This window comes from Semicossyphus pulcher, unplaced genomic scaffold (assembly GCF_022749685.1).
Source record: "Semicossyphus pulcher isolate SPU_LCO1_2020_fin unplaced genomic scaffold, fSemPul1.0.p SCAF_1, whole genome shotgun sequence".
NCBI classification, from domain to species: Eukaryota; Metazoa; Chordata; class Actinopteri; order Labriformes; family Labridae; genus Semicossyphus; species Semicossyphus pulcher.
The window spans coordinates 15,511,807-15,583,895 of NW_027211603.1; the positions used below are offsets into that span (position 1 = coordinate 15,511,807).

The following is a 72,089-nucleotide window of genomic DNA, read 5'->3' on the forward strand; positions in this document are numbered from 1 at the left end:
ACTGTGAACTGGCTCAAAATGTATTCCCATATTTCCCCATAATTGCAGCATTGTTGAAATAAGACTTTCATGGTTCTCATGGAAACCCCTGAGTACACATCAAGCTGTGCAATTACTCAAAAAAATAAAACCCGCTAATGTCAGAGTGGTGAAAATATCACAGTGCACTCCCTTTCCTAAAATCCAGCTGGGAAGTATTAAATTCTGAATCTGACCACGTGAATATTCACAGGCACAAGCTCTTTAAGAAATGGCAGACAGGCTGTTGGCCCATTTTGGGTACTGCCTTTGATGCTTTGTCTTCTTTCAGTGATGGCATACTGGAGGTATGTCCATTCACTCTGTAGTGTACCGCATTGTTAAAACCAGCGTTTGTCTTTTATCTGTTTACTGCTCCTCTGTCTTATCAAGCCGTTAATTACTTAATTATTCTTCATTGGGCTCAATTAAAACACAATGGACTCTGCTGCTGCAAAAGTCAACTATTTGTGCTCCTGCACAGAAGTGTTCAAAGCAGAGGGAGATAGGCTGTTGCAGTTGGCCTTCTATTATGTACTTGGAATAAATGAGATTCTGTTATTCTTTGGATGAAAGTCTGGCCTTTCTGATTATTATGCTAACAGCAAAATATAACATTGACTTTTATAAAATGTTCATGCTCCTGGAGTCGAGTGAGGAATAGATTCACATACATGGCAATCAACGCACCTTCCCCAAACAAAATTACTTTTTAGAAATAGAAATCGTTTTCTTTCTCTATTCATGCAAGTGATTTGTTGCGCAATGTCACCTTACTCAGTAGCAGCGGGCCAGTTTACATCAGGTTTTTTTCCCCACTCCTCCTCGTGCCTCTATCTAAATCAGTCAATTTATTTCCAAATTGCATGTCGAGTGTAGGAGCAAGGGCTTATGGCAGTATATTAAATCAATGCACTCCTACAGTATACGTTTTCAGAAGGTTTAATTCTTTTCCTCTTTTTGCTGATATTGATGGGGATGCACCTGGCTTTGAGTGTCATGAAGGACACACAAATTTGAATCTTGTATATTCATAGAAGAAAGGCAGTTGTAAAAAAGGGAATGAGGTGGATTAATAGCTAGTCAAAACATGCTTTACAATACAGGCCAGACCTTGACTGTCTTTTAGTTGTATGGCTGCCAGTCTGCCTACTTTAATTTATTAGAAGGACAGACACAATCTCCAAGAGATGCAATTCAAATATGTGTTGCTTTTATGGACTATCATGAACAAAACACGCACTCTGTTTGCTGTGGAGAACTCCTCTTATGAATACACATACAAAGCATGAATGGGAAGACATGTTTGTTTGTGTACACTACAGGCAGAGCTGAGACATCCAGTCAACAAATACGTATCTCTGTTATCTTGAGTTGTTTTAGTTGAAATGGTTTCTTTTGTTATATTTTGTCCACATTTGTCTGCAGACAATTTTACACCATTTGTTTATAATCTACGTATGCGTGCATTTGTTTATGTGCGATGCTATCGTATGCATTTATGAAATGTCGTTTAACCAAATCATTAATGTCACTAATAATTCATCATCTGATTATTTTATCCATTTTTAGAAGAATAGTTTGGTCTATAAAATGTCATAAAATGGTAAAAATGCCGATCACAATTTCCTAAAGCCTAAGAAGCAATTTTCAGATGTCTTGTTTATTTCCAAGACTGAGTCAAACAACCCACATCCTCACAAGTTTTACATTTTAGCTAGTAAAAAATGACTTGCCTATTCATTTTCTCTCCAGTGATTAATCAGTTAAAGGTATTATATGTAGGATTTTCCTAGAAAAATAAAATATAGACTTTTACAAATATAATACAATATAAATCATCACTTCTGGGCCTCTATACATGTGTGTTGGTGAGTGTGTGTGCAGACCCTTGTGAGACCCTTCCCTCTGCATCTATTCTGTTGTTTTGCTTTGCACAGGACGTTTTCAGGAGGGGCGCTGTTGTGGTTCCCTGAGCCAATCACAGCGTATCGGTGAGTGTGGGAGTGGTTCAAATTAGCAACTGGGCCCCATTCAGACCGGCGAACATGGCGGGAGAGCGTTGCAGAGTTGGCCTTCTTTCTGTTAGACAGGTATGGTGCCTCAAACTGGGTAGGACAAGCTTACTAGGTGGTTAGCATGTTAGCGCAAAGCTATTTAATACTTAAAATAAAGCATGCACATGCAGCACACCCCAGTTAGCATGCTAGTGCAAAGCTAACCGGCGGTAAGCATGCTAGCGCAAAGGTAATTGTGATGCTGTCGGTGTTAGCTCGGCGGGGTGGGCATGTTCTCGCACGAGAGTGAGCTTCTGGTGATGAAGAGCCCAGGAGGAGGAGCCTAGTTTGAATGTGTTGTTGACAAAATGCGAGGAAAATCCTACTTATTATACCTTTAATCAAAGAATCATTTCAAATTTGTTTACATTACATCAATCCTTTCAAGAAGAAACTGTTCTTAAGAGTGACTTTCTATCCTAATATGAACGATTCCTTTACATTTCATTGTCCCCTTCTGCTTTGTCCTCCACATTCAACTTTGGCCATTCAGAACAGCCGTAAACCCTTTAGGTCTGTGACGCATCATATGAGCTAGTTCGTTTGAAGCACAGCATCTCCTCTTTGTCTTAAAGGTTGAACAATTCCAAGGGAGCTTCAGTGTTTGGATTTTTCTGCTGAGTTTTACTAACTTCATTGTGCTGCATGTGCATGCTTTATTTTAAGTATTAAATAGCTGCATGTCTCCCCCGTGTGTTTGAGGCACCTTGAATGCCCTTAACCAGCACTAATAGGAGATAATGATTGGTGCTCAACAAAAAAGGCAGATTCATTTTGAATTATTAACAAGTTAACTTTGTAGTGGAGGCACTTTATCCCCTAGGACAAACAGCCCAAATGTTTGCAAAATATAATTAAGCCGAGGCATCTTTAAATGTCATTGCTGCCTGTGCCATGTTTCAAATTGTTCTGCATCAACAGAATTTAACGAGATGGCTAAGGAATCCATTTCCTGCAAGCATGTGATAAGCCACACATACAGTGGAGCACTTTCATTGATTGCCAAAATAAAGCATTTTGTATGCAAATGGGGGAATGGAGTGGCTAAGCTGATTCAGCCTCATGGACACCAAATAATGGTCTTTACAATTAATACTTTTACATGCTATCCATTGAAAATTCCATCTTCCATTTAATAGCTCTAAAACATTTACACATGCCCAGAAAAGAGGGGGGAAAACGCACTGTGTTCCAATGGATTAATATGAAAGCCAACAAACAAATAAAGCCATGCATCCCTCCCTCTACCCCCTGAGTATTGGTCCCTTTCCTGCCGTCTCATGCTCCTGCACATTTTGGATTAACAGATAATCTTTGAACATGAAGGAAGGTCTGCTAACCCCGAGGGGCTGGGATGTAGTGAGTGAAAGGGAGCACAGGATTGGAGGCAGTGCCGTATTGTTTGAACGTAATGTGCTTGTCTTGTTCTTGTTAACATGCGGCTCTTTTTGTAGTGGTGATAGGGCCTTAAATACCCCTCGTTCACTCTTGCAGGTTGTGTTACAGGACACCCACAGGTCTGAATAGATAAGGGCCGTTGGGGCCAAACCTGGGCATCAGCTGCAAAAAAAAAAAGAAAGTCCAGTGGAAATCTTTCAGCTGTAGGTTCAGGAGTATTTGTAGACAGATAAACCACTTGTAGTCTAGTTAGTGCATACGTCGTTGGTGCCTGCTGTTGACCTGTCTGGTCTCATCAGGTGAATTGAGAAGAAACAGTGAGTCCAACTACAGGACAAAAGTACATTTGGATACTGTTTCACTGGCTTGGCCAGTAGGTAGTTAGATCAATTTGTGTCCCGGGTACTTAAATGTCTTATCCTGTATAATGGAGGTCTTGTTATTTTTTACTGGCTACTGTGTCCTGCCCTGCTATCTGTCCTCTGCTGTGTCTTGTTTAGGTTTTTGTAACCCTTAAAGCACCTTTCATTATTTAGTAGTAGAGCTGTGACATTAATATTTTTGTTTCACTTGAACACTGCAACAAAATCCAACTCAGATTTGTGACAATTGTTCAAGGTCATAAACAAAGCTATCTAAAGATAACACATAAGTAACATAAGGATACCTTTTGATATTTGATTTATTTCCTTTTTGATAACAGATGCAGCATTAACCCTCCCAAATCCTCCATGTCTGGTCCATTTTATTTTGTCCTTTGCTGCTGTTGTTGTCCTGTGTCACCTGTGTCCTGTTAGGGTGACACCTACAAGCTGTGAATTATTGTACAATACTGAACATGGGTTTTTCCTTTATCTCTGACCAATGATAAGAAAACTAACTGTAGTAAGATAAATAAAGTGTAATCTGTCAAAACAAACCAAGGAAGCACTTGAACATGACTCTGTCAAAACATATGTCAATACATATTCTTTTATTGTACATGTTTATGCATGCTTATACTTATTATACATGCAATGGCCAAACGGTGCTTGTTTAATGACCAGTTTTGGATCAACCATGTTCTTTGTGAATTGTTTTATTCTTTGGTTTTCCATCACACTTCCTTGTTTAACTTTAAGGCCTCACGTGCTATCCCCTTCATCCCTTTGCTCTTTTGGCCTTCATCCCCTGCAGTGTGTCATCCTCAAAAATATGAATCCGCTATCATTTTAGAGTCAAGGACAGCGGCAAAAACTGTTGACAGCAGTGTTTGAAGTAAATGAGAAAGCTGAGCCCCTTCCAGAGCTACTGAGAGGCGTTGAGAGTGCAAGATGGGCAAGAAGGACGATGGTGATGGGACTGACCTTCTGATCAGGTGAGCGTGAGGGGGCCTGAGGACAGAATCCCCTCTCTGCTGCCCAGGCTGAAATTTTGTGCTTGAGAAGTGTTTAAGTTTCTCAAATCCCAATTGCACTCAGTGGGGAGTGTCCTCTTTCCCTTTGCCCACAGGTTTAGCGACTGCCCTTATGCCTGGGCCTGAGGGTGGGGGGTGGGTGTCTGGAGGTTGGGCGGGGATCAATAGGATGGCAGCTTGCCTGTTTGACAGAGCGACAAAGGTGAAGCTAAGCTAGGAGAGAGAGAATGGGGTGAGATAGTGAGGGCTATAGATATCTGAGTAGGAATTATCCATGACACCTGGGCTCTCAAGCTGCAACCTTTAAGCACATGATTTAGGATCACCTCTATTTGTGGGATAGCCGTAGCACATTCAGCACATTCAACCCAAGCCATTGTGCGCCGTTAGCTCTCACAGCTGAAAGACATTTATTTGTTTAGAAACGCTTTCATTGTTAAATCCTCCTACCTACATTGTTTCAGCCAGGCGAATTCAATTTCACTTTGTAGCGTCTTTAGTTTCACCAAGTTGACAAGAAGATGTGGGAAAATCTCCCTTAAGTCGTTCAGTCAAACCCTGTATTTTTCTGCACCACTGAGTTGATACAAAAAATGTTCTTTTATCAAGCGATTATCTATCATTTCTAATAATCTCCCTTTGCTGTGAGAATGGTGTCAATAAAGTGACACGTTAAGAACAAGTGCGGCAGCCTTTATCTCTGTTCAAATCCAGCCTTTGCTTCAAACAACAACAAACTTTAATGTTTCGCTGTGTTTTTAAAAGGGGTATAACCCTGGATGAGGCTGAAAACGCTGGCTTTAAAAAAGGATGACATTTAACTATTGTAGATACAATGATGGATACAAGAGATGGAGCACGTTAATGGAAAATGACGATGTCATGGTTCATCTTCCGTACTGAGGCACATTAATCCACAGTGTTATGGAAAACACTGATAAAAAAAATAAACGCACTGAATATTTGTAACAAGTGGCATCAATTTCCCTTTTGACTGTCAGTGAATGAAGATTTCTTGGCAGATTGCATTATTTACTCTGCTCAGAAAATCACACAACTGTAAAATCCTTGCTAGCATATTACTTGGTGTTCTTGATTTGGGGGAGAGATCCCCAACAAAGGCAATGTAAATGTCATTGGTGTAAAATGCCCCGTAGTGACAACTTAGCTTTCATCATACCTACATTAATTAAACTTGGCTTTACGTTCGACTTTGACACAGTCATTTCCTGCCAAATTGTGTATGCATGAGCGGCTCTGTCTTGGTCTGCTTTCTGATGATAGGCTGATGCCGTATGTTGGGGGAAAATAGCTTGAAGTAATCTGAATCTTTGAGAAGCTTAGAAAGAGAGAGTGCAAAAGCAAGTTTACAGATCCTTTTTGCTCTTGGACGAGGTGTCTTAATAGAGTCAGAAATATCACATTGGCTGGCAATAAGATGCACTGGTTAAACGACTGATGAAGGCTTTAAAGATGTAAATGTCTGTATTAGTCAAATGAAACACAAGAGGCATCATTAAACCAGTATATTAGCACTTACATTTATCTATTCTGTCATATAGCTTATATAAGTAAAGTTTGAGAGGATAAAACATCTAATAATTTAGTAGCTGATGTTCCTTATTGTCTATAAACATTGTCAATTACGATCCCTTAAATATTTGTAACGAAAAAAGTGAGCTTGCTTTTGTACGGTTGGAAAATTAATGTTTATTTATTGATAAATTAGGAGACATTTGTTTGTATATGTCAAGCAGAAAAATGATTTACAATAGGAACCATACAGAGCAGAGATGCGAAAAAGGCTTTTGCGGTGACATCCCTCCATCCCGTGTACTTGTTGAATAAAACATCTGTCTCATGCACAAGGTAACGGCAATGAGAGGGCCTGTGTTTGCAGAGATGAAACTCCCTATCCTCCACTATGCCCGAGAGAGTTTAGCCTTGATGCATTTTACACCAGCCCCAAAAACCTGCGTTGACAAGTTATCTGTGACCTGCGGTGAGAGCGGGAATGGCTGCGGTGAAAATCAATCTTCGCCTCTCCTCTCGCCTTGAATACCAGCAGAGCAAACAAACAGGCCTAAACAATACGATATATACCACATATCAATTACACTAAATGCCTCAGTATCTATACTTCACTGTCCCAGGCACACACCGGTTACAAGGCACACACGCTGCTGTAAGACGATAATGGTGCTGCATTGTTCCTCGCCATCTGGAGCGCTGATAAGGCCCGCCTGTGCATAGTTGATAATGAGAACAGGCAGAGGAAAAGTGAGTGTTAAACATTTCCTTGGCCCATGAAAAAGGTTCCATTAAGTCCACTGACCCCAATTGAATATTAATGAGCTAATTAACGGATTTATTGTTATGCGCAATTTCTGGAGGGGCGATTTTTTTCAAGTGCTATTATTTTTTCTAATTATTTTCTGTACTTTTTATAATTGAATCTTTGTAGCTGCCAGCATCCTGTTTGTGCCTTGGCAACAAGAAAAAAGGAGTCCGCATCTGTTTTTCCCTCTATTAGCTTGCTGTTAGTACAACAAAAACAAGGGAAAATGTTGGTTTCCATACCAGTGTTTTTGTCATTAAGCCTACCTCCAATGCTTCCATCAACGCCACACAAGTCCCAAATATATTTCTCCTTAAATGCACCATCTCGCTTATCTGTTTTAGAAATATACAGGGCAAGTGATGTTCAGGTGTTGAATTACAAAAGTGCAATTATTTGGTTTACTGCAGGCTGCATTGCATGGAGGACTTGACAAAGGTTTAAATGGGCAGTGACAGCTGGGCTTGATAGATAGCATAATCAGCTGATGTAGAGGATGCACTGAAGCAGTCCTCAGTGGACAGCTGGAGAGTACAGCCAGCTACTGAGAGAGATGCTAACCTTGGGAGGAATGACTACTGATACTTTGGTAGATATTGACGTCAGCTTCAGGATCCATCTGAAGTAGATTGTGCTTTTTATTGTGTGTGTAATTAATACTGTGTACCCATGCTCTCTAAAAACATTCAATCCAAGGTCAGTTGTTTTTTTGTTTTCTAAACACCATTTCCACACCAATTCTTAAATGCTTTGAATATAAAATAAGCCCAAATTGTGGGAGGAATGGGATGCCTGTAAGCTCCTTCCTCTGCTTTTGTAAATCCATTTTTAAGAGCTAGCAGGTCAGACCTAGAATGTGCTGGAGGAACTACATCTCCCAGCAGTCGTGGAATTGCACGGAAATACCAGAAGTAGAGTAGGAGCAAGCTAAGGAATAGGACATGCAAGTTCCTGCTTCCTTGATCCACGTACTGTTGGGTATTTTGTTCAAGGGCCAGTTTGTTGACTTTCAACCTATCATGCTATTACGGGGAGCTAATGCCATTATGGTAGGAAAAAAAATGGTTCTATGCCTTTGGAGGACGCTATCCGCTTCTCCAATGGGCCCTGGAAAACCTCCGCCAGACGACGTAAAATGCGTCATCTGGCGCAGGCCAGGGAGCTTGCCAAACTACACTTCCTCAATCTATTACGCCCGCCTCCGATGTCATGTCTCGTTCAAAATCGCCAGGTTTGAAATGTAGACTGCAGACCCGCAGATTTTTTAGACGATCCACCGGTATATTCTAGTCGTATTTCGGATTCTGTTCCTCTCTGCAGCGATCAATGTCCTTTACTGGGAAACAGTAGAAGCCTATTTCACTCCAGCGTCTCTCGCTGGGCCGTTCCTTTCAGAGGGAGGGGCACATTGCATGCTGGGTGTTGTAGGAATGTAGAATGGACGAAACCACAAGCTGATTCTACAACTGTCTCCACAGCTATGGCCCCAATTTCAAATATTATTGCTTCTATCGATTACGGAGAACACCAGCTTTGACTGACATTGTCTTTTTCCAGGGGCAAACTGCTCCTTTAAGCATAAACAAAAGCAAAAGAATTCACCAGTTGCAAGTGTTAGACTTCGGCCATTTTTACAGCTGTGCACTGGGTTATGATCAATTCTGACAGGCAACTGTTCAATATCAGAAAATCAATATACTAAGCCAAGGAGCTATCCTAGAGGTGAGAACAGTATCTCTGTCTGAAGCGGTGAATAAGAAGCAGCAGAGGCCTTTCTGATAACCTTTTTGATAACACTAATGAGATTATTATTACATTCTGCTGTCTTCTTGTTTGTGTAATTCTGTTTATGGCTGAAATTCAATTCCAGCTTAATAAAACCATCAATTTCTTTTGCTTACTTCACCAATATAACTTAGAGTAATGAACTCATTTTGCTGTTGTATGGAAATTTGGTCTCATTACAATAATTTCGCCTGATCCACTCGGCAGCCAATATTAAGAGAAAGGCCCTACAGTCATGGACTGGGTTATTATGCTATACATCACAAAGTGCATTAGGCTCATAAAACCTGTCAACAATAAGGTTGGAAAGTTTGTGCCCATGGCCCAGCAGGTTAATATATTTCCTCCAAAGACTGACGAGAAGTTTCCAAGCTATATTACTCCTATACAGAGGCAGATTGTCTGCTAGGTGGGAATTCAACACCCATCCCCCCTTTTAGACACACAACTAATCCTTAATCCACACAGGTGTGTCCCCATCAAATCGGCTGTTTCGTCTGTCATCGTTTCTCTGCAGAATGTGTGTTTGTAAAGTTGAAATGTACAGTCACTTTCACTGGGCAATTAGGTTAAGCTCACGAGGGAACAGCGCCCCTCTGTAACTGGAGATTTTTTCATAAACATACACAGAGTGAGTGAAATTAAATCAATTCCAGACACAGCAATCTTTTGTCTTCATAAGGCTAAGACGTACTGGTTCTTTCAATTGCACAGACTGCTGTGACTTATTTTCTGCTGTTGGATGCTACATTGTCCATAGAGTGAGCTTTTTGAACTGTATGTTTTGGATCACTTTAAGGACTTAATGCAGTGTCATTCACCAACTTTGTGGGGACTCATTGTGAGATTTAAATTAACTACAAGAACATGTGCAGCCACAACTTTCCAATAGCAATTTATTATCATTGTAACTACCTCATTTTAGTAGTAACTGCCTTTTTCAGTTTTTAGACATGTGTAGGGAATATGCATTCCATTTGCCTATAACTGACATCCCTTGATAAAAGCCATGATTGTCTGTGTGTCTGGCAACTCGAGTCGTACTTGCACTTATAAAGAACCAAACGTGGAGACAAAGATCAAACAACGGCCGATGGTAATTGTTTTGCAAACTGCATGTCAGCGTGAATGCGCGGCGCTTCTTTGCGGGCCGCTCTAAGGCGTCAAATGCAGTTCTGAAATAGCTTGATGCTTCATGAAGAGGGCAATCTTTTGTAACAATCAATTACAATGCATTTCCCCCTCTGTCTAGGCACTAATAGCTCCTGTCTGTGCACATGGTGAAGCATGTCTAGTAAATATACACTGTTTTCCTTTTAAATGTCTTATAATATGCATGGGGAACACAGAAACACACTATGATAGAGGGGTTGAGCATCAAAGCTGGAGAAGCAATTCAGCCGAGTTTCTCAGTCAAAGAAATGAGAATGGAGGCAGTTTGTGGCTTTCCTCCCATTAGCCAGATTGAATTACTGTGTTTTACTTTTAAGGGCCATCTGTTCTGGTTTAAGTCATATTTCTAAATCTGTCATGTTGAGTGTATGTGTATGTGTGGAGAACGCCTCTTTGATGGGTAGGAACATTTTTTTTTGCTGAAATAAAATGATGTTTAAAGACTATTGTGACTGGAAATGTTATTGCAGTTTGCAGACATTTCAAGACAGAAGGTCCATCGTGCACTGCGTGGCTTAAGTTGCATGTTAATATGGCTGCATTGACGAGTACGTGTTCTCAGCAAATACGCCATCTGAAGTCAGTTAATCACAGGAAACCCATCAGATTAAGTGGACTTTGCACGACAAGTAATGTCCCCTTTTTCTTTCACATTCAGAAGGATACCAATGAATATACATGCTGTATAAGGACACGGAGAAAGTCACTGCTGTGTATTGAGAGAGATGAAAAGATGGATTGATGAGCGATGTGATTCACTCAAAGGCCGTAGTGTTAACAAGTCTCATTGAATAGCAATCTGAAAAGATGATTCAACTGCCAGACAGGATCAGAGATCTGACATTGCTTTAGTTAAATACCTTTTTTCTAAATTCATAAGGACGATTCTTAACTGTTATGTTTAAGGCCTTTTAATATATTCAGTAGACTGTAAGCTTTGCATGGTGGCACTCAATGGACTGTTTGTTAAACCCCCACCTTTAACACTGATTTTCAAATCTCATCTTAGCAACCCTCACTCGGCAGAGTAGGCCTTTTAAGCTTTGCATTTCTCAATATGAATGGATGAAAATAGGATTTGTATGAGAAAAATAATGGGAATGTCAGAAGTTTACCGAATACAACAGCAGAAGTGTTACTGCTCATACACCAGCTTCAAGCGTTAGCCTTGTGCAACAGACATACAGTAGCAACTTTCAGGTTTCAGGTAAGGTAATGGTAATGGTAAACGGACTGTACTTATATAGCGCTTTTCAAGTCATCTTACCACATTCATACACCGATGGCTATGCCTTTGGAAGCAATTTGGGGTTGGCGATTGAGAGACGACCGACTCTACCACTGAGCCACAGCTGTTGACAAAACTTTGCTTGGACACATTCCGAGTTTATGTTAGCGTTCGTCTCTCCGAGCTGCTTCTTGTTAGGTTGGTGAATGTGACCCAATCTTTGAAAAGGTAGTGGTGCTAGTGCTATTTCCTAATGAAAGTAATGAAACAGTAGCCCAATCTTATATTTTTCTCTAACATACTTATGACAGTCTTTATGTGTCCTGCATGGATCAAGTAAGAATGCAGAGTCTAGAGTCAGTTTTTAGCAGGATATTTAGCCATCAAAGGTTCAAACTTTTTAATCAACATAAAGCTGATGTAAGCTTAATTAGCTAGTTAGAACTGATAAACCCTTCTTGTGAGTATTAAAAGTTCAACTGTCAAATTCATTGGTTGCTAATTAGAAGTGAGGGCCCTGCTTTTGTTGCTGGCTGCAATAAAGGACCCATTGTTTCAATTATTACTCCAAATTTCATTATCACTATGGCTGGGGTTGTGGTATGTTCCCCTGATCTCGACTGTTTGGATAAAGTCTTGTGTTTAGTTGTAGATTAGCAAAACGCGAACATCAGGGTTCCACATTAAGCATGGTCTGATGGCCTATGGTCATCAGTTGTAACATATACTGTATATGGCTCCCTGTGGCCACCAAACCTAGTTATATTGTCATACTGCGACCATTTGCCATTGCACTGTTACAGTTCTACAAGCATCCTAATTCCACGACATCTGCTTTTAGCAGCATTAGCTAAGCTGATTTCAATGTATGTCACAATTTCCATTGCCATTTATTTCCATTTTAAGTCTTTAATGTCAATATTAAGAAAGGTTTGTTGCGTTGTTTTACATTGCCTGCATTTCTGTATTACATTTCTTGTTATTTGGGCCACCAAAAATTCACTTTGACCACCAAATTAAGGGTATTTGCTGCCATAGGGCCGTTACTTAAATGTATTAGACTACACAGATTCAAACATATTCATTTATGCTGCTTTACATCATATGCACTTTGTCATATGATATACGGCACGATGATATATGAAGGATACGTGGTAATGTAGGATCAAGAGAGCTATTACTTTAATTAGTGCTCTTAGCAATACATTGATATCATGTCATAATCTTTCCTCTATCTGACATGAAATGCTGACATGATCCTATACAATTTAGGCCTGGGAGAGCCTCCAAAATGTCAGTAATCCACTGTGCCGTTGCAGAGATGGAGGTGCTTGGCTTTAGGGGACAAACCATTTCCCTGCCAGCAGAAAGACTCTCCAGAACAACCTCTTCACAGCCCAGCAGGCCTTGCACTGTCACTGAGTCCCACGATTGAATTGAATGGTCCACAGATTACTCAATTATTTCTATATACCAGCCTTCCATGGCAGACTAAAGGCCTATTATTGGAGGGACTGAGACCATAGGAACTTATTACATGTGTGACCTTTTAAAGCCTTTCACCGTGATGGATCTCAGGTGAGAATTTACTGGAATCAATTTTTATCTGAAAGCTCGATGCTTGCTCACCGGCCCAGCCCTGTGTGAAACATTCACTTTATAAAAAAACAAAAAGAGGGAAAGAGCGAGACAGCCCCCTGACTACTGGAAACGGGCAGCATTTTAAAGCACCCCAAATGCCTTTGTGTCCTTTCCTCCCAAATTAAAGAGACTTTGAAATGGAGGGCTGGAGGAAGTGGTGGAGTATTGTGCTTAATCAAGGTAGAAATACAAAGACAGAACCAGTTCCCCAAAGGTTCACATCAAAAGGTGCATCCCACTTTGTGAGCTATTTAATCAGTTAAAACACAGATGGCAGGCTGCCGCAATTAATTAATCATATATGAGGCTTCCTGTACCTGCTAGCAGAAAGTATGTCAGTGCTACAGAGATCTCATTTGGATTTCATTGTTACTATGTGCCACCAAAATAATTGCTGAATATGAATATAATAGGAATAGAAGCTTTGGAAATTATGCTAGACATAATGTACTGAACATTAGCTACTGTTCTCTCTTTCTTTAGTGTACCCACTGCTTCATCATAGCGGCGTAGAGGTCAGGTAATTATTACAGCCAGAGTTTTTAGGAAGCCAACTCTCTGTGGTTATGCTGCCTTGAACTAAGTTAGTTTAGCATGTTTAAACAATATTGATGCCATTTACATGTTTGATTGAATTTATGGAAAAGAGCTTTGTGGTCGGGTTTTACATGGCTAATTAGCTAGTTAGCTTACGAGCTACATTCAAACAACTCCCAACGTAGCTACTTCAACATCCCCATTCTTCTGAAGAATTTATGTTAGCTGCTACTTATAACTGTTGCCGTAGCATCTGTGTCACCTGAAGATTACATCAATGTAATGGATATGTCATACGCTACATTGGTTTGGACAAACACAACACAGTTGTCCCCAACAAGAAACCAGCTAATATATATGCAATGTCAGGCCTAATGAATGTATTGACCCAAAATGATAATTCATTTTGATTATCAGTAAATCAGATGTCTTGCTTCAAATTGCAGTACATCCGAAAAATGGTCCCAAGCTTCAAATTACTACATCAAACTACCTACTAATTATCCTCAAGCAATCATAGCATCTATTGCTACAACAAGAATATCCAAGGTCTATTTAACTGTAGTAAGTTATGAAAAGTATTGAGAGTAGGTCAATCACATTTTGGCAGCACACTGAGCCCACAAGCACAAACACTTTAAAATACAATTCATTTAAACTTGTCTATACGATATAAGTTTAACATTTACTTTACAGTACGTAAGTGTCAAATTATTCTTCTGCATTATACTTAATATTAGCACTGTGAAATGAACCACTTAGTCTTTAACATGAGCACATGGTTTTTGTAGTTATGGATAGATATCTTTTATTAAAGCTGCATAGTGAGAAAGTAAACACTTGTGCAGTTCCTAACCAAACTGAAAATGGAGACATTCATTGGTTACTTGTAGCCCAAACTACTCCACACTCTCATTTCTTCCTCTCTCACTTTCTGTCTCTCAATCACAAGCCCGTACACACAGATATAGAACCTGCACAAGGTTGTATACTTTTTCATCCATCAGCTTATTTTTGGACATTTTATACATGAAATGTATCCATCCAATCCAGTAGTCTGCGTCCTTCTGAGTGTAAGGAGACTGCAGCAAAACAGAGAGATAATCAAAAATAATACACAGTATACATCCTCTCTGGATCATCCATACTCAACAAGGTGATGCGCTCTCTCTCACTCCATTCTTTACGAGAGGAGAAAATTGCACATGTAATAAAATCCAATTTTGTATTTCATTCTGAGAAGTACAATAAACACAAAACAAGCAGTAAATAAGCTTTTCAAAAAGCTGATTACCAAAGCAATTTATTGCCAAGTCCAGGACTGTGTTAAAGCGGAGAGTGGAGGGGTCCACATTCCAAATCTTCTCTCCCTCAAGCTCTTCGCTTTCCATGTTATTAGCTGGGCTGCTTGGTGAGCAGCCAATCTGATCAACTTATTTTACTATATAATGCCCCAGCTCCCGCTGAAGCAGTTAAAAAAGGATTGTGATTGAGGTCATCCTTGCATCCAGCATGGTGGTAAACACTGCTTTGTATTTTACCATGCCCTTTTGTGTTTGGGTTAGTTTTTCTTACAACAGCCAAAAGATCATTTAGGCCTTGGTTTGCTATGAATGTTTTGACATGAAGCGGATCACTAGTGTAAATGAAGGCCTGCGCTCTGTCTTCACCTACAGAGACATATACGTACGATGCAACGTGGCTGTCATTAGAAACTTTAACTTATCTTTTTTAGCAAAATTGTGTTTTACCCAATTTTTTCCGCACTGATAAAACACAGTAATAATGTGAAAAATGTATTGGGGTTTTGTCTGCTGCGTGGTATTTAAGATATCTGAAATTAGCTCTAACTTTAGGTGGGGATTGAGCAAAAAGTAAAAAGTCTGCATAATATTTTTGAATATAAATTGAGGCAGTGATGGCACAGGAGAAAATGCTATGTGGGGATTATTCACAGTTATATAATGTTAGGAAGAAAACCAGGCGCTTCTCATTTTGGTCACTTATCCCTCATTGTAAAGGTCTGTATATTTCATTGCTGGTGCAGCAGCTTAGGGGATACATTTCAAAGCAGCAAATAAAAATTGGCTAAACTTCCAAAATTAGCACTTCAAAGTCAAACATGATTTGCAGCGAGGGAAGGGGTGGAAGCAGTGTGACTGTGAAAGTGCGTTTGTAAAAGCTGCCTGTGTGTGCGTGTGTACGCGTGTGTGCGCGAGTGTGTGTGGTGGAGCTGATGTACAGAGTTCAGCATTAGGCCTTAGAACCAATTTCTAGGCAAATTGGTTTCATTTAAGAATGAGATCACAGAGTAAGCAAACCTCTTTCAGGGCAAGTTCATGCGTCTGTAGCCATTTATTTCAGTTTTATATGCATTGCTTGGCACAGGCTGTTTTGTAGGTAGAATATGCATAATCTTAGCCACAGGCACTATACTATAGTTAACACGTTCACATTTACCTGTTATTACCATGAAGTTTAATGGCTTCTTCCGTTCCATTGCATTCTGTCAGAAAGAGCTTCACCAGTAATTTAGTATTTTGTTTTCCATATTCCTTCCAGCGCTGTTGTGGAATCTGCCTAATCAAAGCCACATGCAACTAATTGCCCTCTCCAGTCTCTCGCGAATAGCACAAGTAGGCCCATTAGGCATCAATGGAACATATGTTGGAGATTTTGAGTGGGTGTGAAATTTAGTTTATTTGCAACAGGGATAATAGTCACTTGACCATGGTTTCCATTTCTGCTCATATTTCCATTTATTTAAGATAACTGTATTCACCACATTTTAAAACAAACGCTGAAGCTTTGTCTCTGCGGCTGTAAGGTCACAGCTGTCTGTTTGGAGGACAGCATAATGGCCCGTGAGAGGAGAACACATTATTCATTCAAATGGTTATATAATAAACATCACGCATACACACATGGAAATACATCAACCAACCTCATTGGCTTCACCGTCACTTGGATGGAACGCTTTTTGGACGGTCAGCTGCCTTTTGTTTTCCAACAGTAAGAGGCCAAATCCCACATAAATACACTTAAAACATGGAAAAATATCCAATATTGTCTTGAATTACTCCCAGAAAATTAAAACACATAATCCTACGGTCACTACAGTCAGAAACAAGGCATGTAGGACTCTATAACATGCACATAAACCAGCTCTTTGTTTTATTTTCCGTTTTGTGTTTTATTTAACATGTCTGCTATTAGCCATGCTAGCAGCAGGGCTAGGGACGACAATGCCAGTCTGTCCATCTTTCTCTCTCTTTTCGCCATTCGTCTGCTCATCCACCACTTTATTGAAATATCTCAACACAACACATTCAGGGTCCCCAGATGAGAAGTCCAGCAGATTTGGTTAACCCTGCCTTGTTCTAATGGTCGAGGATTCCGGTAGAATTTCCACTGATATTCCTTCTAGCGTCGCCAGCAGGTCAAAGTTTTCATTTATGTTATGATCTCAAGATCTTCACGATTGATTGGCACAAAATTTGGTACAGACATATTTGGTTCCTAGAATATTTATAATACCAAATTTTGGTGATCTTCTGACTTTTAACCATTGACACCACATATTATACATATTATAACATATTACTTCTTTTTTAAGATATCTCAACAACTATTGGTTTCTGTGACATGATGTCATTATGACAACACCATCTGGTTGAAATGTAATTTTGGCAAATATTTTGGTTAATGACATAACGACATTCCAAGTGGCCTCAGCTGTGAATCGTGTTTAGTGACAAGCAAATGTTTGAATGCTCACATGCAAAACCAAAATGGTAAACATGATAAAAATTACACTTGCTTAACATAAACATGATAGCATTGTCATTCTAAGAAAGTTAGCATAAAATTGTTAGCATTCAGTCTTGTTAACCAATGATTACTAAGTGAGCCAAAGACAAATGTCCATGGGTGTGTCCGAAACCGCATACTGTCATACTAATCATACTAATCATACTAACCGTGACGTAAAATTGAGTATGTCGTGCGTTCCCATCTCATAGTATGCAATTTTGTGTATGTGAGAAATGCCCGGATGTATACTAGATTGGACGGATGTTTAAGTATGAGACGGGAGTTCACTGGTTGTACTCAACCACCCCAAAATGCATTGCGGCTATTCAGCTTCTACTATGGCGGAGATGGACCGGAGATCAGACCGGACATACATAAACGATTAAGTCACGTGATACGGAGAAGACGGCTCTGAGTATGATGCCACCGGCATCCTAATAGTCAGCTTAGTAGGTAGTATGCAGTACAAACTGTTTGAGTATGTAGTAGGCAGTATGTTAGTATGCGGTTTCGGACACAGCCCATGTGATTGATACTCTTTCCTGAGTCATATTTTCTGAAAGTACAGATCTTTTTTTGCGGCCTAGTATACAAGGACTCATGTTCCTGTTGGACTGATTGGTGTTCTTTCCGCTGTCAAAGTTCAGGGCAAGTGCAAGGAAATAGTATCTACATTATGCGCTCCTACAAAGAAGAAAGTATAGGTTGGTGTAGTCGGATGCAGAAGAGTTCAGTTGCCTGACCTTAACCAAATGTTTACCATAGTGAACTGGGCATAACCATGATACTGTACTCATTAAAGATATTGTACTTGCCGTGGGAAAACAGTGTAGACGTTTTGGCATTGATTGATTGTTACAAAAAGTTGTTGTACATAATCTGTCAGTCTGTCAGTAAAGGTGTATGATGGAATACATTGTTGTTGTTTTTGAACTTCGACAGCATATGATCCTGTGATTTGTAAAGAAAGGACGTTGGTAACCTACAAACTCTCTGTCCCATCAATAAGTAGCATATTGTGAAATGGAAATAATTAACCAGAGCCGTTATGCAGATAATGATTAGAATTTCCCACATTGCAATAATGAGGTTGATTCCTCGCCAAGAGTTGGACACCGCACCAATTTAGAAAATACACTGGCAGGAGGTTACTTTTTATATTACCTGAAGTAATCAAAATGCATGGCTAACTATCGGTTTCTTCTTCCAAAAAACTCTCATCCATAAAATTAAATTCAGTATAATGAGAAGTGTTGCAGTGTTCACGGATCCAGCAGCAAACACAGAATCACTAGTTTCACTATCTGCCTTCCTTGTGGTTTTTATACTTTGTGCATCCTTTATGACCACGCTCTGCTGACAGCTGTCCCTATGTCAATACGAATGTCTGTCAGGAGAGATTATACATCACATGAATCCAGGCAGATAATGAGCAAGAGGGAAGGGCACTTTTTAACACCCCCCCGTGTGCAACATATGACACAAGCCAAGCTAATTAAGCAGATGCCATAATGCAGTAATCAGGAACACAGAGGAGGTTGGAGAATTCACAAACTTGAGTCATAACAGCACAACATTTGGTGCTTAAGAACTTCTCCACCAACACAAGCAGATGGGAATGCCAAGCTGCAGTGCATGTGTATTTATGTGTGTGAGCATGCCTGCGTGTGTGTCATGAGTTGTAATTCTGGGTGAGCGTTCCTGTATCCGTGTGTGCGTGTCTGCTTATGTCTACTCTATTCTTCGTGTGCATGTGTTTTTATTACACGGTTAGTATCCCAAATGTGTTTGTGAGCGCTCGTTTTATATAAGCCTGCATGCGTCTGTGCATGTATGTGCATGACGGAACACACACAACTCTGAATCGATGCGTGTGTGTGAATTTACAGCTGGGAACAATGGTACCTGGTGAGGTGTTTTCCTCATTATTTTTCCGGAAAATGAGCAATCAGCCGTCTTGCATGGAGCCTGATTGTTTCCCTCTGTAAATCAATCCAGGAACTGCAATTAAAATGTTCTCTTATGTGGTATAATTGATGTCTACCTAATCCTTTATTTGCACACCTGCTGCTGAGTCTGAATTTTTAATGAATTCCTAATTAATGCTCATTGTGTACTTGATTTATATGTTAGCAAATTATATTGCTGCTCTGTGTCCTGCTAGCAGAAAAGCTCCTAAATGAGGTCGCACACGGGTTGAATCTGAAGTTTGCCTGCTTTCGCCAAAAGGAGCGTACTGTATACTGTGTTGAAATATAATACAGCAGTGGAGGTTTGAGAAATCAAATGTTTTTAGACATTCTTTAATCGTTGTAAGGCTTTACCATCACAGATTAAGCAAGTGTTTTTGAGCCTTTCCCCAAACTTGCCTCTATGATAAATGATTTACAGCTATATTTGGGTCCCTTTAATCAGACATACACTAACTGCAGTATGCCAGATTTATTGATAAATTACGCAGGTGGACGTGATGAGCAGCTTGTGTTTTTGAGCAGAGGCCTCATCTAATCCTTCAACAGGGATTTGGTCTTTGAGGCCTGTGTTACACACATTAGCGCGAGAAGGTTATCATACAGTGTTCCTGGCACATTACAACATCGCATTAAATCAAAGCTTGTGATGTAAGATGACCAACTGCATGTCTTTTGACAATACATATAGCATTTAAGGTGTGGTTACGTGTGACATCATTGTACCAGAGCGAGACAAAAGGGCAGAGACCTCAGACCAGACTGATGTATAGCCTGTTACTGAACGTGAACATGGAGGACTATTATATTATAGTATAAGAGCTGGTTATTTAAAGTCGAGGTGAAATGAAAAATGTCATTTTAATCCTTTTAGATCATATCCCCGGTAATATTGTGCATCTATTTGACAATATAGGCCAAAAAAAATACAGAAAACTAAATTTCACGCACCAAACAATTTCAACCAATCAATCTGCAACATTTAGCCGCAGGGCACCAAGAACGCTCGGTCAGTTAGCTAGCTACTGCGCTGTGGAGAACGTCTGTCTACGCCCACTTCTCAACGATCAAATCAAATCCCTCTAATGATATGTCCCGCCTGCACGTCCTGTTTCACTCGGAAATACGTCACGATACGGAAGATAGATACTCTCGAAATGCCGTTTCAGCCTGACTTTAAGTAAGCGGTGTCCATTTTCTTTCTTCTTGGCTTCTTGTTAACTTAAAGAAGTGTTTCTGTAAAATAAGTGTCTGTTCTCTCTGTTTCACATCATTGTGAAATGAATTTCTTTAGTGTTTGGCCTAATGTTGGCTGATCTCAGCTTTGGCTCTTAGACATTGTGTTTACAGTTTGGGCATTTAATGTCAAGAGAATATAACCACCAGATTAAACAACTAAGAGAAGTGGTTAGCTTCAGCCATGTATTAAACTCACTGTATAAATAGCTCAGCTTCTTGCGACCCAAAGCCAAATTAAAACTAATTGGAGAGCGCTGACCTCTGCCAACACTAAAACTCAGCTCTTCTATGCAAATCTGCTCGCCCAACCACTATAATTGTCAAGATTTATTTCCAAAACTACACAAATTCAATTTGGTAACGATAATTTCCTGATCCAGTCCAGAATATGACGGGTTCCTCCTTGGCCAATGTTACGTTCTTTTACGAAGTTTCATGAAAATTGGGCCTTTAGTTTTTCCGTAATCCTGCTCACAAACAGACAAATCAATGGCACCAAAACCATCATGTACCAGCAGAATGATTAAAATGAAGATTGGTCCCATAAAGACTGAAGCACACTGTTGTTGCTCTTGAGTCACAAACCTTTTTGCATTTATTTTAGTGTCGAAAAGTCGTATCTGTGGAATATTTTGAATATATTTCTTTAAAGTTTTCTTACCATGAATAATTTTCTTCCTAGTTTAAGAAGCTAATGTCGAAATAAAGTGATTCACACAACTTTATGTCACAGTGAAGTCATTGAGGTAAGTTGTTGCTTGAAGGATCAGCTGAGTATTTGACAGCTCGATCAGACTTGGTGTTTTGTTGTCTGTTGGTGTGTGTGTGTATTATATAAAACATCATCAGACAAACAGTGTCACCCTGCTCCATTAACGAAGTCTTCTGGGAAAACTAGTTTTTAATACAGCTCTGCACCTCTGCTGCTGATGAGTCTGAATGAGCTCAAACTCAATGAGCATTTATTTTCCCTCTAATTTATTTGCTGTTGCATTTCATTTCCAGGCCAATTCACCCTCATAATCAGATGGCAATTAGTGAAGCATGAATCACTGAGAGCGGCTCGGCTTAACGCATCCCTTTCATGACACCTGCACGTTCACAACAACACAGTTTGGAGAAGCATTCTTTTATTCCAAATAAAATCTTATTTAGTTCATTTTAAACAGCATTTCTAATTCCATCAGAAGTCTGCAAAATGTAATAAAACGTGTTTAGTTGCATCATGTTTTGAAGACGGACTTCAAATATATTTTCTCTTGCAAGGCTTTTTAAAGCACTGCAGATTTTAGGAGACATGATTACATATCAACACATGGGTTTAACCTCCTTCCACAACTTTGGTTTCGGTACAAGAGAAAAAACTCACTATGAACATTTAAGAATCTTTAATTCACACTAGTAATAAAATTGCATTACATTTCATAAAATAAATGTTCCAGTTTATATATACAGAGAAAACAGACTGTACATACCCTCCAATGAACCATTTCTAAAAGGAAAATCAAACAAACCGGAAACAAATTTCACAAAACATACAAGCAATACAGTGCTCAGCTAAGCAGGCACAACTGTACATCAAAATTTGTAACTGCTCAGTGTTGGGGTGTGGGAGGGGCAAAAAGTTAAACATTTACAACACAGTCCTTCAGGACCGATAAAGGGGTCTTAAAAAGTATTGCAGGCAAGCAGACAGACGCTTGTCTTTTTTTTCCAAGTGCAGCAGAACATCCATCTCGTGTGTAAAGTGTGGAGCCGATTGTTGCTGCCACGAGGTTCACACTATTGAACCTGTGTCTCGAAGCTCCCGTTCAGCTGGCCCTCCTCATAGTCCATTTGACACAAAATCATGTTGTTTTTTAGGAAAAACTTGTCCCCCACGCAAAACCTGTCGGCAGAGAAAAACAAACAAAGGCAGAAACGTTAAAACACAAAGGCGATTACTGTTGGCATTATGACAGAGTGGTGTGTGTGTGTGTGTGTGTGTGTGTGTGTGTGTGTTGACTGGCTCTCCTCTGCTCGGCTCTGGCAGGGAAAATGTTGCATTCAAGATCAGCAGGTAATGATGATTCTGTTTGATTGCACACATTTGGTTGGAGATGTTTCACCTGACGCACTCTGACACCGTTCCTCGACAGATTCAAAGCCTGTTTTGATGGTCATCATCAATGTGTGGCTTCAAATAAAGCAGATTAAAAACCCTCTCATTTGAAAGCAGGCAGACATGAGCGCTGGCAGCCAATGAAAGGCAGGTCAACTCTCCTCCTCGGGCCTGGCAAAAGAAAGCCACTGGCACCACCGGAGTTTCCACAGAAACTCTGTCACAGGGTTAGCTTTTTACACACCAGTTTAGTTCCAGTGCTCGAATGTTTTTCCTCTTCAGTCTCAGAGAATTGAAGAGGAAAAATAACACACAGCAGCCCGGCCTACTGATGTCCTCCTCTGTGCTGCGGTTTGTTTGTGTGACTGCTCCATAATGTGACTGAAGGGGGAGTGAAGATAAGAATATAGCCGGGCATAGCTTGGCTGCAGTAATGAGCCAGGCTGGTTGAACAGCCATGGCAATAGTGTGCCAGATGAGACCTGGCTTCATGTCTGCCAGCTGAGGAGAGAGACTGCAGTCATAATTCCCTTACAGCAGGTGTTCACTATGGTAACTGAATGTGGCCTGCAGAAGGTTAATGGGCTTGTGCTGTGTGGAGGAACAGGGTCACAGCACCCCTGACAAGCATGCAAAGAACGTTGTGCTCCCAGAGTGCTGCCATTACTGACAGTGTATTAATGGGGAAAAGGCAATATTTGGGGACATCATATCCTATGTGTATTATAGCATAGGCTTTCCATAATAGTAGGTATCATTAAGAAAACACCATTTCACACCTGTGTAGGTCCACCTCTGGGGGACTATTTTTTTTAGCTTCTATACCTCCTCTCACACTTGAGAACAAGAGCTAATTTTACCTCCGTCTGACTTAGACGATGTACAAAGCTAGCCACAAAAAGGAGTGCTAGCATGGTGTCAATTAGCGGAGCATTAAAGCAACCATTATTCTTACAACACAGCTTATTTTTTAGACTTTCATTGGTCTTAACAACATAATAAACTCTGCTCTACCTCAACAGCTTCTAATATCTAAGCTATTTTAACACTTCATTCATGCTGTTCGAAAAGCAAATGTTGCTGTGCAGTTGCGATCCCCCCCCATCCTTACCTCTGGTTACAAAGCTGACAGGCAAAACAGTCCAAATGGTAAACATTATCTCTGGCTCTCATCACCATTTCAAAGGCTGGGATCAGTTTACTGCAGGCTGCACAGTTCCCCGTTGTACCAAAGAGCCTGAAAGACAGAGAGCACAGACAGAGATTAACCCACCTTGCCTTTACCTTGATGCAATAAAACAGCAAACAAAATATATATACATGTATATACTGACAGCAAGAACAATTGCTGATTGAAGGGGAAATACATTGCATGAAATGCGCAAATCTTCATGACACCTGCTTGTTGTTTTTGTTAATGAGAGTCACAAACGTAGATCTTAATTCTCTGCTAATGATCTAATTAAAATGATCACATGGTTTTAATCTCCTTCTTCAAAGGATTTCCCTCGTCGCACGTAACAAAAGCAACAAAAACACATCTGACGCAGAGCATTTGAATTGTTGAAAGTTTTTCACAGCTAAAATACCTAATGAGTCTGTCTCCAACCAAAGCCAGCTGGATTCTTACACGAGAGGCTTCCCTCTGTAAAGTAGTCATAAGTTGAAAAGATTTCTGTTACAACGATTCGGCCTCTCTCTTTTTCTCTGCTTCTGCTTTTATTCAGAGAGCAGGCTGAGACAATGACGGTGGAGATGTAACCTTGAAGAGCTAACTAAATGTTTCAGAGCGAACGCACTCCCTGCTTAAACATGGCTGCTGCTTGTTTAGGCGTATTAGATAGGAGCAGAAATGATAAAGGTCACAAACAGAGCAAGGAGGCACTGGTGTAGATCTCTTTTCTCCTCAAAGCAAAGGAACCGAAATGCTTTTCTAAGTCCGATTTACATTTTCATTTTCCGAGCGCCTGCCCCTATGTTTAATTTGGAGATTCAGAAGCACAGATAGATTTATATATTCTGCAGGAGGAGAAGGGCCGTTTCACAGCTTTGCAAGAGGGGATAAGGCGACAGCAGATTGCCAATCCAACAGTATGTTAAACACTTTTCCCACCAAACATGTAGGGCTCAGACAGAGGAGTCACACTGTTGATATTCCGCCTCGTTTATGCTAGTCCCATTCAGTTGCTTTCACCTTGTTAAAGAAAACGTCTATCCAGCAGCCCTGCTTCTAATAAGGAGCCGCTGCCCCCAGAGGAGCGGGAGAGACAGAAACAGAGGGAGAAAGGTTGTTATGTTCCATGAGAGGGATTCACATGGTGTTAAACAGAGACATTGTTACAACTGGTTACTGTTTCAGTAAATACAGCCGACATCTGCCGCCCACCGGACTCTCACAAATAAGCTGTTTATGTCCATCAAGACCTTTTTAAAAAGTTGTTTTTCCACCAAAATTGATCCAGAAATTGACCCAGTATAAGTGCAGCAGAAAGAGTCTGTTTTTATTACATTATATTGGTTTTCCTGCAAACAAACACTGGCAACCATGTTTTCTTTTCTTTAATATGATTGAATTCATTAATTTTCTCTTTTATTCTCTTCCCCCATACAAAAGATATCCACTTCCTCCCTCTTCCTGTGTCATCAAGACAGTCAAGCGGCAGGGTCTGCTCCCGGTTTCACCACACCTGAGCTCCATACTGGTCTGCAGGGTCACACAGGGATGTCTTTTTCTCTCCTTCAGGGAACCGAGGCTATAAAAGAGCCTAGAGAGCCTCGGTCACTTACAGAGTCTGACACGCACACACCTCTAACAGCTCGTGGGATTATTCTAACCCATCTCCATTACACCCCGCTGGGCTGTGGACATGGTGCTCACTTGATACATACAGGTTGTGAAAACGCCTGGTGGGGGAGCCCAGCTTGCTGCCGGCACTAAGTTCTACCTTCAGTAAAGGCGGTGTGCGAGTCCTGTGGCTGGTTTTTACCTTTAAGCTACATCTGTGTACTCTGCAAACAAAACATCCAGATACTATAGGTAAAGCTTCTTTTCTACATTTATTATGAAACCTGCTGAATTCTTTTGGAGCATCTCACCTCTACAGATGCTACTCAAGTACTCTAGAGTGCAACTTCAACAGCTTAGCAGAGACACAGGGTTTTTTGGTTGTCTTTTGAGAAAAACTTAGAACTAAAAAAATAAATAAATAAATACAAATTCAAAAAACAGAACTGAAAATATACTGAAAGCTATATAATGTTTAATTTCAGCAGAAAAAAATGGTTTGCATTCCCTCCCTTGTTTTTTTGAAAAATCTTCGTATCGTATTTCCTCCAGCCGATGCTTCTGCTCCCCCTCCAGTTCAGAGGAATTTCCATCCCACCTGATTTAGGCTACGCCAATCAAAACCAATGACTGTATATATAGATGGACCACACGTCTCCATCTGCTCTCATTGTACAGAATTGAAGCCAAAATATCCCCTTTGATAGGCGCTGCCATCTTGCGATGGTGATGTAATTTGGAGCCAGAGTTGTGCAGTGGACATCGGCAGGTGGAGCCGCCGTAGCCACTTTCGTTAACCAAAACCCATTCAAATTACCAAAAAATAACAGCAAGGAGGTTTTAGTTACATCTCCTCTCGCCGATCCTCCTCCACTCTGCTAAGCCGGAACGGATCGGCTGCAGGAGCCGTATTTGTCAACAGAGCTGTCAATCATCCTTTTTACAGCATCAAATAATTAATTAAAACTAAACCTGTCAGAAAAATGAACACTTCAGTCTAATAAGAACTAACTATAATAACAGAAACCATGTTTGAGAAACATTTATTTGGTGTGTATTTTGATTTTATAGTTTGACTCATGTCCCATCTGTTAACATGGAGGAGGCGGGCTTTATGACCTATACTGCAGCCAGTCAGCAGGGGGCGCTCCAAATGTTTTGGCTTCACTTTTAGGGAGCTGTCATGCTGTCCATCTTTTTATACAGTCTATAATCAAAACCATTCATCTGACAGGGGGTGGGTTTAATACAACAACTGTATGATGCATTTTGCCAAAACGGTTGCTGCTGATTTTAAACGCTAAATTCGCTATTGTGTCAATAATAATCAGTATTAAATTGTAGTTCTTGCCAAATAAAAATGGTTCTTGTTAGCTACTAAAGTTTATCATGTAGTTCAGGTCTGTGTATTATGTTTTTCATTATGCCATATGAATTGGATGTTGGAAGAAGCTACTGCCTTGTAGCCTAACGCTATGTTAAAGTTTTTGTCTCTCTGATTGGCTGCAGATCTTTCCAACTGAGTCGAGGGGCATTCTACTTCCTGATAACACTATTTGGAAATCGAAAATTACCTCAGAGGTTTCAGATTAATTTATGAATTGGTCTTGTGATATCAGGCGATGCAGACCCCCCTCCAAGGTAAACGACCAAGCTGTTATCTTTAGGAAATAGTTGGTAGAACTTTTGATTAACTAACCAAAGGTAAACTAGCACTCTGCCGATTGCACAGAAAGACTTTGCACCTTCAAGGTGCAAGAACAGTAAGAAAGAAGCATCAGGACCCTGGCACGTTCTCCTGACTGAGAGGGTCCCTCTAAATCACCCTGATAGTCTTCAAAGCATTAGAAGATTCTTCCAATCTAAGATGACTTCCTTGATTTACTATCACACAGAAAAATAAAACTTCCATCTTTACCATGACATAAAGAGTTGGAGTGTAAAAAATGTGTGTTGCGTCACAGTTCTTCAGCCAACAGTTGATGTGTCTGAGTTATAAAGTGGCATCAACATTGGGTTTAATTGGGCTCCTCATGCTAAGAGGAGATTACAGCCTGGGAGAACTGTTCAAACACATTACTCTCTTCTCTTCCAGCTCCTATGAAGCTAAAAAGCAACCGGAGTTGAACCACTACTGCAGCAGTCTCACGAGTAACGGCTGAGGTGGAGCTGCGCATAGCAAGCGATGGATTCTTCACACCGACAAATGATCGAGAGGACGCCAGGAGAATGTAACATATTAGCACAAAAGTGAAGAAGTAAGTGACACAAAGTGAAATCAACTGGGCACAATAGGCTCTATTATCAAGCTTTTGAAAGCAAAGTAGGACGCAGCACATGAATGGACTGACCAGGTCACTTATCACCTTTATCTCGTGCTAAAAGAAAGGATGATACTCTAATTAAAACATCTATAGAGCTAATGACATCTACACAACCTGTCATGGAGGATAAACTGGAATTATAAGAAACCATACACACTATGAACACAATGTTTCACACACACAAGGAAACTATGTTAATACCGTATCTGCAGTCTTTGATTTGCTTCACAGCACTGAAACAGTGCCTTCACAGAACAGAAGTTGCACCTTTGAAAAACATGAATTCATTAATTCACAATGGGCTTTTTGTCTGAATGGACTATTTTCTGCAGAATTCCCACGTATTGTTCTGACACATGTCCTGTATTGTAGGAGTGCAGTGGCTCATGCACTTCAATTTCCCTGGTCATTTGGATTAAATAAATCAATATTCTCAAAAGGAAAGTGAGAAAAAAAAATCAACAGAAACTCATTTTTTTTTCACTTGTTATTTAAATGGAGTCATAAAGGTGAGTTTCTGGAAAATATGAGAGAGTTGCTTGTTCAGAGGTGCTCATAATAGAATGAAGCCATCAGGTTGTGACGATCAATCATCAGCCTTGTAACAGGGTTTAATTCACAAATAGTCCTATTTTAAAATAGACGCCTGTGTGGTTTATTTATATGGATATGAGGGTGAGAAGTGCAGATCCCTACGTCCTGTGAGACATTCGGGCTTGGATTTCTGAACGGGATAATGCGGTATAAAGTGAGGGCAGTTTTCAGACATTATACGACGCATTTTGTACTACTTATTTATACATATAAGTTGGTAGGCCTGCAACTACAGTAGTAACTATAGGGATATATTACATTCTTACATATTATATACAAAAATACCATGATATTTAGGGGGGAAGAGAATGAATTGCGGCCGCTGATAACTCCATAAATTGCGCATCATTTGCCCCCGCTATCTGCTCCGTCTCAAGGTCTGATTCACAAAGCAAATTGCACTGATGATATTCAAGCGCAAACACGGTGTCTGGACCTCCACTCTCTGCTGCGCGGTGCTGCGCTCTCAGGCATCCGTTGAGCACACACTGACGGATCGATGATGAGCAGGGAGAGGAGGGGGCAGCTCTTTGAATAGTTTATTGTAAAGTCCAGACTCCACAGGTGTTTACTAGTTTAACTGTCTGTAATGTAGCTTCATTTTTTTATATGACATATAATAACCCCTGTCATGCGTAATGGCTCCACACAGTCTGCCCGTGTCTGAGCCTCGCACAGCCCCAGGCTGATTGGTCTCATGATTATAGTAGTAATGAATAGATATAACGAATATATTATCAGGTTGTTTTAACAGGCAAGTACATTTTTTGATCACACAAAAGGTGAATTGTCATCATGATCAGTGGAAACTCGGAGCGTGACAGCCCTTATAATAGGTGTGCCGCAGTTACCACGAACTCTCTCCAGGTGGTATATTTCTCACTCTATCTGCGCGGTGCTGCTAGCACTGGTGTTTGTGAATAAGGTTATTTTTGCCACGAGGCTCATTTGCATAGAAAAGGGCTAAATGTCCCCCGAATGCATAATGACTCACTTAAATACGCGCAAACAGCACCAGAGCACAGAGATGCTGTTTGCTCTGCAGCGCACTTTGGGGTGCATTCAAACCTCTGCGTGTGCTTGGAGAATGAGGCGGAGTCTTTTTGTGTCATTTGCACAAGTTATTGCGGGACACCTTTAGTGAGTTCTCCCCTAGTGTTCTATCATATCAAACAAAGTAAAGCAGCTTATTCTTTTTTTCCTTTGTACTTGAAAACTACTTTAAAAATGTATTGATTATAATTGTAATAGCTGTTTCATTGTGTGTCAAATGACTAATTTATTAATTGACAAACCCATTTCAGCTTTAAGAGTTAGTCATTTTAATAACTTCAGGTTGCCTGCCCCAAAATGTAAATCTTACCTACAGTCGTTACCACTGTGCCATACTCTGTCCTCTTTAGAAGACGCTCTTATTTTGTACCTACAGTCTAAACTGCGCTGATGTGGGTTGTTGGGAGCAGAGTTGGATGGCAGGAATGCAAAGAAGCTCAGCTCTCCTTCCTCTGTTATTGAGTTATTACACGGGGTCTGCAGAGAAAAGAGGGCCTTCTTTAGTTCTTTTAACTTGCTGCTTTACTAACTTCAAACCCTTAAAGCTGCTTCAGTGCATCATCTGCCTCTCTGTATTGCTTCCCTCAGATTGGGCCGTGGCTCTTGAAGTTTTCTACCTGTTCACTGAGCTCTTTGAGACTTCCCAGCCTGCACGGGGGTTTGTCAGATTTCATAAAAAGGAAAAGCTGTTAATGCATGCATCCCATGTTCTGACCCTCCCCAACAGTTGTGTCTTTTTGAAAGAGTAAACCTTTTCTGTTCGGCTCTATCTTTCCCACAGAGGAAGAGCAACTGTTACGGGAGGAGGAGAGCAATTGTTTCACTAACTAAAGTAGTACGGAGAGGACGGATTTAAAAAACAGTCACATCCAGATGGAGCTATCATCTTCCCCCTGCTATTTCACCGGTTTGTGGATAACTTATAACGTTCATTATCTTGAAACGTTTTTCCTCTTACAGTTAATTATACCCCATTTTGATAAGTGGATGACTATTATGTCCTCTCTAATATATGAAATAGAAGATTAAATGATTTCAGGCTTCAAGTCCTGATGATCACACCATGACTAGATTGTCAACCCTCTGGTGAAGTCGTACCATCCTGGGCCCTTGACATAAAGGAAATAGCTAATTAATCTATTATTCTCATTTATAATGAAAAAGCGTGGCCAAGCTGCTAAAAAAACTCTCCTGATACAGGAAAGTGAATGCCAGGGACGTTGAACTTTTTGGAGGCGCAGCGGTTTGGAGGGCAGGGGAGGACGCTGTTTAAGGCATGTGTGCATTTTAGTGTTTGTGTGTGTTATGGTGTGTAAGACTCAGGAAAGCGTGAGTGCATTCAATAAGTTGCTAATGCCAGTGAAGGACAATCACAGATGGAGCTCCTATAATAATTAATGTGAGCATGGCAGGGTTCCAAACCCTGGGAAATAACCAAAGTGTGTTTGATCCAGCGGCTCGCCTGTAATGAAGTGCAGGAGGCTAATTCAGCGCACAGATTTAACTTCATTACTGCAGGTGAGGGGAGCCTACGTCTTTCTACACAGGAAAGAAGGGATGAAAAGGAAACAGGATGGAGACTGCATCACCTACTTTGAAATACTCTCAAACTGCCTCTTCTCTATACGCAAGGCAAGGTTTTTAATTTGTTCCATAATAGAATTCATCTCAAGCATCTCTAGCCATTAAGTGTTGTGCATTTGTCGCAGGCTGAAGAGCAGGCGAGTGGGATGGATTTCATTAGGCAGGCCGGGGCAACGCGGGAGCACAGAAAGCTCTCTCCTCCTCCTCTTTCCTTTTTATTCTTATTTCACTATTCCTAACTCTTGATTTCATATGTCACTCTCAGTTTTTCATCCCCTCTCTGACCTCTACATCTTACTGGTTTAATGTGTGAGAAAGCTTTTCCGTCTCCCTCCACAGTGCCAGTTAGGCACTTATGGCTTGGGGGGGGGGGGGGAGGCTGGGGTTGCTGTCCTTTCAGCAGATGTATTTTACCAAGTGAAACTCTGAGCTTCATCATTTTTGCCTTCTCTTGGTCATTTGCCCATTTATTATTACCTCATCTGCACCATCTGCCCCTTCTGGGGGCAACATCAGGTCTTAGTGGACCTCTCACTGCATCTTAAAAGCATTAACTGTGGGTGGGAACTGATGGATGGTAATGGCCTATCTCCACGTAACGTCCCTAAGCGCCTCTCAAGTGGGCTGCAGGCTTCTTCCAGGTCACAGGAGAAGCTGAGGTAGAAGTGAGATGTCATCGAGATCCATGAGTGAGTTAGGGAGATAACCAAGTTGATTAAGGTTCTGATGTAGTGATGCAAAATCATGTCTGCCATTTTAATTAAAAAAATGTAGAGTAATGAACTCATTTAAACCTAGTGAGGAGTAAACTGGAAGTATTGGTGAGGATTTGAGGGAACAAGTAGGCAGAAGGGAAATAGAGAAAGGGAGGGGGGGGAGGACGGTGCAGGACAGGGAGTTTTAGGAGAGGGGGGGGGTTGTAGGGCACCGGCATCCCTAAGTTGGCCCCGGGGGGATTCTCTCTCAGATAAATGGTAGGATCTCATTGGGAATGTGACTTAATGCCCAGGAAATGGTCATGTTTAATTTAACAAGCAGATGGCAGGGGCATCTGAAGGGGGAGATACCGAGCCAAAGACACTGATGAAGCAACAAGCCTGCCGGGAGCTTTCTCACAGCCTACAGCTCTGTGCAAGCGAGAGCTATACCCTCCTCCATGACAGGAGGCCTCTGTTTTCATGTCAACACTGAGGAAAAGAGGACAATATGAACAAAGGCACTACAAAAACAAACATGTAGTGGCTTAAACCTAAATAAACGAACATATATCTTTGTCCTTATAAATATACCTGTTCAGTTAAAGTAATTGAGCTCTGCTGATAGCAGGAATATTAACTGTAAACAGCCTACAATAATAGTGTGGTGTTTCTAGGACCAAGTAATCGTGGTGGTAGCAGCGAGGCCGTTGATAAAGCATGATCAGCATGATACAAAAGCTCCCAATGTGATCATTATACTTGTGCAAGAATGTATAAATCAGGTTATACAGTAATAATGTTTAGAATTAGTTTGTTGCATTACGAGTTCAGTATCTGCCTTTGATGCTGCCTGAAATGTGAAGCTAGTCAATCCAATCAGATATCATGATATATCTAATTATCGGCATCAGGAAGGAAAAATGGTTTTGGAACATCTCTAATTTTGAGGGTTAAAAAGAAAGAGGATTACTGCTCCTAACATGCCCCAAATGTTCCTTTATCTGCCCGTGCAATATCTTTGTATATAAGCACCCCATAACAACATTACTTTCTGCTGTACGCATGCTGTAAAAGAATACGACAACAAAGTCTCTTTATATAAGTTTTAGCTTGGATTAAGTTGTTTCTCTGAGTTAACTTTCCATCATTGATTTGAGCTGTGTCTCGCTGAATTGGAGCCACAGGAAACAAACACTGAGAAACCAAAGCAAACTCTACCAGGAGGGGAGAAAAAAACCCCCTTTGTGATCCTTTCATGTCACACGGCTCTTGGAATGGCGTGGCTTTTGTGTTTAGTGTTTGTGAGAGGTGATTGTGTGTCTTTCTTGCCTCAGGTAGTCCCTGCGACAGAGGATGAGGTTGGCTTTCGTATAGAGGGTGGAGCCCACCTCCCCCAGGCGGCAGTCGCAGCAGGCACATTTGAGACAGTCCTCATGCCAGTATTTGTCCAGGGCCTTGAGCAGGTAGCGGTCTTTAATCTTGCGATTGCAGCCAGCACACCCCTTCTGTTTCCCTTTGGGCTGGACGGAGAGCATCGGCACACCTGTAGTGATAAGGAGACAAACAGCCACGCGTGATTTACGGCCCGGGAACACGAGTGACTTTTCATGTTCTCTTTTTGATAAGCCGGCTGCTTCTCCAGGCGTCTAAGCCACAGCGCACTGCCTACCTGCTTCATATGCATTAAAGAAAACATTCTTCCATGTAGATAGGCACACAGGTCACATTGGACTACAAAGCCCTGACTTACTTGTTCCACCAAGAACATGCTGTAGTACAAAAGTTACATGATCACTTGCAGCAGGTTTCAGAGGACGGGGCATGTCGTGTGTGTTCCTCAGGATAAAAGACACAGTGTTTATTTTGCTTACTGTGGTATTTACAGCGAGCTGAGTGGCACGTTAGTTACCTACCATTTCATCAAAGCCCATTTCACTCAACTGTCCACAGCTGTAAAAGCTCCTCATGGGCTTTGTTTGGTATAGATTAACATTAACCTTTTAAAAAGCCTCTGACCACAAAAACGCTGCTACCAGACCCCAGTGAGATATGTTATGGCCTAAGTGCCTTTTAGCATACACTCACTCTCTGTGTTTCAAACACACACACTGGGACACACACAGACACAGCGCTCACGCACACATTAGCGCAGGCAAACCGCAAACGCACACACACAGTACTCAGAGCATTACAGCCTTTCCTCCTTTTACACTTATCTGTACTCATGTGTCTGCAACGAGCGAGCCTAAGTTACCAAACTCGCAAATTGCCCCGCTGTCACGCAGGTCCCCTTTAAGCACGCCTTTTAGCCTCCTAAAGGACAAATAAAGTCCATTTAATAACTGCACTAAACACTAATAGTGTATGTGTGGTTGACATTTGTGTTTGGACTAAAAGCCCCCCTCAGGCCACTGGTGGTACAGAGGCAGGGGCGCGCAGCTCCCCTCTGTAGCACTAACAGGTCTGCCACAGCTGAAAGCACAAGACAACAGCTCTTAAGACACTCTCTCACACACTGAGCTATTGATCCGTCTAAAAGAACACACAGTGGACGCCACTTGCCACTCTACTTTCAAAACACATTTCTCTCTCTCACACAAAAAAAGACTGGACACTCTGCATGACAGGGGGTTAGGCGAGCATTTTGTATGTGTGTGTGGATATCTATAAAGGCCCGTTTTAGAGACGCGTTATACTGAGTTTGTATGAAATGTCACTTGTTAACTGTTGCACTTTAAAAAATGTGCGCAGGTACATTTTGTCCAGGCTAGATAAAGTTTTTATTTTCACGTCTTTATGCAGGATTGCGACAGTGTTATGTTGAGTGTGAATGGGGTCATTGTGCAGTTGGAGCTGCCATTTTACACTAACTTCTGTGTGATAAACACAACCTCAGCTGGCAACAGGGGACCGCTTCACTCCGTGCACGTTTCTCTCTGCTAAGCCTGTCAGGTTCGTTCTCTTTCACAAAAACCTTCCACCACTTTTCAAAGGACTACTTTAGAATAAAAAAAAAAGCATATTTTCTCTCCCTCTTTCTGTCTCTCTCTCTCACACACATATCTGCACACCTAAATTGACTCACCGAGTGCCTTATTGGATCCAGATTTGCTCTGCAAGTCTTGGCCATCCACACATCAGTAATGCTATGAATGTAATGTAATTAGCGTTTCCCCCTTTTAAAAAAGAGGTGAAAGAAATAGGAGAGCTTGTTAGTTAAATTTATGGCTTTGGTTTATGTGTCAGTAAGTGCTCTGGTGGTGTTGAGCCATCTTATTTCTTTATCAGAAGTGAAAGGGAGAGGCTTATTGGTTCAGTGCTGGCGATGGGAGCCATCAATTAGTGTTCTGCCTGCCCTCCAGCTCCCTCAAACCCCCCCCTCCTCAAAACAGGCCCCTTGAAGCTGGCACATTAGGATCACAAAACCTGCTATAAATACCAATGTTGAGTGTAAATGAAGCTAAAAAGCTTCAAATTCAAGCCACACTGGCTAAGGGTGGACTCCTCTACCTGCATTTCATGGCTTGTTAGGGGAGCTCTCTGCAGGTATGCCAACAGTGCTGGCCTGACAGACTTCTACAGAACTAAAAACAGTCTTAATGAGGAGAGAAAAAAACGCCTGTGTGCGTGCGTGTGTATGTGTGTGTGCTTAAAAGCTCGTGCAAGGAAAAAGAAAGGAGTTGCAGCAATTCCCTCTGGGATCACCAAAATCTTTAATTTGCCTTTTATGACACCTAATTAGTTATTCTACTCAAAATCTTTGCTTTAAATAAGAGAACTAATTACACAAAAAGGTCGTTCCCCCACCTCCTGAGTACTACTCCTAATTGGTTGAGACCACCACCCGCTACACACTCCTTAAACATTTCATGGCGTGTTTTACATCACATTTGAAAAGGCCAAAGCTTAGCCTAATCTGGAATCGCTGTTTGCTCCACGCCCCCTCGTTTGGATGCACACTTTGTTTTGCACCCTGCTCTACGCGCGCCTTTGCGCGACCCAAGTCCTGTGTCTGCAGTTAGCTCGACATTTGTGTCTTCATGCACACGTCCTGCTTCTTCAGGCCTGACTTAAAGGGAAATGTTTCAGTGGAGGAATGCCTCGTGTCTGCCAGGAAACCAGTTTGCACATTCAACTGACGCCGTTTTCTTGACGCCATTGCAGGGAACAAACACAGGTTTGATGTCTTCTACCAAAGCAGCCTCTGGAAAACAGCTTTAATAGTAGTGTAGCAAGCACTAGCTCAAACCTCCTAAACAAAGAGCAGTGACAGAAAAAAAAATGAGTGTGTAAAGTAAATGTCTTTTCAATTCCCTTAATGCCACGAGACATTTTCCTGCACCTGTCACCACTCCTGGCGCCTTGTGAAACTGTGGAGGAGAACAGAACCTCCCATGCTCGCCGCCTCCCAGAAAAGAAAAGCTGCATTATGAAAGGAAGCAGCAGACTAGGAGGCAGCCTCCACTTAATCCAATCCATTTAACAGATACAAGTGCCACTGACCTTCCAGTGTCATTTGATGTCACCAAAAGCATGCCTCTCAACATCACGATTCATTCTCCAACAAGGGATGCATTTTAGCCCTCAAAGTGGAGAGACAGCACTCGGCCTGCCAAAAATCCATCCTGAGCAGGAATTTAATTTGCCATTAGTACTGTGTGTAAAGGCCTGTCATTTCTCCCCTCTTCCATCCATCTACTTTCTTTAAGATTGTATCTTTCAAGAATATGTACAGTTAGTTTTTCTCAGCCCAAGCAGTCTGTCAGAGCATGTATTTTCCATTATAGAGATAGCATCCGATTTCTATGTTACCCCATTTAGACTTCCGTCGTTACCGCTATCAGAAGAATCACATCAGTCTGCTAACCTTTTTTTTGATATATTTAAGCTTTTAAAAGAGAATTCGCTGTTTGGAGCACTCTAGGAAGTGTTGATATTAAAGAAATACAATTATAACACAGACGGGGCAAGACCCGCATTTCCTCCGAGTGGACACGAGGGTGTGGAAAGAAAGATGATTTGCCTCATACACCTCTTTTCCTATCAGTATCACAGAAATGTTTGGTTCCTACTTTTAATATAAGTGAGCAGGTGCTTGGATTTTATGCTGCATACTTTAATGTATACAGGGTTCCTATGAGTCCCTGAGCCATCAGCCATGCTGTTTAATGTCAGGCGGACTAAAAGAAGATTGGGACCTGCGTTGGCATCACCTGCTGTGGGTGCAAAACAGGGAAATAATAATAATCATAAAATTAATTCACACCACTTCCTTAACTTCACTGTCCCTGTATGTAAACATTGTTTCATGTAGGGCTGCAACTAGCGATGATTTTTATTATTATCAAATAATCCAGATCATATCTGGATTCATTGATTATTTGCTTCGTCTACAAAGGTCAAATATAGTGAATATCTCTGTTACACTTCCTGCAGCAAAAGGGTGATCTATTTTGCTAGCTTATTTTATTCTAAGAACAATCCAAAATTCAAAGATATTCACTTTACTGTCATATTTTAGAAACGCTTTAAATATTGATATATGAGAAACTGGAGACACTGGATTTTTCTATATTTTGCTTAAAAAGGGAGTCAAATTATTAATCGATTATCAAAACAATTGCAGATATTAGATCGACTTATTGATCAAGTCTTTGCAACAGACCAAGGTGTTATTTTGTTTGGCAAACGGACCAAAACCAAAGATGTTCATTTAAAGTTATAATCTCGAAGATCTCAGTTTCGTTCTCTTTGGCCGCACCTATGCCGATAAACGGTTATTGCGGGAGCACACTTCACAGATATCCAGACAGTGTCGCATGTGTGACGTCCACAGTTGTCTCCGGTTGTAACTCTTGATTTTCCTAACTGACGGTCGCCATCACTGTTTGCCTTCATCTGAGCGTCGAATTTGTTTCTTTTTCTTTGATTTTCACTTATTTTGGAAGTTGTTTCTGTAGTCATCCATCTTTTCTTTGTTTGTTCCGCCACAGTACATAACCGTTTACTCGCAACACTTGCAGAGACCGGAAAAGGAGCCGCTTAGCTCCGCCTACCCTCTCTGGCAGACCAACCACTGCTGGGTGATGGGAAACCCGTCACTAACTGGCTGCCGATTTTTTCTGCAGATGTTGCCACAGACACCCAGTCCATAATAATACTATACTGCAAATGCAAAGGCTTTCATCAGTGCGCCATAGGCTCAATCACCATTGTGTTACCTCATTCGACGATAGATAGAGACTTAACAGACATTTATTTAAATGAAAATCTTCTTTAACTGTCACATAAAAGTAGGAAAATCAGCAAATCCCGAGATTTGAAAAAACTGAAACCAGAAGATGTTAAGTTAAATGATATGTGGTAAGACTTGTTTATGTCAATTTCCTATAGTGTAAATCATATAATGATTCCAGTTGTATTTTCATGCATGTACAACACAGCTACAACAACCACACTACTACACACATGATCCCAGCGGAGCAGCTGCTCTCACAGGCACTCAGCCTTAATGGCAGAGGGGACAGAAACATCTGATTCTCTCTGTTTTTTAAATGTCTTTTGATCAATTAAAAGCCCCGACGCCATGGTGTGATGCAGACTTTGCTGGTTCACTGGGAGGTAAAGGATCTTGATGAGAATCACTCAGCCTTCCTGGAGGGAGGTGGGCTTTCAGCGAGGTGGAAGCTGGCCCTGGGTGGGCCTCCTCTCAGGGGCCCCTATAATTCCAACTCCCAGCTGCAGCAAATAAGAAGGAGTTAGCCACCAGCGGGGTGCATATATACACAGACTCAGGGAAATTAGACACTATAGTAACAAATTATTGCATTTAGCAGTCATCACTAACACTTAATCTAATGCACTCCTGCACAAGACATCAAAGAGACAGGAAAGGCTGAGGATGAATCTACAAACTGCTGCACGAGGTTACCCCATCATCGCACATAATCAAACCTGCATGACTGAAATCGTCTCTTAAAAGCACATTTTATTGTAGCATGTTCCCTCTCCTATGGGCGGTAAGAGTTAAAACAATATAAAACAGTGGAAAATACAATGTGTATAACAACCTCCCAATAGGTCTGCAGTTTAGAAGCTGTATTGTTTGAATTAAACCCCTCTCTTTTATTTTTCAGCCTCCACTGTAAAAGCTGCAGCCATGGCAATCCCAAATAAAATGTGCCCTTAATCCAGGGTGTCTGCCACTAAGGTTAATGGGGATCTCATGCAGATGTCTTGCCCATTGTGTGCATGAATCAGCCCCTTTCATTCAGCTTCCGTCACCGCTGTAATTGAGCCCATAGACGGACACGTTTCTCTCGCGCCAAAAGACAAAAACACAAGACATCTGGTGATAATAACATCAGCTGGAACGCACATGCTAGCTGAAAGAAGACTGATGAGTGTATTATACATGATAAGCAAAATAAAGACCACTGATTCACTGTGTGGTTCATGTTCACGTCCTTAGTTGGGGCATATGCGAACACATACGCTTACAGAGAGAGAAACACGAGGACACGCACTCCCTCTCAATTAAGGTAGCTTTCCTACAAGGCCCAACTTTATATTACATTTAATACTGGCTGTGTTTTAGTGTGCTGTGAGAGCCTTCTATGTTACTGTACTGAATGCTACATTTCCAGATGGTTGTGTATGAATGCTGGGGTCTGTGAGGTGATTTCTGGGACTGTATGCGTGCTCTGATTATGACATAATTAACACCCACAGTAAGCAGGAGAGAGGGAGAGCGAGAGAGAGAGAGAGAGCAGACAGGGCTGGTGTGGATGAGGAGGGGACTGTTCATTAACAAGATGCACTCTCTCAAACTTTGCAGCTTGCTGCGGCTAATAAGCCCCGGTGAAACGGAGCCCAGCCGTCCCTTGCATTGACCCTGGCACTGCCCGGGATAAGGGAGGGTTTTGTCTCCTGGAATAATTGCTCTTTTCACATGTTACAAGTGTCCTGACCCCCACGGTCGGCAGCCACTTTCCCTACCATAATTACTCCTGATCCGCTCCAAATGAGTCAGCCGCATTAGGGCTGCAATAACACTGGCCCGGCTTCAAGCGCGGCATGGGGAGTCTCAGCAGAGCAGCCTGGAACAGGACTGCCTTTTCTCCCAGCCCACGGTCATTTCCATCACGTCAGAGGTGCATTTCTTACACTTGAAGTCAGCACGAAGGCCCTGGGCCCTTTTTCTGAGGCTTACAGAAGGCATTGTTAGCTCCTGGTGCTCACTTCTCACTGTGGTTTGGCAGCAGACTCCATCCCAATTAACGGGAAAACTTCATTAGGGTGTTTTTCCACACTTTTCAGCCCCCTATTATTTTTAATTTATTCACATGGGGTTAATTAAAAGAAATGTATCACAGAGATATGCAACAGCTTTCTAATTAAATTCATTGCCGCCTTTTTTTTTTTAAAGACATGAAACTGGCAGAGTTTCCAAATTATTACAGAAGGCGACTTGTTCCAACACTTGGTTGCTCAGTAGTAGGGGGAGATTAGAGCTCTGCAAGGTAAGCTGTCAGCAGCAGAGGCAGAGTGAGGGAGGGAGAGATGGGGCAAGAAAGCGAGCGAGGGGATAAGATGAATGAGGAGGAGGAGAAAAGACACAAACACTGATGGTTTTTATCATGCAGGGTTACCCCAAATAAACCCCTGAGAGCTCTTAGAGAGGGACGACTGTCAGAGTGTTGACAGAGCAACAAGAAAATTTGGTTCTGCATCAAGCCAATCACATGTGGGCGTGATGTTGGGCTTTGTCTGCTGCCGGTCTGAGGTGTTTAGTTCTTAAAAGCTGCCATTTTACCATTTTTCATTCAAGTGCAAGCTGTCAATAACAGAGAGGGTGCATGCATCTTCATCTTCAGTCCCTTTACAGAAGGTGCAAGATCATTCCCCCTCCCCCCCGACTCTACATTTGAGGTTGAATAAGGGGAAAAAAATCCATCTACTCCCAAACTATATACTTTTAAACTTTGATAGACGAGGCAATCTTATCTGCCACTTTGTGAATCCTGACAACATAAAAACTGAAAAAAAAAATCAAACCATTAGACCTGTCATAGCTACCTTCCGCCATCCGGAACAGAATAATGCACAAACACTTTTAGTCCGCATTAAAAATGCATTTGGAGAGGAATAAATGTAGCCCTCTAAAGTTTGTGTCACTCACGAGGTCAGGAAGTGATGTTCAAAATCCTCCCCACTCCCCAGCAATTACTGCACACTTATTATTTCAAAGGATATGCCAGGAGACAGGTGTGCCATTCAGGGTCCTCAGTGAGTCGAAAATGGAGGGGAAGAAGGAACACCATACTGCGGCGCACTGTGTGAGGCTCTTTAATCTTGAATAATGCAAATTCCCCACAGGGGGGCAGTTATTTGGCAGCACAGGCCTCTAATGTCATTCTACTCCTGCACCTGATGGGGTAAATAATGAGGAGAGTGGATGGATGAAGTTAGGGAAGCTGTCGTCTTGAAGATGGTAAACTAAACTGCTTCATGTAGATGCTGTTTGATGTTTTAATCTGAAGATACCCTTTAATGCATTCCTTTTTTTACTTGGAATATTACTCGTTACTAGCTTAAATCAAGTGGAAATTAAACCCGAGACGACAATGAAATAATGATACGTAAATGAGCTTTGGTTGTAATACAGAGAGGTCTAAGGTGTTCGAGACATGTCTCAGCTAATGTTGAGCGTTCAGTCATTTGCGTCTGAATTCGTAGTTGCAAACATCATAATTAAGCACTGATTGAATCACCAACTTCAATATCCAGAAGCTAATCTACTAGCTTTAAGAGGGAAATAACTACCCCCCCTTTTCCTCACACACTTTAATTAGCTATTAAAGATTTGATTTACTGAAGGTCATCCAATAAGAGATTAGTTCTCAGCAAGTTGGCTCTTATTTAAGAGAAGGCACCCCGGGCTTTTCTATTTACCAACAAGATAACTAACATCTTAAGAAAGTGTGGAGCCTCCATCCTCTCTCGTTATTTCTCTGGTTCTTGTACGAAAAAAAAATCAGCTCTAAGGAGGCTTTTAATTTGTTGTGTTTGACCCAGAGAAATGCATGTGACATTTTGTTTTTGCCAAGAAAAAAAGTCAAGTAAAGGTCATTTGAAGTCGGATTAGAGCTGCAGATTGTATGATGGTGCATGAAAACGGAAGATCTGCGAGTTATTGGCCTACAAATGACCAGCTGTCCAGTTACAGCACAGTTGCATCAATGATCAGTTAGCTCTGACTGAAGCTTTTTGTGGTCTTAACACTGCAATGAGAATCACAACACAGCGTTGTGTTGGAAAAGGCATTTACAGTGAAACAAAGTGAAAGTCTAAAGGTCCCGCTAGCAGCCCCTACAGGCTGTTCTGCTCATTACACCCACCAGAACAAGTGTCTTTTACTGACCAGTCAACACTGCCATCCTCAGAGCCACAGACTCACACCAGCAGGGCCGACAACACATGAAAAAAAAAAACCCTCAACAACAATGATCAGAGCTTTTGCAAATGGGAAACATGGCCAGATTTCCTGCCGGCTCTGTGATGTGCGCATTAAAGAGAGAATACAACAGCCCGGTTCATATAGCTCATTTCTCCCACTATACTATTACAGTAATTGTATGGTATTTCTGCAGGTGTCCATTTCCCTACATTTGGCACGGACCAGTGCTAAACCAATCAACACCTGACTTAGACAACTTACAAGCACTTGGGTGTATGTGCAAATTGTCAGCTGCTGCTCTCAGATGTGTTTGAAAAGCAGCATCGCTCCACATGCTCACCTCGGAATCTGATGATACAGGATCATTTTCAAATAACACATTACACGTCATGTCATTTCATGTGACATATGTCCACACCCCACAACCCTGCAGCTATTAGAGATAGTCGCGGCACAAACACACACACACACATACACAGTAGAGCTAGACTGATCAAGCTTCTGTTCGCTAATTGCAGAAGTAATAGGATGCTTCAGTAGAAAAATGCAAAGGTAGGTTTGAGTTATTTAGAAGTGGTGTTTGGCTTTTATATAATTAAGGAATCTGTTGCAAGATTGCTTCTTGACATTACGCAATATAATATTTTTTAACTCCTTAGATATCAATTTCAGTGTCTGCTTTTATATCCCAGTTTTGGGGTAAGGCCGCAAAACACTCAAACACACGTGTGTGTGTAAAGCCCTGCCTTTCATTTAAACAAATACACATCAATGCAGAATTTTAGGAGAGGTATATAAGACCTGTCTCCACTGAATGTGTGATGGTACATCCTTTTGCTTTAAGACACATGAGACCATTAAAAGACATCAGTGCAGTTATGATGGGAGATGCAGCTTACGCACGAGTAAAGCACTTTAACCATCAAATAAACATTTAAACACCCATAAATAATTCTGGGTTTACAATCCTTTCAAATATGTACTTTGTATCGCATTAAAGAAGAAGCATGAGCATTGTGTGATTAGAATATATAAAGCATGACAATAACCCCGGCAGCGTTAGAAGTTTGATTTTGACTGAGTCGTAAACAAAGTGCTCATCATGCCTTAGATGTGCTGTTTTTATCACTGCAGGTAGTTTTCCTTCAGTAACACTCCCTGGGCCTCACGACACTTGCACTCAGCCGCCACGCAACCAAAGCTGGTGACATTGTAGTTTTGACATCTGCTCATCTCAACAACTTTGCTGTGTGTCACCCCACGTTCCCATCACCCCTGTCTTCTTTACTAAAGCCTATGATGACAGAATAAAGCAGAGATGATTTTCCAGAGAGAGCAAAGAATCAGCGTTACTGAGTGCATCACAAAGACAAACAAGTCAGAAACAGAGAGCGCGCGCTATAGTAAACAGGGGAATAAATAACTTCACTTGCAAACGACTTATGAGATGCTGCAGAAGTGTGCATGTGTTTGCAGAGACGTACATGTGTGAGTCCTACAGCAGCTCCCAACAGGTGCAATCAGATACATAACTCCCTGTATGTATACTTGTATGGTGGTTCAGTGTCATTTTAACTTGATTGTATGATAAACAAGTTTATTTTTTTTACCCCAGCTAAATTGTGGTTGAGATTATTGGGGTTTATTCTCTGCAGGCGAGAACAGTTCAGAGCGTGTCAGCAGTACTTGTGTGCATGTCTGCATTTGTCTCAGACCTTGCAATAAGACATCAGGTTTCTCCAAGGTGGTTTAAAATGTGGTTTAAAGTATCGATTCGTCTCAACTTGTCAGCACATTGTGGATTTTGTAAAGAGGGTTTCATTGTAACGATTGGGCCGATATGTTTTTGCCCTTGCGGCTTAGAGTTCCTTATTCGTTCATGTAATTTTTCAATGTTGCGCTTTTATCTCTGCAGCCTTCTCTATTCTCGCACACGACCCGAAAACACGCCACAATTTTATCTTGACATTGAAAAAAAAAAAATCATTGAAAGTGAATGACAACAGAGGGTAAGACTCTGGGCAGCACAACGGCGATCGACTGCTTCCTGTGATGCATGCCTTAGCCGGATCTTGTTGTGAGAATTTGTATGATAGCACGGCTAGCATGTGGCCTCTGGCGATAATGAAAGGGATGCTCTTACAGCTCAAGAGTGCATAATTGAGTTTGCGAGCCACACTGATGAGTGCAGCCATTTACATGGCAGGCAGGTGGGCGCGTTCGCTAGCACGTGTCTCGTAAGGATCAATTCAGTCCCTTTGAATCCAAGGAAAATTATGGGAAATGATACACATCTCGAGCTCTCAAAGGTGTGAAACAATCAGGACTGATAGGCATCTAGAGGGTTAGTGGTGACAGGCGAGATTGTCTCCAGTGGGAATTCTGCATTTGGAAAATCAGAAACAGATGAGACGGAATGAAACTCCCACAGCTTTAATCGTGAAAAAGTATGTAATGAGAATAGCTTTATTATAATATGGATGTTGAAAGCAGTCAGAGCGCTAAACATGCTAAGTGTCGATGCAGAGTAGATTATGTTATCACATCTGTGTCAGGGAGGGGAAGATTCATACTGTTTTGGTAATCATGTGTGCAAATAAAAAGGGAGATTTTCCTTCTGTGCACAGGTTACACTCTTAAGTGTTTGAGAAACACAACTTCGACAATCTGCATTGAAGTGGAAATTGGAAAAGTGCTGCAAAGGCGATGAAGGTGCCTGTAATAATAACGCTTTTTGAAAAAAACGGTGGTGACTTTAGAAATATCAAATGAAGCAATGTGTTTGTAATATTGTTCAGGGCCCAGAGCACAAAAAGCCGACGTAATTTCAATATTTGAAATGGGCAAGTTTAATTTTGAAGTCAGAGCAAACCAATAAGCTGAGAAAATAGCAAATACAGGAGAGCAAATTGCATTCCTTTGGAAAAGTGAAAAAGACTTAAAGAACATATAAAAGTAATCTCCAGCTGGAAATTAGAAATCAACCCTCAGAAACCAAATAACAGAAAAGAAATATTACTGTCCACTTTCTAAATCAATATAACATCGCTACCAGACAGTATTACCATGGTAACAGCGGTAAAGAATGAAGCAATTCTTATTATTTCAAAATAAAAATCTGAGCCTGAAGCTGAAGTTTTATTACAGCAGCCGACAGATCAGCAGTCTGTATTCATCTGAAGCATTGCTTTTCAATCACAGGCGTTATGAATGTGCCAATTTCGCCGGACAGGACGATAACAGGGTCATAAATTAAGAAGAAAAAGGTAACCAGACATTTATCAGTAGCTGGAGGATTTTCCTTCTGCCTGCTGAGGTCTGTGAGGAGTGCACTGTAGTTGTGTTCATGTTCAGCAAAAATATTCTTCAGTGTGGACCCACTTTCTTCTCCTGCAGCTGCTGCGAAGGAGGAGGAGAGAAAATGGCTGAGTTGCTTTTTTTACTCTCAAATTAGACGCAAATTGGAGCCTTCATGTCGCAGGGTGAAATAAAATGTTGACAGGGAATTTGTACATGTGTTGCTTTGCATTAGTTTGACCTGGATATTAGGTCATTTAACAGAAGAGTGCATGTGTGCCTTTTACAGGCTCTTAAACTCTCTGCTGTGCGAGATAGTGTGCGTTATAAGTTAATAACGGCACCATGTGGGAAGTTTAATATGTGCGTGTAACTTGTGGCGGACAAACCGACAACATGGCGAGCTAGTTGCATCAAACTGCAGTGTAATTGAAATTGTAAGAACGTTTTTTTAACATTTGTGGACTTAAATTAAGGTGGGTTTCTTGCTTTTGTGACATAAACTGTTACAGACTTTTCTGCAAGAAGTCACAGTTCAAATCCAGTCTGCCAAACAAACAGCAGCTTTATGTTGTCGCCAACTATGATCGCAGACTTTGAACCCGAGACCAGACACTCTGATGATCTGCTTTATATCGCTCATAAAGACTGAAATATGAACACTTAAGATGCACGCACACACACACACACACACACACACACACACACACACAGAGGCATAATCGTGAATCAATCAACAGAAACAAACACGTACACCCAAAACAAAGACCCACACCTCCATCCCTGCATAAACACACGGTTATTTGTGCAGGCACTAAGTGGATACATTAGACAAGAAGGTTGAATTGACAAGCCTATAACTTGAGAGCCAATAAACGCTAAGAGGCACCACAATGAGAGAGACCAGATCCACGCAGCTCTGTTGACAACCTGGCCAAAAAGCTGCTGGAGCTGCTGCTGCTGCTGCTGCTGCTCGGGACCAGCAAATAAAGGGTGAAGCTTTTAGGCAATGAGCAGCAGGTGATCTCAGCTTTTCTGCAAGTCCTAATGCTCCTAAAAGCCACTCTGCCTGCTTCTGTAATTGGGCATCAGTAGTTAATGTAGTATTGACTGCATTACATGCTCCTGTGCATCCTTTCCCACTAATGCCATTTGCATCACCTTGTACATTTACCATATTGCTTAGCCAATAACTGTTAAAAGCAATCTGAATCATGAATCATATAGGGAACTTTTAGCTCGACAGACAACCAGAGGAGACAATTTACAGTTGAGTTAATTTAGGTACATTTGCAGCACAACACTGATTCATCCAGACAGAGCAATTTATGCCTCTGCCGCAATCCTTTTATTGGTTTTTAGATGTGTAAGTGAAAGGATGCGCTGCTAAGAGATATGAAATATCCATTTTCAAACATAAATAATGGGTTGCAAATGCATCCATTACTTTTGGAGGAGGAGGGACTCTGGGTAAACTCAAATGTGCAAAACCTGTGCAATGCACTTTGGGAAATATAACACCCAAAAATATCTGTTTTGGTTTAAAGAGGTTGTCATTGTGCATCTCAGCAGGAGGTGAGCAAAACACACGTCAAAATACTCCAAAAGAAGTATCACAAGGAACTTTAATGCAGACCATCTAAAGCCTTTAATGCATATACTCTACATGTCAATATTACCATAATGTTGCATAAATGTATTAACATGTGTGCACCGTGCTCTAAAAGGGATAAACGCACTGCACATCTCGCACATCAGTTTAATCCAAAATGGGACGTCATTAGAGGCGAGTTTGATTTAAATTAAAATTAATTAGATTGCCTCACCCATTAACCTAAATACATTGAAATAGATAAGTAATGCAAGGAGGCCTATTTGGATGGAAAGTGAGTGAGCGAGCGTTGCACGGCGCTATCCATAATTTGCAATCAAGTTAAAAGCACTCTGCTGTCATCTCCCATCCCGTGCTGATGTCAAAGGCTGCCTCGCGAACTTCACAGACGCAAAAAGCACTTAAGAGAGGAGGGAAGGAAAAAAGAGGAGCCACATGCACTGCAGCGTCTGTGGAGTCTCCTCCAAACTCTGGGTTACACATCAGACAAAACCTGCACTAAATAAACATGCAACTCTCCCACTCTGAACTGCAGTTTTGTACGTAATGACACGTTCTTTGTGTAACTTCACGATGCAGAAAGCAGCCACGGTGTGCAGGTTTTTCTCCGCGGAAACACGGACCCTGTCGCGGCTAAATGGGGTTGAGAGAGCCGATACAGGGTCCGCGCTGGGTCCGGGGCGACGGGAATCACATGAAATGTCACTCGTTTGCCGTGTGATACACCCCAGGTTATTGCATCCTACAGCCGGAGATGTTACTCACCCTCTTCCTTGTCCAACACCATCGTCCTGAGGAACGAGGAGTCCTTCCCCGGGCGATCCGTCCTCGGCTCCAGCAGGCTGCACGGCTCGGTCTGCTCACAGCTGCTGCTCCTGGAAATGGCTTTGAAACGCGCGGTTGACTAGACTACGCCTCGATAAATCAAAAAACCCTGGAAAGATGAATTACCGTCTGCACGTTTTTTTTCTCTCTCTGCCTCCTATCAATAATAATTCAAACACGGAATACGCGGTTATAAACACGGCGAGATCCCCACTATCCGGACGGAACTGTAATGCAAATAAATCGCGATCAAACAGCGTTGCTTGCTCTTGATAAATTCCATGCGAGTAAAAAAAGGCAAAACAATGAAAAGCGATATAAATCTAGTGTCGCCTATCTGTAATAACTGTGCGCACGCGGACGGATCAGACGCTCAGACTGAACGGCTGAGCTCTCCTCGCTGTTAATATTCTCGCTTTCTCGCTCTCATTTGCTCCCAAACAGCAACTATATTCAAACAAATCCAATTGCAAATGTGACAAGTGCTAAAAGCAAACTCACGCCGCCTCGCTGCCAGTTTATGTGCCGCGCTCGCCTCTGCTGCTACTGAATAAATGCGCGCAGTTTCCAGAGACCCTCGGATTCCCCTGTTAATTAAATCAATTCATTATGCTCAGATCTGATTAGCAGCCCTTCCCCCCTCTTTGAATCAATTATTCAATACACAAACATAATTGCTTGTGCCAGAGGTGTCTAAGTATTAGCTTATTTAACTCCAAGGACACTAATTACCCCTAGGGCAAGGGAACTTTTCTCATTAATTCTGACAAAACACAAAAGCACAGCTAAGGGAAAGTGTGTGTGCGTGTGTGTATGTGTGTGTGTGTGACTGGTCTGCCTGCCAGTCTGAATGTGCGTGATAGAGAGAGAGCAGGAGAGAGCGCGCATGCTAGCAAGGTTGTATTGATGCACGTGCGCACGGACGCGGGTGCGCGTGTGAAAGAGAGAGAGCGAGCGAGAGAGCGAGAGAGGAAGAGAGACACTGAGGGAGAGTGATGCTGCTCCATCGGTGCCTGGTACAGTTGGAGTAAACATAAAATACGCTTATTGTTTTTTCATTCTCCTGTCTTTTCCGCAGATTTTGATAGAAATAACATCTAATTGTGCTCTATTTAGCAGTTAATTAGAGTCCAGACACAGTTATCATACAGGCTGCAGATAAAGCCTCGTTTCAAAAGAGACAGCACAACAGATGGGCTGCCTTTTTGATTAGTGGGTAGATAGAAGGTTCAGTTTCGAATCTGGTAATATAATTGTTGCCTGTTATTGCCAAGATGAAAGTGTTGCTGTTTCATGGTGGAGCCTTAAATAGCACCACTTTCACTTGCCCTGCGGAGACTGTTAACCAATTAAGGGTGAGATCCAACAAAGATTAGCCATTTAGGAGAGTGGAGTGGAGTATAGCTACAATGATGCTGGTTCGTCAGCAGCCAGCAGGCTGTCTGTGGTGTGAGCGCGCTCAGTCTGTCCTTGCCTTCTGTTACATTTTGCACCAGATATTACAACCCTACTCTAAGCTCATTATCGTAAGCTACTCATTAATCAAATGATTGTAAGGATAAATGATTGTAATAGTAATTATTGTGAAATTGTTTCAGATCAAGGGACCCTTTAAAGTAGCCTAATAATCTTGAAGATTTTCATTTAAATTAGAGTCTTTTAAGTCACTGTCTGTCACTGAATGACGTAAAATGATGGTGATTGAGCCGGCAGCCCACTGATGGAGGCCCTTGCACTTACGAACTTGATGTTGGTGCAGACATTCTCAGGAGCAAAAACCTTGAGTTTGAGACAAACTAGGTTACCGGTTTTCCATCTCATCTAGTGTTGTGAGTAACGACTAGCTATGGCCAAACGAACAAAGTAAAGGTAGATAAATAAAGATGAGAAACTTCAAAAACAGGAGGGAGGCTTAAGGAATAAAAACACATTTGTACTTAAGATGCAGGCTAACAGTTTAAAAGCAAAGCAATGTTACAAGTTGCATGCAATTACTGCTTTTGACCATATGTGCCACCAAAGACAAAAAGATTTAGAGATCTGAGATTGTTACTCTCAAATATTTCAAGATATTGTGCAGGAGGACGTCATCTGCATAGAATTGAATTTGATTAAAACAGATATATTACCTCAATTACCTCAGTAGTAGACCAGATTTAGGAGCCTACATGTTATACGCATCATGGTACCAAAGAGGTTACATGTAAATTGCAGTGTCAGTGGTTTTTGATCGCAATTTGAACAAGTTATACGATAACAATACTGGAGCGTATGCGATACCGATACTAGAGTTCCAATACGATTTTCCTTCCCAATACAATACACTGTCTTACCTGCAATTACCTCTTTTCATCATATGTGTCGCCAAAGAAAGCCAAGACGCAGTGATCAGTAACACTCAAATCTTTCAAGATTTTGTGCAGTAGGGTGTCATCTGCATAGAATTGTATTTGTTTAAACTGGAATGGAGGTCAAACTAAAAAAATTAGACCTAAGAAATAAACGCATTTGCCACATTGCACTGTTTTTAATACCTGCTGTTATCACAGAACAGTATGTGGACTACACATGCTTTCCTATTTCATAATCATCCTGCCCTGCATTGGAAATAACCTTTTTTATAGGCCCTGCTAATGTGATCATGCACCACAAACCTAAGGTATAAAGCTCACTGTACATAGCCCATAGGGATAATTTCAGTTCTCAGGGCAGCGTGCTGTGGTGAGATTGGGTTGGCCCTGAAATCAATGGGCTGATCCCTCTCTGTCCGGCTTCCTGGCTGACATGCTTGACTTTTCATCACCACGGTCACATAGATTGATGACTTATGACCGAGAATGTATGTTTGCTGACCTCTAGCAAAGTGAGTGACACATAATTAATCCAATCACACGGAAAACTGGAAAAGAAAGGGGAAAGAATGGTTCGGTATCATCTGGGCTTGACTTCAAATAGCCATTTGACATTTGAATGTGAGAAAATACAATATAAAGACTTCCAGAGAGGGAATGAAGATGGTGTGTGAGGGTTGGGTAATGATGGAAGGAGTCACCTCAATTACCTGACTAGTAGACCAGGTTACCTACATGTTTTACGAATCATGTTGATGTAGACGTTACATTCAAATTTCACTAGAGATATTTCAATACCGTTTTATCCTTCCCGATACCTAGACTTGAGTACTGGTCGATACCAAGTATGCCTCTGATACAAGTAAAAAAATATTGGTTGAAAAACACTGATTGCTGACATTTTGCTAGCTTTGACTAAGATAACACTCTCTGCAAGCACCACACTGTTGTTTGTTGTTGTCACACAAAAATTTACCTCAAACCAGTTTTAGTTTTAGACAGTATTGGAGGGCAATACCAATATTCGTAATGGTATCTGATCAACTCTAGTACCGGTATGGGTATCGCATAAACTCTAGTGTCCTTATCGTATAAACTCCAGTATTGGTATCGGTGTCTTATAAACTCTAGTATCCCTATCGTATAAACTCTAGTATCCTTATTGTATAAACTCTAGTATCGGTATCGGTATAATATAAACTCTAGTATCCTTATCGTATAAACTCTAGTATCGGTATCATATAAACTTTAGTATCCTTATCGCATAAACTCTTGTATCAGTATTGTATAAACTCCAGTATCGGTATCGTATAAACTCTAGAATCGGTATCATATAAACTCTAGTATCGGTATCGCATACGCTCCAGTATAGGTATCACATATGCTCCAGTATCGGTATCGTAGAAACTCTAGTATCGGTATCTGTATCGTATAAACTCTAGTATCGGTATCTGTATCATATAAACTCTAGTATCGGTATCGTATAAAATGTCGTATCGGTATTGTATAAACTCTACTATCCTTAAAATATAGACTCTAGTATTGTATCGTATAAACTCTAGGATCCTCATCGTCTAAACTCTAGTATCGGTATTGGAACAGCTCAAATTTAAACATGTAAAATATCTGCAGAGACTATCAATTGAACTCCTGCATGATCATGCAGGTTGCACAACAACTCTTTATCAATGTACTTCTCATTAATATAAATCACCCACGTTACCTTTGTGTAAAGCCACAACATTTTGTGCGTCTATGATCCATGGCTCGTGTAGGCCATGGTGTACTCTTCAGCCCCTCTCACAGTGTCTTGGGTGGAGACCCTTTCCCACTCCACATCCAACAGTGGGGTCACTACATACTAGAAACAAGCCCCTGAGTGGGCCTCTCTGATACACAGTTAATTAAAATTCATTTCTGAGCATGCATTAGCCATGCCCATCTATTTATGGGCGGCTCTCAAATGCAGCCACTACAAAACAGTGCTCTGTAATTAACCCCACCTAATCAGATAGCGCACTAGTGTTGTGTTCCTATTCGTCCTCAGGCACACAGCCATTGGACGGGGGTTTCACAGAGAGGATGAGCCCATTCTATAGTTCAGAATGGCTAAGCAGATTAAAACCTCATATCAAACATGATATTTACAGGCGAGGCTCAGTGGAGAGTGCTCCTTTTATGTGGGATGGGGAGAGGCTCCGGGGCTGGGCTTTTAAAGCCATGTCCCTTAATTGTATTCTGGCTAAGTGGGATGAATGGTGCTTTTTAATCAGACTACTGACGGGGCTCTGTGTGCTGTAAAAGTATAGAGATGGTGCCTGATAGGTAAGATGCTGAATGATATGCTTTTAGTCCTGGTTTTCTGGCCTCTAGCAATATTCAAATGCATTCTGGCATTAAGCTAACACCTGTAAACATCAGTGTGATTACCCCTGGTGTTTTTGCTTCTGTAGCAAACACCAATTTGTACTCAACCTTTCACAGTAATATCACCAATCCTTGCATTGAATCTAGGCCTATAACTTATAACAGACATTCAGTTGCTATATTTGAATGTACTACTGTTTAATATCCAATTTAATGCTCAGAGAGGAAACCATCGCCTGCCACTTGAATGAAGTTTCAGTGAACAGTGAGACCTACTTTACTTGGTGTCTCTGAGATTTAAGGTTGTGCTCCTCCTAGTGGCTGATCTCAGCCATGTTTTCCCCACAGAGCTGTACACAAATGGGTTTGATAGCAGAGGTTTAACACATCACACAATAAATTGTAACCATTTTTTATTCTCTTCCTCGTGGAGCTCCTGAGGCAGTGGGTGGAAAATAGGAATTATTGGAATCTTTTTGATGTAAACTGACAGGCTCACCATATAGGAAGTAATGGGGATGGTATAAGCCCTGCTGTTCACCTAGTCAATTTGAATTTCATGACCAATCAAATGCAGACAAGGTGTCATTTGGTGGGTAGGGAAGAGGAGAGAGTGAATCCCTTTCCCAAACAGTTAATCCAACTTTAATCCTAGTCATTAGGAATTAGACATGCAGAGCTGTCCGGCCGTGCCTCTAAATTACAATCAAACGGTTACCAATTACACAAATTATTGATGGTAGATTCTCTTTTCAACTGCAAATTAAGGCTATTAAGGAAGGCTCCTTTTTAATGCAAAAGTGACTAATTAACCAGCGGATGGGAAATCTGCTGCCCAGATATCAAAAAAGTTCTCAGCACACATTGCAGAAACACAAGGGAACCAATTAGTTTAATTATCAAAACAGCTAATTAAAATTGCACAGTTCCTAATTAGTTCTTTGCTTTTGCCTCTAATTGACAGCATGGAGATAAATGGGCTGCCGATGAAAATGGGGAGAGGAGAAAAACAGGAGAAACTTCGGCGGAATATTTATGCTGACTTTATCTCCGTCTGTGTGGCAGCCCTTGAAAGTGGAAAATTAATGACCTTAATTCCCAAACTGTTTTTCCTCTAACGGTGCTCCCCTCTGTGCTCCTGGTGCACGCTCCTTTGTATAGGGCCTGCCACCCTGCCAACTGCTGGAATGGGAAAAGAGGGGTACTTGGGGGTGGGAAGAAGCCACGATTCTCCTCCTAATGTGACAGCTCCCACCTAACAATGGAGAAAGATGAAAGAAAGGAGCAGATGTAACCGCTGGGAGCGTTGCATCATGGGACTGCAACTCTGTTGCACTTTTTTTTTTAAAGCGCTTCTGTCATCTACAGGGCCACTAATTTGTCCCAAGATAAAGACGGAACAGAGATAAAAGACATTTGATGGCCCAGAAATATAATTAGAATTGTAGATTGATTAATTTGATGTTTGGCAAGTGAACTTCTCTTGAAACTTTGCACAAACACGTTTGCACATGTTTCAAAGTGGACGAAAGAGTGCAAACACAAACCAGATCCTTTTGTTATGTCCTCCAGATTTATTGTTACATTCTCCCTTCTTATTGGTATGATCGGTTTAGGCGTCCTTGAAAATAGAAAAGAAATATAGATCCTGTTAGACAGAAATGCTACACTAGCAAACCTGAACACCAACCATTCACCTCACAACAGTGTGTGTGTGTGTGTGTGTGTTTGTGTGTCTGTGTGCTTCTGGCAGGCTTTGTCTCTTTGTCTGTTTTCCTGCAAGGCCAACCTTGTCATGTGTAATCCCGTCCCTCCGCCTGCATGCGAGTGACATGTGGGTCCTCTTGGCACATTAGTAGATAACTATCAACTAATCAGTTTACTTTTGGGACTGTGTTAAAATGTAAATTACATTAATGCTCAAATTATGCATCAAACTACGCAGATAGGCCAGGCCAGAGGCCGCATAATGCTAGGATCATTCGGTTAGTGCCTTCTACATGCAGTGTTAATGCACTCTGATTTCCCCTGCCCTGGTTCAAATCAAGTGTGAGACGTCAGCCAGTTGGTGTCTGGGAAACTGGAGGAGCTTTGTATGAAGTGGAGGAAAAAGTCTTTTTGCAAGCTCCATTAAAAGGCAGAGGATGATAGCCGCCTGTTGGATTTCTTTTGTCTCACTCGGCGGAAAGGACTTTCTGCATCATGTGAATTTTAACGTTTTACTCACCTCTCTGTTGAAGCGGTGTAGATCTGGATTTACTCGTGTGTGTAAGAGTGGAAATAGATCGCCTGAAGTGCATTCAGTAACATTGAAAATGTGATTTATCTGAACTTATCCATTTCAAATGAACACCCCGAAGAGGCCGGTCTGCTGCAAAGCCTTGGCCTGGAGGAACTTGCTGCCCATGACTAACAAACACACGTCTACCACTAATTGATTGTCTTGTGTTTTATTTATGGTGCAGTAGTAATTAGCGGACAGCATAATGTAAGCCATTCATTAGCACCTGGCTACCGCTATGGATTTCACTGCTTTGTCTCAGATGCACACATCATTAGGGAGAAACAAAGACTGGAATTTATTAGCGCGGCTTCTTATAAATATTCTTAAAGTCAGTGTGCCTTTAAGGAAGAACACAGGCCTGTAAAACTTTTGTCAGCATTTGCTCACTGACTCCATTTGCTGCAGAATATGTTAAGGAAGAGCAGTATAAATTTAATTTTAATTGTTTTGTACACACGCCAGTGAAAAGGAACTGATTGGATACAGTTCAGAGACAGTATATTAATACGTTATTTTCATATGTTAATTGGTTTGCATAATCTCTCCCTTTGCTTGGTTTGGAAGTACCTGGCATTGAGAAGGGGACTGGAGAGAATAGAAGACTTCAATTTACATAAAACCAGCTCCTCTGAACATTAAATAATAATGCATCTGCAAGCTGAAGGTGTGTTCAGTTAGCAGAAAGCACATTTTTATAATTTATAGTCCAGCTGTTTCAGTGCTTTCGAGTCCATTTTCCTCCCTGCCTGCTTTTAATGAAATCTTGTTACTGGAGAATTGACTGGAGTGAATTGAGATTTTAATCCCATTGACGTTCTCGCATGGAAATGCACACTGGTGGGAACTTTTAATGGTGGGCCCTGTAATCAGTAGACACTTGTATTCAGCTCCCTACAATAATGAATCTCATCAAATGTTAAAGCCGGGGCCGCGTGCGAGGGGGCTCAAATTTCAAGCTTTTTGACCATCCCCATTTGAGAAATTCCTCAGGGAGTGTGTGATTACTCAAGTTTAGCAGTTTATTGCCTCATCTTTCAATAGCCACTGAAGCACAAAATTCTCATCTAGGTTGCTCTTTTTTTTTCTCCACTTGAGGAACAGGCCAATATAGACTGCAGAACAGCTGCTCACATCCCGAGGAACTGCTGCTGGCACCGCAATGTTATTAGCTGCCACCATCATTGTCCACTCACTGTGTCATTCAAAGAGTGGAAACTAAATTCCATGACAAAAATCACTGGTGTGCTTTTAATTATGAACATGTAGTAGTGTGTGAACATTTTACTACAGCAGCTCTTTTGCACAGCACATGTTAAATTGATTTATTTCTACATGGAACATTTTGTACAGAAGGGAGCGCTAAAATAACATTGTGCAAGTTAAAAATATATTAATAGAAGAAACATGTACGCATTATATTTATTTATTAATACACTTTATTTTATTTAAAGAAAATGTAAATACATAGAGCTGTGTTGTTGTTAGACTCCATGTAGACTTATCTGATGTAACCCTGCATTACTGCTCAGTTAAAACTAGGGGTGGGACAAAAATATAAATATATATATATAAGTATAAAAATATATAACATAACATGAATGAGGGTAACGTGAACAGAAATGAATTGGCCAAAGAAGAAGTTCATCAGATGTTGTGACGTATCATAATGTTATTGTCTTGCAATATCAATTATCGCAGAATTGCTGTATCGTGATATTATCATTATAGAGGGCCACGTATCGCGTATCAAATCATATAGTGAGCAATCTCTGATCCCATCGGCTATAGTCTGACGACAGTATAGCCTCTGGGGACACCGGTGAACGGCGTGTAGCCAGCGGTTAGCGATAAACGACTTCCAATCAAGACTTCCTTTTCCGCGTGCTGCATTGTTACAGGAAAATAACCCGTTTTTCTTGTGATGGACTTTTATTAACAGGTCTTGCCTTTGCCGAAATTTCAACATCATTTTGCAGATTAGTAAAAAGTCAAACTGAAGCTTTGTCAGGTCTGTCCTCAAGAGGAGAAGAAAACTACTTTTAAAATGCTCGTTTGTTGAACGGAGGTCAGATCGATCATTTCTGATGCATTCGAGGAAGTCGGGAAATCTGAGCGGCTTTTTTGACACAGTGTCAGGGAATTTATCTCAACTTGAGTTTTAGGTCTAGAACGGATTGTTAGCTGTTAGCGTGCAGATTAATAAGAAGCTAAATAATCGTCAGATCACGCTGATGGGAGCCGGCATGTCATCACGGCGGATTACGTTCCGCCTGCTTTTGTTCTCCACACGGACTGTTTTTCTTGCATACGCCGCAGCCTGCTGATACATGACTGGTCAATGTTACTCGGACTACATGCGTACTACAAACCTGCCATCCCTAAAATCCACGTCCCTGCCTACAGATTCTATATTTCTATGTAGAATCTGTAAATAGAGATTATATATCGTGAGTTACCCTGTGATTCCCACCCCTAGTTAAAACAGTGACTGCACAGAATGTAAAGATGCCACAATTCAGTCATTATATTCAGTCATTATGACTCTGTGCAAGGACAAACCCTCATTTAGCTTCTTAATGAGGATTATTGTTTGTGTGTGGTACGGGGCCTCAGAATATTAATTGAATATTTAAATTACATACTAGTCTAGATTAAATATCAACAGGGTCATCACCATCATTTTGGGGCCCCGCAGAGGCTAATTATTGCTGAAGGAGAAACTGCAGTTTGCTCTACATGCAAACACTAGATTTCCCATTCTCCGTCGTACCCTTTTTTTTCTGTCAGTTTCCTCTGAACCTCTGCTCTAGAGGAGTCTCCGTCAGGTCACATGGGTGCGAGGGATGTGCTGCTGTTTTATATTTGAATGACTAAATGTGACCTTTGAGATTAGAGGAGGAGTCGCTTCTCAGGGGGCTGAGGAGAGTCCCCGCTGCTATGAAGCTCATGTCCCTTTGATCCCTCTGTAATGAGACTAACACCAGGCGTTGTGGTCACTGAACACATTGACACACCACTGGAGAGCCGACAGCTCTGCAGCCTGGTACTAGAGGCGGCCGTGTGTGTGTGTGTGTGCATGTGTGCATGTGTGTGTCCTCAGGTACAACAGTGCCGGGGGACATGCAATATATTCACTGGGACTTTCTATACGGCTAAAATAAATTGCGTCATGCAGGAATTTTCAGTTAACAAACCGTATGAATAATGTATGCAAATACACACAATTTGTCATGCCAATTGACCCCCCTCACAGGGCAAAAACCACATGATCAGACACACGAGACGTCTCCCAACAGGAACATTTAAGTAAAAAATGGTTGCAACTCTTCTGTGTTAAGCCTACCAAAGTTTCAGTTGATTTCGATGCCACACATTCAAGCCTGAGTCCGCTCTCTCTGACCTGAAACCCGGTTCTCTGAGACATCTTCAGAGATCCGCTGAAGATCAATCATGACCGGACCCGTCCCCACGAGACCCTTAGTAACAGCCACTGATTGCTTTCTGCCGTGCAGGCCGTTAAGTGGAGTCTGGCAATGGGCTCCTGGACAACACTTAACAATCAATCAGAGGGCACAACCACTCCTCATTGCATGCTGCTTCTTCCTCCTGCATTACACACAAACAATAATTCAGGTGGACACAAGTGACACTTAGGAATCACGGGCAGAGGATGCCCCCGTGATTTAGCCTGAGAGGGATGTGTGGACTGTGGAAGGAAACTTGAGTTGAGGGATTTACATAAACCCACTGATTGAGGACTGTGGTGAGTTTTCACCCATTGTCATTTGGACAATACAGTAAGGATGTGACGGCTTGTATTTGAAGCTTGTCATGCGCTCTCATAATGCCAAAAATAACCAGTTGTTAGTTGTTTTAATTTGAAAATCCATTGAAAAAAAAATGTTTCCTACCAAATTTTCTCAATTTTCAAACAGGTTTGCAAAATCTTTTCCCCAAGAGTCACATTTTTCTAAAAACAATATCTGCCTTTATAAATATCAGGATACAGATAACTTGGGCCTTTTGTCAGATGAGCTTTTCACCAAGGACAAAACACACAGAGCTCGGAAATAAAAAATAAAAGCATCATGAAAACAAGGCTGTTTAGTGCGATGTGCCTCACCAGTTTATGTAACTAGATCTGCAGTGGAAAGTCTGCCGTAAAAGCCTGGACTTAAAGTTTGCCTATTGATTAAGGATTCCATTGACTTAATGAACCTTAAACCCTCCATCAGATGACTAGCCAATATATGCTCTAATCTCTAAAACGGATGTCTGGCTGTGGTTCCTTTTAAATGAATTGATCTACTCAGCTCTCCCCAAATGGGGAAATGGGCAAGTATTGATATGATTCTTGACTAAGTGATGGATGTGTGTGATGGTAAAACACGAGCTACATGGGCCCTGCGAGCTGTAGGGTAAGCAGAAAATCAGAAAACAGCTTTAGCGGAGCTCTTCAAAGACGAAGCAATATCATTTGTGTCACTGCCAATACGTCACCCACTTCTTCTTTAGCTTTTATTTTGAAAGGTAATTAAGCTCTAGCATGCAAGGAAATACCCATTTTGCATTGTTTGGAGGTTTGGAGTGTCAAAGAAAGTTTTGTTCTCTTTGGCGGCACCTATGGCGATTAACTGTAATTGCGGGAGCAAACGGTGTTGCATGTGTGACGTCCACGGTTGGCTCCGGTTGTAACTCTTGATTTTCCTGGCTGACGGTCGCTTTCCTTTTTAGACTGTTTGCTTCATCTGAGCGTCGAATTTGTTTCTTTTTCTTTGGATTTTCACTTATTTTTGAAGTTGTATCTGTAGTCATCGATCTTTTCTTTGTTTGTGCAGCCATAGTAGATTACTGTTTACTCGCAACACTTGCAGAGAGCGGAAAAACAGCCGCTTGGCTCCGCCTACCCTCTCTGGCAGACCAACCACTGCTGGGTGATGGTTACGCGTCACTAACTGGGCACTGCTTGTGATTTTTTCCACAAAAGTCGCCACAGACACCCAGTCTGTAATGCTGCAAATGCAAAGGCTTTCATCAGTGGGCCATCGGCTCAATCACCATTGTGTTACCTCATTTGGCGATAGATAGTAACTTAACAGACATTTACTTACATGAAAATCTTCGAGATTATTACTTTAAGTATTTTCATATCAGAAATAATCATTTATATATGCTTGTAAGATATTCATGTCAAGATTTGTTGGTTATTGGTTGTAGATATTTAGGCAACAAAAAAAAAGAGCCATTTCAAGTAAAAGTCACTTGAAGGCTAAAATCCATCTCTGCAGTGTCTTAAAGCAATCACAGCGAGCTTCACAAGAGCATCACAATGGTTCTGTGTGATGTTCAGACTGCATGGCAAATATTTATCTAAGTCAGATTACACCCAAGGGAGACGGAGATGTCTGCCTCCCTCCAGTCCTCCGTCGTTGCACCGCTGAAAGAGAAAACGCATCGGCCGATTGTTCTGGCAGAGGTTAGAACTTCTAACTGTTCGCTTCCCCACAACAGAAAAGCATTGTTCAGTCTCTCTGGGATAATAAGCGTGAGTGCCATGAATAATCACCAGTGTGTCAACCAGCTGTATTGTGATCCTCAGCACATGTGAGCCTCAGATGGCATCAAATAATTTCGTCTGTCTTCCCTCTGAAAGCTACGCAGCCTCAAATGTTTGATGTCCCTGCAGTTCATTTCAATAGCAGAGAGGCATTTTGGGAGAATTGAAACAACCCATTTCTACCTCTGATCTCCGTCTACTGTACATGCTTGTCAAAAATGTTCAGCTTTTCTCTGACATGCAGTAATGAGTCATCTGCACAGGTCAAAGGCCCCGATAATAAGAGATCTTATTCTATAAACTCATTTCTTCTCTCTAAGTACTGTGATGAAGGCAGAAATAATGAATCAAAAACACATTTCTAGAGATCTGAAGATTGCTTTGTAAATGTCAGTCTGAAAGGAAATTGTAATTAGGGAGAGGAAATTGTCTCAGGGAGGCACTCGAATTTTAAAATGAACCAAAGTGAACCATCGAATTATGTAAACATTTAATTATAGACCAATTTTCCCAGACTGCTCCTTGTCTGTCCTTGTTGTCAGACCTTTGTTCTCTAATCATCACCGGAGCCTTTGAATTGTTCAGGTAGAAAAAATGAAACAATTATTTTGGTCACATCCAGGATAATTATCTCGCATGTGTCACTCCTTCTTTGACTTGACGTACGCTTGACTGATGTTGTATTCTACTTTAGCACGACTTCTTTTTTTGGCGGAATGCTTCGATACAATACGTCGACTGTGATAACACAGCCTGCACAGTATCACCAACCAAGGTGGTGCTATGTCCCCAGCTTGATCCTGCTAAGGCTGACCTTTTTAAATTACGTAATTATGCACCCAACTTTTCCACTCTACAGCCAATTGCACACAGCTCTTTGTTGATAATTAGTTCATTGCAATACTATCAGACCAACCGCTTTCTCTTCGCTTTGCTTTCACAAGCCCTTTTTACATTGTGTTTCCGCCACAGCGCCGTAACCAAGCTCCCCCATTACGCCGCCTTTGCCATGACCACGCAACACCGACGTAAAGCCAACCCAGTGTGTGTCTTTACATACCGTTTTGGCAGTGCGGAGGCAAAACGTGCGCGAGGTGTACACCAACAGTGAGTGCTTCACATGCACACACACGGCACTGTTCCGCCCTGCCGGCCCCACCGTTTACACCTCTGTTGCTACCTCCAATACCGGCTCAGGGGTGAAACGACTTCGCCCCACCATTCCGCCTCTCTGCGTTTACATAGAAGACGAGGTGTAACAGAGCTGCCTTGAAACAGCAGTGTAAAAGGGGCTAAAATCACACCAGCAATGTGGTACCCAAAACTTTTTAAAGAACCAAAAAATTAGGAGGACAGTAATCGTCACTTTGGTCAAAAGTGTCTGCTAAATGAAATTGTAACACTATAATTGTAACAATACCCTCAGCATTGCCAGAGAGCTGCCCTCCCGCAGTGGCAACATGCAATACACAGTGATTCTTGAGGACCGAGTGCACTTAGTCACAAGCATCGTCATTTCCCATCTCTATTATTGACCCACCGATTGTTGATCCTGTGTTATAGGTCGCATGACCACACTAGGATCTCACCAAATCAGCAATTTGTGCAGCATCATTGTGAACTGTCATCATAGAGCTACAGTTACAGTGAACAGGCTCTCGACAGGCTTAAGGGGGTAGAACATGACACTTGCACCTCTCGCTGTGACACCAGCATGACATAAAATCAACATGAACTGGTTACATAGGAACAGGTGCCTCTCCAGCCCCTGTTGTGATGGAGGATGGGGAGGCAAAAAAGCAATGCTCTCGGCTTGATTGAACCAAAGCAGTACAAATGAAGTAGTGCAGTCCAGAGACCAAAGTTTAATCATGGGCTTAGTGGTTAATTCTAAACCAGTTTGGTGACTGCAGAATGAAAGGTGTAGAGAGTTAGAGGGACATTACTCATGTAGGCTCACACATAGAGTATATTCTAGATTTCGTCATGTCATACCACATGTCCAGTTCTTGTGCACCTACTGAAGAGAAAGACCAGAGGGCTCAGCAGCCTTCAGACATCCGACATGGCTCAGACTTGATAATAAGGACTTAAAAACCTTTAATATTCAACCTTTTTTGCAAGACACTAAACATTTTCTCCAAAACGTTTTTACAACTTTCTCCATCATGCAAGTCCAATCCCTTTCCATCTGACCAGGTCCAGGACCAGACTTTGTTGTGGCTGTGATACATGTGGCAATCGTGGTCCAACCCAGAAGCAAATCTGCATGCACCACATATTCAGGAGACCAATGAGTGAAAGGCCAATGAACCTTGTGAAGCATCTGTACTTCTGGTGTTTAGTGCCTGATAAACCACCTGTTCAGTGGTTGGTTTGGAGCTTCTTTTTCTTGCAGAATCCACTTTGCCAGGGAGAAATTGAAGGTTCTGGAGACTTGTAAGATCTAAGGTAACTTAGGTTGAAGAAGACTCTAGTTACCCTGATAGAAACCTGGCATCCAAAACCTGAAAAGAAGTGATCTGTATTTGTTAGCCGCTCCCTAGCAAGCTGTGCAGAGGAGCGTTTCATCTCTGGGCACCACTGCAACATAAAAATACACTTCTTTCAAGTCCACAGTGTTGGACCTCCACGCTGAGCCGGCTCTGGTAGCCGTTTGAATGTGAGTGGGTAGAGCGGCTCTAGGGCTGTACAAGCCGAACGGGTCTGATGCTCTGTATTAAAGGGAAACAGGAAATAGCTAGACTTGAGTCCTTCTGCTCCCTGTTCTCCATTGGAACTGTTGAAATAGCCTCCTCAGACAGCAATTCCCGACTTGTAAGTAAAGGAGCATGCCCTTTTTCTTGAAAAACTCCTTACATCTCGAAATGACTTAGCTTGAATGTAACACTTACAAATGTACTACTGTCATTGGCGCTGTGGTTTGTAGAGGATCAGCAACAGTCGCAGTTTGGTTATGGTAAAGCACCATAACCAAAGGATTAGGAAAAATATCACAGTTTGGGTTGAAATAAGTACTAATGTAGGCCTCTGTACTGTATTTCTGTGACGTATGTACCTAACAAGTGTAGATCTGTTACGTTCCCTGATTAGGAAAGAACTCAACCTGCAAAAGGAAGATAATATAGCGCATCGGTTTCAAACAGGAATTGGACCCCGTTCTCCTGGATGAAAGTCATGTGTTTGATTAACCCATCCATCACTTCCGACCACTTCCCAAAGCTGCTCTGCATACAACAACACCTGACTTCAATTGCACGTCAGAACAATAAGATACAGGATAAGTTCCAGTGATGAAGCTAGAGGGGAGAGCATCATATTTGTAGAGCTGGGCCAGTGTCCAAGCTGGAAGGTGCTATTTGTGCATCGTTCTCCATCTTCTTCTTATGTTCAGAAAATTAAGTCAGTAAAACTATTTTATTGAAAATTTGCTTGAAATAGGGGGTTTAGCTCAGTCAGTAGAGCAGGCACCCCATGTACAGAGGCTACAGTCCTCGTCGCACTGATCGCAGGTTCAACTCCCAGTCTGCCGATCATTTGTGCATGTCATCCCCCACTCTCTACTCCCAACATTTCCTGTCTATCTTCAGCTGTCCTATAAAAATAAAGCCAAAAAAGGCCAAAAAAATAATCTTAAAAAAAAAAAAAAAAAAAAAATTTGCTTGAAATAAGAAAATAAATCAAATAATACATACTGTATATTTACGTTTAAAAATAAATAACATCACAAAAATTCAGTCGTCAAATTCTATATAGAAAATATCGACCTGGTTTAATGGAGGGAATCAAGCTGGTAGTGGTACACATACAATGAGGTAAGGAAATGCTGGGTTATATACACAATGTAAAGATGTCCCAAGTAGTTCTGAGAGAATCTGAGTGTGTGTGTGTGTGTGTCTGTGTGTGTTTTCCAGTGGGGGTATATCGGGAGGAACAAGCCCTGTTCACAGTGATGTCACGCAGCCTCTCCGCAGACCGGCTGAGTAAGAGGAACAACAGAATTTCAACTGGAGAGATCAATTATAGATAGAAGAAAATGAATGGGAAAAGTAATTTAATAAATTATTGACTTGATGTCTTATATCATGTACAAAAGCAAATGAAAAATTAGATTGTGCATTTGGATGGAGTTGGATTTAAAGAGTTTCAAAATTATATTTAATTAGACAAAGAAAAAAAAAATGTGTCATGGGTATACGAAGTTTCACTGGGAAGGGTAAATTAATGATTGCATTTGCGGCAATAGCAAATGATGTGCCAGCGAAGAGTGTGACTGCCTGGAACGGCAGGGGCTGGGGGGGTGGGGTTGGGGGGGGGATTTGAAAGAGTCAACACACAGGGGTCTTCTGTCTTCCCTTACTCCCATTAGACGGACAGATTGGAGGGAGTGTCTTCACTGTTAACACTTCACCAGCTGCTAAAACAATGACACAAGTGCTATAAAAGATGCTAGCTTAGCATTACGAGCACATAACTGCACATGGGTGTCAAATTAAAGTGGAAACCAACGTAAAATATCCAAGTAAGATGTTGAGCTCGGCTTGAACTTTATTCTGCACTGGTTTATTGTTCCAGAGCACATGTTCAATACTGAATTAAACATTGGTTTCAAGACTTAAAAAGGCCGACATGCCGGCCCACACAGCCGCCCCAGGAAAGTAAATACAGCTTGTAATTAAGAAGGAGAAACTTTAACGTCGATTTCACTCTCTCCTTTGCATGAACTGTGATATGATGAAGCCAAGGGACAAATAAGGGGGAGAGGGGAGGAGCAGCGGTGGAAGAGGAGATGAGGGAATAAAGACTAATTTATGTGCGAGCTTCCAATGCCATCTCTGGGACGCCGCATCCCCTCAGACTGTGTCGCCTGGTGTCTGGAGAGGCACGATGCAAATGGAGCAGGTTTCTAGGTGAGGCTGGGCGCAGTCACAGACCCGTGTTGGGACCCGGTTATGCAGTTGCTAAACAAGTGTTTCTTTGTCGTTCGTGGCCCCTGGGGTTGAGCCAAACGAATCCTATCATCTGCAGTGCGGTGTTATTTAAGCAAAAAAAAAAAACCTCAAGTTTGCAGCCACTATTTATAAGATGAAAGACCCTCTTCAGGGAATGTCAGAATTAGTTATTTTTTTCACCAATTAATTTGTGTTGTGAGTATAGTTTCATGGTTTCTGCACGCGCTCCCTGGTGGATTGGTTCGGTGTGCTGCGTGTGTGTTTGAAAGTAAATGTGTCAAAAACTCAAGGAATAAGGGACTGGTTAGCAGCTTTGTTTTATTTACCCCTATGAACCTACTTCAAGACGCAGAGACGATTCCCACATAACATAAGCATGTCTTCAGTAGGATGCATTTAAAACATCCATGTCAACTGATGTGTTTTCTCTCCTCTCCCCTTAATCTAATAAAGTCTTACACCCTGACTAATACCAGGCCAGAGCCCTTGATGAATTAAGAAACACTGTGTTGACTAATTGACAAAATCATTGCACAGTAAAGATAAAATCCTCACTGTAATTGAATGTGAAGCATCATTTATCTATAGATTTGTACCAGACTACTTTATTGGATTGCTTTCCAGAGCCAGAAATACGCTCCGGCAAATTGACCTAAATTCTCACGGGGAACTTAAAAATCGGCTAAATTTACTTTAAATACACTTCGTTCAAATCCATGCTGTGAAGTTTTATAATGTGCCCTCTGTAATCATGGAAGTTTCTAGTCCTCATTGTGTGGCGGGGAGAAGCTGCATGCTGTCAGGCCTTTCCTGCAGCCCTGGAACAGAATAAGGTGCTAATAAAAAATGTGTGACTCCACTAATGAATCCGATTCTGCAATTCTGCAACTCAAGCTCTTAATTATCATAAGACATTTGCTAATGTGCTCATTCAAATGGGCAACACTTTGCTTGGAATAAACTGAACGGTTTAATGAGTTGAGAAAAGAGCCTGATGACATCCTGCTCTCTTATCAACACTTCCCAACGGCTGGCACAAGAGATGGTGGGCGGATATGATCTAACTGGCCTGTAAATGAAGCAACTTAATGTTCATTGGCGTCTAATGTGGTCGCAGAGTCAGTGAGATGCACCATTTATGAGTCAACTCTTCATATTTTTTTGAATTCGAGTAGAGAACAAGACAGAGCAGAAATCTAAATGGCAGTCACTCTTGAGTTTTAATGGAAAGGAAGTGATGCCATCGCTCTTTGTTCCAACATCTGCTCGTGAAAAGAGATAAAAAGAATGGAAGCATTACAGGATATTTTCAAGCAGCTTTTGCTCCGAGTCTAAAATAGGTCTACTTTGACAACCAACATCAAAGTAAGTCATTATGGCTGTATATGATCCATCCATTAGCTGCACTCTCCACTTTCCTGCATTAATTGCTCTGTATGTGTGTGTATACGTGCACGCTTGTTTTTGCACGTGTGTGTGTGTGTGCGCGTTTGGCCACGTGTATGCGAGTGGTGTATATGTGTGCGCCCACACACACTCACACAGCCTGTTCAGACAAGTAGAGGTGTAAAATTAAATCCCTCAGTGCAGTTGCATGCAGATGATGTGCTTCAATGGCCTAGCTGCTCTTTGCACCGTTGTAATTGAATAACCTACAGAAAAGTCATCACATTCCCACTCTGCTATTCCCTCTCTATGTAACGTGCAAAAAGTCCTCTTGTAACTACCTGGTAGAGCAACCCATCAACAGCTGTTAGAGCTGACTTGAAGGTTAAATATTAGGAAGGAATCCAATTTCTCTTGTCTATTCAGCTCAGCGGTGTGTTAGATTGCAGCTGGACTGTGCTTACGGAGTGTGGGATATGAAGTGGGCTAATCAATCCCCTCTGCTTCATTCTCAAATTCCTCTCATATCAGGTCCCTGCCCCCCGGGCAGGCCTTCTGCTTTCCGAAAGCCAATTCCACACGAAATAAGAACTGTGACCTGCAGCTAGAGGGTGAAGTTGAGTTTTCCCTTCATGATTAATCTCTTCTTGGGTGGTTTTCAGAAAAAAGGAGAGGGGGAGGATAGAGCGAGAGGGTGAAAAAAAATAAGAAAACATGCAAGTCGCTGCCTTGTGACCTGCAAGTTTTTTTCCTCTGAATGAGCCCGGTGCACTGGAGCCTGCTTATCTCCCGAGAGAAAGACAGAATTCATTTTTTGACAAGGTTTCATGTTGACATTGAGAAAATGAACTACCCGATTCTATGATTAAACCTGGGCTGTCGTAATTGTCATCTGAACTGTGGTGACGATGAAAATGTGCTATTTCATAGCTTCTTGTTTGGAGGGGCTCGAGAAATTGAGTCTTGATTCTGAGCTTTTGAAACTGTACACCTTTCAGACACAGGGACAAATACGTTTTGTTCTGATGTTAGAGGATAGTAACATTATACTGTATCAGAAAAAATAACCCTACACAGAGAGAGTCATACTGGCCAACACACTCAATATAAAAGGGGTTTTAACATGTAGTGATAACAAACAGCAGTGCTGCTGAACACATTGGCTAAATGACCTAAAACAAAGGAGCGTGGCCTTATTACTGAGCAGATGGGCTGCCAGAGTTGAAGGGTAAAATGATCTAACCTTAAAGTGACAGTATCACATTTTACAGGTTATAATGGCATCTGTCACTGAGAGTGGACCTGTCAGACACTACTTTCATGCAGTTGAATTGCTCTTAATGGCTGTTTCTCCTGGTTCAGACCCACATTTAGACCCAAGGTGATGTCTGTCTCAGGAGCAGCGACTAAAAGCACTGAGCTAGAAGAAGATGGACTTGCAGACCATTTCTGCTCTGCTGTTGTCCTTTGTTCAATGCGTTTGAACTAGCTTATCCTCTTTGTTAGAGGAGAAAGTCCCTCGAGGACAGTTATGACTTCAGTGTTAAATGGTCAACACTGAAAGCACCAGCGTAGAAGCAATGAGCTCACACAGGGACTCTAAAAGGCCTCTGGAACTGTTTACATTTTTAATGCCGTAATGATGATCCCACATTCAATGTACATGTTTTACTCACCCATCTTGTAAATTTTTAAGTGTGTAAAACATCCCATTCGGAATAACAGCCCATTTGCCCACTACCACCCACCAAACAAATTGGTTTGGTACAACAAAGTTCAATCTATGCCTGAATATTTCTTTGTTTGTGTGTTTTCCCTCTCCAGCAAGGCACTTATGAACGTGTTCTTTTGCATCAGAGATAAGGTATGCGGGCCCACTGGGAAGCAAGTGAAAGTGGGTTTGAGAATATGTGGGAGACCAAATTCCTACAGCTAGAAGTACCTCTGCGCCAGGCTAAACAGTGGGCACGGGCCTCAACACACACCCTAATGGAAGAGTGAAGTAGCAGGAAGTGTTGGAGCGCAGGTTCGGGCTGAGGTAAACAAGGCTCTACCCGCTGCTGGTCCAACGGCTTGTAAGTTATTCATTAAAGATACGTCAGCGCAGACCACTCTACCTATTCCCTCAGACGCCGTCCCAGTGTGTTTTCTGTAACTTAAGGTGGTCAGCTTTCCAATCAGACGAATTAAGCCTTGGCCTCATTACAGATTATGTTTTTCAAGAGCCGCAATCAAGCGTTATCTCATCAGCTTTATCTTCAACTTATCTGCACTCTGCAAAGGATTTGTTGAATGAGAGAAAACCCAACTTTTACAACAAAAGTTAAAAAATATATGTGTATGCATTTTGGCAAAAGAAGTAAGTTGCAAGATGATTCTAATGAGAGGCACTGACAGCTGTTAATTAAGCCCGGCTTTCTTTTATCAGATATTATCTAAAAAATAAAGAGTGTGCTGTCATGAATACATTTTCTTTCATTAAATGCACTTAATTTAGGCAGTGTACTCTGTGTTTGATGGTAAAACCAATCTGCCTTATTGGACAAAGGGAAGCGTACCCAAAGGCACACGTTTGTATTGTGCACTCGTATATAATAACGAAAGAAAACTGTCCAAAATTCAAAAACTAATCATCAAACTGTTTGAATTTTGTAACCATTTTTCAAATTGTGTCTCTGTTTCAGGCTCAGTGAAAGTGGAACAGCAAGTTTGAGATAAAGTGGGACAGTCGTGTCTTACCACTGTCTACTGTCAGCTCGCTAATAAGGAGGAAAAACCCAAAACTAAAGCACTTGCTGGCTTTCGGATGGTGAGTGGTTGGGCAGCCACATTCCTCTCTGGTTGGAAATAGTCCAATAGAATTTAAACAGCTGTTACTTGCCCGTTAAATTGAAATTGTCAGTGGCTAGTTGAGCTAGTAGAACCCCTCTGTACCTCCTAGTCTGCTAAGTAGGCCCTTGTTACATAATATGTCACCCAAGAGACCATGTCTTGAGTGAAACCAACAGTGAAAGCTGACTGAAACCATACCCTTTGGTGCCTTAACCTTACCAAACTGCAACCGTTCCAACACATTAGCCTCATGTTTATTGGTGTTAACATCACCATAGGTCGGGTAAAGTTGGACCAGTTGCTTACGATGTTGCTGCAGATGATAAAAATGATTATGCGCCAACTGGGAGGTGTTGCAACTGCTGGAGGGCGAGTCGACGGTCTGGTAACATCCCAAGAGGCTGGTCTAAACCTGAATTTAAGCGTATTGAACATTTTTAAGCCACTAAAAAAACTTTTCAATGTTTTTCCCAATAATGATGGTGAAAGTGCTTTTAAATAAAACTGTCTACTTTGGTAAGAAAATGTCCATGCTGAGTCGGGATGTGGAGTTTTTCTCGGATTCATGACCTTTTTGCACAAGCAGCATAAAAGTTTAGTCCTGGCCCTTAATGATGCGATGATGATGTGGAAGACTGACACTTTGTCAGATGCTTTTACTGCGAGGGTGAGGCTGCAGGGCGAGAAAGGCTGCCGGAGTCCTCCTCACCTCATTGTCCTTTTGCAGCAGGGAGGATGGAGTGCCGATGCCCTCTCTTTGCACCGACTACAACTGTCATCTCAGGCTCATTCAGAGCTCCGCAGCACTTAGGCCCCATTTGCTTTTAAGGATGTCTGACAGGACAGCAGCCACGTATGATCAAACTTTACTTTCAATGTGCACTTGTGACAGTTCATTGAGAGAGGCTCTAATGTGCTGTCAGCAGTGCTCTCCACTCAGCTGCCTTGATTTACCTTCCCCATCTGTCTCCGTCAAACAGCACTAAGTTGTGGATAAAAGGAAGAAAGGCGGCCTTTTAATTCCACATCCTTGTATTTAACTGAGAATTCACTGCACATGAACTCAAACTGTATTTCTTCTTTGAACACTCATTCCAATTACCCACTCTGCCTTTGAAACAGTTACATGTAAAGTAAGTGGGAAAACTCGAAATCTGTGAACAGCATATTTCCTGAAATCGTCGTAGGGACAAACCCACAGAGACATTTAACTCCCCTCTGAAGTTCCTGTTAGCTCGTTACGGAATTTTAGCATCTAACAGCTAATTGTCTTGGTTTATGTTATGGTTCACTCTCACCACTCTCATGGCATTATTTTAAGGTTCTGTTGGCAGCTGTACTCAGACAAAAAGCTCTGAAACCCACTGTACACTACCTGCTCAGAGCCACACAGCAGAAGCTAAAGAGCCAAATATATATTTCACTTGGTGGGGACCAAAAACAGAGCAAAAAAAAAGGTAGAAAATATTGGACTTCTGTTTACCAGGTGGCCTGGAACAGGACTACAAACTAGTTCTAACAGTCAACGTTTTGCCAACAAGTCTGCCAAAGTCAAAACTTAAACTCCAAAAAGATTAACTCATTAAACTCATTAAAGTTTCTCATATATATATATATATATATATATATATATAATAAATAGATAAATTTGCCATTTATTACATTTCCGCCATTCCCTAATAAGTCATAATTGTTTACCCTTGTTTGCTCCTTTCAATAACCTGCTTGTAATGATCCCAACATAGCTGTGCACACAACACATTGCTTTGAGGTAAAAGCAACACTTGTGAGATCTGTTGAAGTCGGAAATCTGACCATGAAAACAACGTACAGCGGCACGGTCAATGTAGTGTGGGTGACTTTTTGAGGTTCCTTCTTTGACCTATTTTATTTATTATTAGAGCAAATAGTTGCCCTGCAATAAACCTAACAGCATGGTATCGCACCATCACGCAACTGTGACAAGAAGCAGATGTTAACAAACTTTTTCATCAGTGAGTCTATGATTATTTGTGCTAACAGTGAGAAGCAGGGAAATACAAGAGGCCAATCTGCACAACACGAGACTACCCACTATCACTTGCATCAAGCACATGGCGATTAAAGAATTCTCACATACCTCAGATCTCTGGAACCCTGCAAACTTCTTAAGGAAAAACTTGACTTTTTATCAGTTTTTGACATTGTTACAAACAGTTCATTAGTCCTCCAACCATGGCGACCACATTTCGTTTCGTTCCTACCATCTTATTTGACCTATGGTAGAATTTTCTAAATTGGTGCCCCAACCAATGGGAGGCAACATGTTATCACATGTCCATACCTGACAAACAAGAATAAAAAGTCCACATTGTTGCATTTTGGTTAGATTTAGGCACCAAAACTATTTATTATACAGTATGTCAGACTGCCTCTGACAACCAAAAACTTCTCGT

General features: G+C 41.5%; 1 protein-coding gene across 1 annotated transcript; it reads right to left on the minus strand.

The window, feature by feature from the left end:
• Positions 1-21,727: 21,727 nt before the first annotated feature.
• lmo1 (LIM domain only 1) lies at positions 21,728-48,669 on the minus strand. The gene is made up of 4 exons (XM_069657482.1): positions 47,866-48,669; positions 33,062-33,275; positions 23,806-23,931; positions 21,728-22,481 (listed from the first exon to the last, which is right to left on the minus strand). The coding sequence occupies exons 1-4, from the start codon at positions 47,885-47,887 to the stop codon at positions 22,376-22,378; spliced, it is 468 nt and encodes a 155-aa protein (XP_069513583.1). The 5' UTR covers positions 47,888-48,669; the 3' UTR covers positions 21,728-22,375.
• Between the last annotated feature and the right edge of the window lie 23,420 nt (positions 48,670-72,089).

Excerpts from the sequence above, each read along its gene's own strand:
- lmo1 (XM_069657482.1), bottom strand. The coding sequence starts at position 47,887 with ATGGTGTTGGACAAGGAAGAGG. Across the intron at positions 33,276-47,865 it reads GGTGTTGGACAAGGAAGAGG|GTGTGCCGATGCTCTCCGTC; the intron begins GTGAGTAACATC and ends TTATCACTACAG. Across the intron at positions 22,482-23,805 it reads TGTCAGCTTTGTAACCAGAG|GTTTTGCGTGGGGGACAAGT; the intron begins GTAAGGATGGGG and ends CTCTGCCGACAG.